General features: G+C 44.9%; 1 protein-coding gene and 1 long non-coding RNA gene across 7 annotated transcripts; one reads left to right on the top strand and one right to left on the bottom strand.

Moving 5' to 3' along the window:
- The first annotated feature begins 39062 nt into the window (after positions 1 to 39062).
- Positions 39063 to 69976, top strand: ZNF274 (zinc finger protein 274). Of its 6 annotated transcripts, none has more exons than XM_047834272.1 (8): positions 39064 to 39262; positions 39749 to 39822; positions 40581 to 40707; positions 41473 to 41568; positions 56881 to 57363; positions 66783 to 66883; positions 68043 to 68169; positions 68641 to 69976. In XM_047834272.1, exons 1-8 carry the CDS (start codon positions 39139 to 39141, stop codon positions 69540 to 69542), a joined length of 2034 nt encoding a protein of 677 aa, XP_047690228.1. In that variant the 5' UTR covers positions 39064 to 39138; the 3' UTR covers positions 69543 to 69976. The 6 variants fall into 6 exon arrangements, with proteins under 6 accessions (XP_047690229.1, XP_047690228.1, XP_047690230.1 ...); XM_047834274.1 differs by having other exon boundaries at positions 39212 to 39478; XM_047834275.1 differs by having other exon boundaries at positions 39212 to 39543.
- LOC125152457 (uncharacterized) lies at positions 42605 to 52243 on the bottom strand. Its single transcript, XR_007147203.1, has 3 exons — positions 51370 to 52243; positions 47798 to 49499; positions 42605 to 43361 (listed from the first exon to the last, which is right to left on the bottom strand). It is a non-coding gene; the product is annotated as an uncharacterized LOC125152457 (long non-coding RNA).
- Positions 69977 to 71456: the final 1480 nt, after the last annotated feature.

The raw sequence follows: 71456 nt of genomic DNA, 5'->3' as shown, positions 1-71456 counted from the left end.
ATTCAACAGTGATGTGGAGGAGCTAGCTGCTCAAGAAGGCCATGTCCCAGATGTCACTCCTGGTCATTATGAGTTCTTCACCTACAGGAACAGGCCCCCTGAGGCTGCCTTGCCACCATACTGCATGTTTCCCATACTAGACCCTCTGAGCACACTGGGGCCTGGGTGGCCTTGGATGTCCTGTGAAGACAAGATGGAAAGCACCTTCCTAGAGGTCTGTAGGGGAAGGATGAATGTGTGTATTTAAAAGAACTAAGTCAGACATATACACCATGATACCACTTGGGGAAATTTTTTAGACATACAAAAATTCTGGAAGTAAAAATATTAAAATGCCCTGGCAAGATACTTACCAAAGCTGTGATCATGACTGTTCTGGGAATATGGAAAATAGGCCTTAAGGAGTAAAGGGAACATCCATTTAATCTATAATAGATGCTTCCTTTATTGAAATAAGAGTTATTCACCCTTAAGAAAGTGAAATGACAACCCACCAAATGGGAGAGAATACTTACAAAGCATACATCTAATAAATGATTTGTATACAGAAGATATTAAACTCTTACAACTCAAAACCAAAACAATCCAAATTTTAAAAATAGGCAAAAGATAGGGGCACCTGGGTGGCTCGGTTGGTTAAGCGTCCAACTTCAATTCTGGTCATAATCTCATGGTTCGTGAGTTCAAGACCTATGTCAGGCTTTGCTCTGACAGCTGAGAGCCTGCTTTGGAATAAATCAATCAATCTCTCTCTCTCTCTCTCTCTCTCTCTCTCTCTCTCTCTCTCTCTGCCCCTCACTCTCCCTCTCTTTCTCAAAAATAAATATTTAATTTTTAAAAACAGGCAAAGGATCTGAATAGACATTTCTCCAAAGAAGACATCCAGACGGCCAACAAGCACATGAAAAGATGATCGACATCATTGTCATTAGGGAAATTCTAATCAAAACCACAGTGAGATGCCACTTCATACTCACAAGTGTTGCCAATATAAAAAACGGACAATAACATGTGTTGTGAGGATGTGGAGAAACTGGAACCCAGTTTCCAGTTGGTGGGAATTAAAATGGTGCAGCTGCTTAGGATAACAGTCTGACAGCTCCTCCAAAAGTTAAACAGAGAGTTATGTTACCCAGAAATCTACTCCTACCTATCTACTCAAGACAAATGCAAACATATATCCAAACATAATCTTGTATGTGAATTGCAAGTTCATAGCAGCTCTATTCATAATAAACAAAAGTCGAAACTCAAATAAAATGTCCATCAACTGAAGAATGGCTAAACAAAATATGGAAACTCCCACAATGGAACATTCTTCAGCCATAAGAAGGAATGCGGTACTGATAAATGAATGCTTCAACAACATAGATAAACCTTAAAAACATTATCCTCAGTGAAAGAACTCAGACACAAAAGACTATACATTGTATGATCATATTTATATGAAATGTCCAGAACAGGTAATTCTATATAGACAGAAAGTCAATTAGTGGTTGCTAGGTGCTAGGAGAAAGAGCATGGGGTTTCTTGTTGGCCTGATGAAAACATTTGGAATTACATAGCAGTGATGGTTGCTCAGCTTTGTAAACATACTGAAAGCCACTGAATTGTGCACTTTGGATGAATTTATGTATGTGAATTATATCTCAATAAACCTGTAATAAGTCAATGTATGCTTAATAAATTTGATAATTATTAAGTTATTAATAAAGTGTCCAAATTTTGATCTTGGCACAGGTTGTGATCTCACAAGTCATGAGGTCAAGCCCTGCATCAGGCTCTGCACTGACAGTATGGAGCCTACTTGGGATTCTCTCTCTCTCCCTTTCTCTCTGCTCCTCCCTCCCTCTCTGTTTCTCTCCCAAAATAAATAAATAAACTTAAAAAAAAATAACACGGAATAGGTTAAGATATTTGCAAATCATATATATGATAGAGCACAGATATCTGGAATAAATAAATAACCCTTTCAACCCAATAATTAAAAGATGAATAACCCACTTAATAAATGGGCAAAGGATCTGAACTGATAGTTCTCCAAAGATATACAAATGGACAAATAAGCACAATGAAAAAGATGCTCAACATCATTAACTATCAGGGAAATGCATATCAATACTACAGTGAGATACCACTTCATGCCCAGTAGAATGGATATAATCAGTCCCACTCCTAATGCAGTTATCCAAGAAAATAAAAAAAATACACCCACCCCCACAGAAGTATACATGAATGTTTACAGAAGTGTTATTCCTAATATCCAAAAAGTGGAAGCAACTCAAATGTTCATCTACTAATGAACGGAAACAAATGAGGTGTATCCATACAATGGGACATTACTTATACATAAAAATGAACTAGGTACTGATAGATGCTGCTACAAGGATGAACCTTGAAAACATTATGCGAAGTCAAAGAAGCCCCCCCAAAAAGGACTATATATTGTATGGCCATTTATGAACAGTTTAGAATAGGCAAATGCATAGAGACAAAAAGATTAATGATTGCCTAGGGCTCAAAGGGATAAAAGAGATGAGGAGTGGCTGCTAATTGGCACAGGTTTTCTTTTCCTTTTTCTTTGGGGGGGGGGGGGGCAGAGGTTTTCTATTGGGGGATAATAAAAATATTTTAACTTGATAGTGGTGATGGATGCACAATATAGTGAATATACTAAGAAGCACTAAATTGTATACCTTAAAGGGTTAATTGTATATACCAATAAAGCTGTGAAATATATCTCAATTAAGCTGTCTTTAGAATTTTTAATTTCATATTTATTTTTGAGAGAGAGACAGAGCGTGAGCAGGGGATGGATAGAGAAAGGGAGACACAGAATCTGAAGCAGGCTCCAGGCTCTGAGATGTCAGCACAGTCTGACCAGAGCTCTCAATCATGACCTGAGGCGAAATCGGAAGCTTAACTGACTGAGCCACCCAGGCACTACTCAATAAAGCTGTCTTAAAAAAAAAAAAAAAAAAAAAAAAAAAAAAAAAAAAAAAAAAAAAAAAAAGGTGATGAGTCTGCTGGGGTCAGAACCACTTGTCTAGATCCCATTGGAATGCTTCTGATACCTTAAGATTTCACAAAAGAAGTAACAGTTTTATATGGATGTGCCAAGCTTGTATAGAAATCTACTCCAAGGCACCAACGTCTGAAGGGCTTTATCCCCAGTCTCTACAACCCTGCAAAGGGTTCCACCTAGGCTTGATGCCTGGATGTCTGACATCAAATTGTGGCAGACCTCAGCTGTCCAACCCCATCCACATGGTTTCCCCCAATGTCTTTGGACCACCCATGATAACGTTTACTTTACTTGTTTAAGTGATGTATTCTTTAACAAAAATAGTTTCCCACCAACTTCAACTCTATCCTAATGCCAATTGTGACAAAGTGTGACTCCATTTTGATGATGACTGCTAGCATTTTTCAAGCTTCCCCTGTCCCCCCCTACTGCCCCACATGTAGGTAAGCTAACTAGAAAGCCTGTGTACTTTCTCCTTGGTGTTAGCAGGGTGCTCACACCATGCAAGCCCCAACAAAAGCTAGGCCACCCTCATCCCAATTCCACTCTCTAATCACAGTTAAAGCCCAGCCAGTCTCCTTTTCCTGCTCTCAAGCTCTTTTTGGATTACCTGGGGAAATCTGCCCTACTCTCCCAAGAAAGTCTTATTATGTGAGTAATAAACCTTTTACTCTCTTGGGAGTGGTGTGTGTGTGTGTGTGTGTGTGTGTGTGTGTAAAATATAAAAACAGTATGTGTGTGCACATGTTTGAGGCAGGGAGAAAAGAAAAGCTAATGTGACAAAGTATTAATAACTTGAGAATCTGGATAGTTTTACGAGTCTTAATTGAACTATTCCTGCCACTTCTCTGTGTGAAACTTTTAAAAATAAAAAAATTGGGTGTGAAGAGAGAAACAAGCAATAGAATGGAGGAAAGTTCTGCTGGGGGTGGCAGGGGGAGAAAGAAAGAAAACAAAGGCTTGGTATTCAACACATATTTTTACAAGCTCAAGTCCCTAACAACCAACTTTTTTTTTTTTAATTGGCAAAGGATAACAGACCTTTCTGTGGTCATGGTAATTCTAATAAAAGTTTGGGTAGTATTTGTCAAAACTATGCAGTGGTACAATGAAGATCTATGCATTTCACCATCTCACTGTAAGTCAATTTTGCCTCAAAAACTTAAAAAAGCAGTAGTGTAGTGTTTGAGAGGGAAACATTGAGGGAGAAACACTGTACTATCTTCAACTTACTTTGAATGCGCCCCAAAAAGATTAATGAATGGCTGAAAGGATGGACAGAGGAAAATATACGGATACAGCAAATATACATCAGATGTTAACGGGTCGGTATGAGGTCGCAAAAGTATTTCAACTTCTCTGTATGTACAAAAACTTTTGGGGGGTTAGAGGGATTCAAAAAAAAAAAAGAAAAGAACTACTGGGGGTTAGAGGAGTTAAAAAAAAATGAACCACGAAACCAAGGAAGAGGAAAGTGAAACGGCCCCTAAACAGGTGGAACAACGCGGCCCTGAGAGTGGCAATATCTGACTTGCAGGTATTAGGTGGAGGGGAAAAAAAAACAACAACAGGTGCGGGGTGACACCTGCGGGACTCCGTGAGAAATGGCACAGTCTACCGGCGCAACGCGGCCACTTTGGCCTGAGACCCACCGACGCGGATCTACCTACTATCCGGCAGATGAGCGGTCGACTAGGGGTTCGCCCCAGCGGCCGGGCCAGGACACCCGGCAGGCCGGGGCAAACGTTCCCTGGGGAAGGACCAGCCGGATACGAGCGCAGATACCCTGAGCAACGCGAAGGAAAAAGTTGAGACGTCTTCACCCGCCGGGGGCGTCCACCCCCACCGGGGAACGTCCACACCAGCGGCGGATTTGCATCTTTAGTCGCTAGGGCAGCCATGCCCCGGGCCGACCCGCGCCCCTACGAGCCGGACGCACCCGCTCCACCCGTGAAAACCTCCCGCGGACGCATCGGACACACCACACCGACATCCGGCTGACCCCTCCCCGCCTCCACGTACCCCGCCCCCCACATCACTGTCCGGAGGGAAAGTGAGGAACCGAGAAGCCGAGGGGCGCGGCGGCACTCACCTCCCACAGGCGGGCGGCCGGGCCCGAGGCGGCGGCCATGTTTGGGGCGGGTGCGCGTGCGCGCGCCAAGGCCCGGATGTGTGCGTCCCAGGAGGCTCCGCGGCCCCGCCCCACCCCGGGCAGTGGCGCGGCAGTTTCGGGACTTCCTCTGGTCTGGTGGCTGTGCGGTGCTGTAGACCCTCCGCGACGTCCGTGGGAGGGCTGGGGTCAGGACTCAGCCGGCGGGTCGTGCGCCTGTGCCTCACTCAGCCCTGACCCCCACCGGCGCGGGTCGTCGGAGAAAGTTGTCCGGAAGAGCTGTCCTGTCGTCTCCAATTATTTATTCACCTATTTATTGATATCAATATGGACTCGTGGGTAATTTTTTTTCTGCTGTGGTTTTAATCCGACGCCATTATTATTGTATACAGCCTTATTTTTACTTACTGCGTATTTTATAATTTTGAATAAAATAATTATCTTACTATAATTTTTTTTTTTTTTTTCAGAAAAATCTGTTAAAATTCAGGAGCGCCTGAGTGGCTCAGTGGATTAAGTATTGGACTTCGCCTTGCATCATGATCTCATGGTTCCTGGGTTCCAGCCCTGCCGCTGGCAGCGAGGAGCCTGCTTGGGATTCTCTCTCTCTCCCTCTCTCCCTCTCTCCTCCTCCTTGACTCGTGCTTTCTCTCTCTCTCTCTCTCAAAATAAATAAATAAACTTTAAATTTTTTTTTTCTTTCAACGTTTATTTTTATTTTTGGGACAGAGAGAGACAGAGCATGAACGGGGGAGGGTCAGAGAGAGAGGGAGACACAGAATCGGAAACTGGCTCCAGGCTCTGAGCCATCAGCCCAGAGCCTGACACGGGGCTCGAACTCCTGGACCGGGAGATCGTGACCTGGCTGAAGTCGGACACTTAACCGACTGCGCCACCCAGGCGCCCCTAAATAAATAAACTTTAAATAAATAAAAATAAAATTCAGATTAAGTACACTCATTATTCATTGACAGTATTATTATTTACTTAATCAAAATAAGCTACACAATTTTTAATGTTTATTTATTTGAAGAGAGAGAGTAAGTATGGGAATGGCAGAGAGAGGGAGTGAATCCCAAGCAGGCTCCATGCTGTCAGTGCAGATCCCCATTCTGGGCTGTCTCTTGAACCATGAGATCATGACCTGAGGGTAAATCAAGACTCAGACACTTAACCGACTGAGCCATCCAGGTACCCGCACAATTTTGAATTAATAGGAAAGCTAAGGATTTTAGATAGAATATGAATACTAAAAGTCAGTGTATGCATTATAGAAAAAATATGTAAGTTATAATTAGTAATAGACAATATGCTTGAAAAAAGATACACATTCTCAGTCTTATGTATATATGTGTGTAAATTCCAATAACCATTCGGATATATACAAAAAAATAAATATTCCTACTCCCACCATCCAGCATTAACATTGGGAATGGATGGTAGGACCCCCAGAGTAGCCCATGTAGGGTTTGAGGCTCAAGGTACTAGGTTGGCATCCTCCAACACAGCCTGGGAAAGAATGAGATGATTCTCCTAGAATCTCCCACAATATGTTTATTTTTTTTAATTTTTAATTAATTAACTTTTTTTTTGAGAGAGAGAGAGCACATCAGTAGGGGGTGGGGGGGGCAGTGGGAGAGGAAATCGGAGAATCTCACGCAGGCTCTGTGTCCAGTGTGCAGACTAACCTGAGCTAAATAAAATCAAGGGTCCCACACTTAACAAATTGAACCACCCAGGCACCCCTGTTATTTAATTAATTATGAAGGGAAAAACAGTAACTTGACAGTGGAGAAACCTGGCAGGCATCACCTTAACCATGACCTTCGTGGAATTCTTGTCAAAGATGCACCATCTCAATCTAATCATGAAAACACCAGACAAACCCAAACTGAGAGACATTATAGAAAATAACTGAGCAGTATTCTGCAAAAGTATTGAGGTCATGAAAGACAAGGAGAGACTGAGGAATTGTCACAGACTGGAGAAGACTAAGGAGACACCACAAATAAATGCAATGTGGGATCCTGAAACAAAAATGGACATTAGGGGGGGGAAAATTCAAATAAAGTCTATACTTCAGTCAGTAGCATTGAACCAATGGTAATTTCCTAGGTTAAAAAAATTCTTTTTTAATTTCTAAGTAATCTCTACATCCAACGTAGGGCTCGAACCCCCAAGATCAAGAGTCGCATGCTTTTTCGATTAGAGCCAGCCAGGCACACTGGTAATTTCCTAGCTTTGATAAATATATCATGGTTACCTACAATGTTAACATTAGGGAAAGCTAGTGAAAGGTCTACAGGAAGTCTACTATTGTTACAACTTTTCCGTGTTAAAAAGAAAACCATACAAGTGTCTGGCTGACTCAGTAGGTGGAGCATGAGACTCTTGATCTCGAGTTTGTGAGTTTGAGCCCCATATTATGTGTAGAGATTACTTAAAAATAAAATCTTAACACAGCAAAGGAAACAATCAGCAAAACTAAAAGGCAACCGACAGAATGGGAAAAGATATTTGCAAATGACATAGCAGATAAAGGGTCAGTATCCAAAATCTACAAAGAACTTATCAAACTCAACACCCCAAAAAACAAATAATCCGGTGAAGAAATGGGCAAAAGACATGAATAGACACTTCTCCAAGGAAGACATCCAGATGGCCAACCGACACATGAAAAAATGCTCAACATCACTCATCATCAGGGAAATACAAATCAAAACCACAATGAGACACCACCTTACACCTGTCAGAATGGCTAACATTAACAACTCAGGCAACAACAGATGTTGGCGAGGATGCAGAAAAAGAGGGTCTCTTTTGCATTGTTGGTGACAATGCAAGCTGGTGCAGCCACTCCAGAAAAACAGTATGGAGGTTCCTCAAAAAACTAAAAATAGAACTACCCTACAACCCAGCAATTGCACTTCTAGGCATTTATCCACGGGATACAGGTGTGCTGTTTTGAAGGGACACATGTACTCCCATGTTTATAGCAGCACTATCAACAATAGCCAAAGTATGGAAAGAGCCCAAATGTCCCTTGATGGATGAATGGATAAAGAAAATGTGGTATATATATGCAATGGAGTATTACTCGGGAAACAAAAAGAATGAAATCTTGCCATTTGCAGCTACATGGATGGAACTGGAGGGTATTATGCTAAGTGAAATTAATCAGTCAAAGACAAAAATCATATGACTTCACTCATGAGGACTTTAAGATACAAAACAGATGAACATAAGGGAAGGGCAGCAAAAATAATATAAAAACAGGGAGGGGGACAAAAGAGAAGAGACTCATAAATATGGAGAACAAACTGAGTGTTGCTGGAGGGGTTGTGGGAGGGGGGATGGGCTAAATGGGTAAGGGGCATTAAGGAATCTACTCCTGAAATCATTGTTTCACTATATGCTAACTAATTTGGATGTAAATTTTAAAAAGTAAAAATTAAAAAAAAAAGCTGAGAGTAAACTGAGGGTTGATGGGGAGTGGGAGGGAGAGGGGGGTGGGTGATGGGCATTGAGGAGAGCACCCATTGGGAGGAGCGCTGGGTGTTGTATGGAAACCAATTTGACAATAAATTTCATATGAAAAATAAAATAAAATCTTAAAAATATAAAACCACAGGCCCAAAATGGTGTTACTTAAGCCTAGCAATCAAATCCGGGTTTAATACATTCTAAACTAACTGCACTCTCAATCTCCCTCAGAAGTATAGTCTTAACTTGTTGTCACAAATTTCCTAGTCTGTACCGAAAACGTAATCTGTTATATGGACCATCTTCATCCTCCAGAGTTCAAATTTACTTGGTTGAATTTTGCTTTTTAGCATTTGTAAGATTAAAATTATTTCTAAGATAAAAATTTAGGAAGGGGCACCTGGGCTTAATCAGTTGGTTAAGTGTCCAACTTCGGCTCAGGTGATGATCTCACAGTTCATGAGTTGAGGCCCGAGTCTAGCTCTGTGCTGACAGCTCAGAGCCTGGAGCCTGCTTCGGATTCTGTGTCTCCCTCTCTCTCTCTGCCCCTCCCCTACTCATGCATTGTGTAAGTCTCTCTCTCTCTCTCTCAAGAATAAATAAACTAAAATTAAAAACAAAATAGGAAGAACGCTCTAGTCCTGAAAAGGGATAGAAGCAGAAAAATGTTCACCTTTAGCCCAGAAGGCTGAACTATATAGCCTGCATAGTTCCAACAAGGTCAAATAAATACTGGTTGCTATATTCTTTTTTTTTTTTAATAGTTCGATCCTGCCATTTTTATTCAATCCAATTAATGTAACTTGAAGTGGGGTTCCAGGAGAAATGTTATACTGTGCCTGACTCAAGTATTTGTCAACGGGTTATAAGGAAATTTACACTATCTACCATTTCCTTCCGCCTTTGTTCCCCACATCATGACCCCCTGAACAATCTCGACCCTTAAATCTTTAAGGTTGCTGAGAGTGCAAAGTTTTCTCTTCTTCTTAAAGAGATTCATGACTGCCTGAACATCTCACTGATAGTTAATATCCAGCTGAATGATAAGTACCAGAGAAATCTTGCAAAAGTAGTTTTACAAGTGGAAATTCAAAGAAGATATTTATGACCTAATACTCCCTGCACATCCCCACACCTTCAGCACTAAAAGCATATAACACCAGTTTCATACAGCAAAAGTGCAGCTCTTTCTGCCCACAGGTACTATCCCTGTGTGACTTAAATAAACTTAAGTAACTCGACCTGGAAAACGTCTTAAGAATTCTTTCTTGACCTTCACACTCAAGGGTCCCACAACAATCCTATAATTATTCATATACAAATAAGTTCACCATATAGTGAGCAAAAGATTATATTAAGCAGTATTGTGATTCAGTTTTTGTAAAAAAAAAAAAAAGAGTATAGGAAGGGGCGCATGGCTGGCTCAGTGGGTAGAGCATGTGACTCTTGATCTTGGGGTCATGAATTCAAGCCCCACGTTAGGTGTAGAGCCCACTTAAAATAATTTTTTTAAGTATGGGAAAATGGGTCAGAAATGTGGTTTATGATGGGGCAAATCACAAACTATTGAAGTTTGTTCATAGTGTTGAGTCTTCTATATTTTCATAAATCTCCAACTACTTGTTCTCTTTTTTTTTTAATGTCTATTTATTTATTTTGGGAGGCAGGGAGGGGCAGAGAGAGGGTGAGAGAGAATCCCAGGCAGGCTCCACACTGCCAGCACAGAGCCAGACAAGGGGCCTGACCCCATGAACCGTGAGATCATGACCTAAGCCGAAATTAAATGAGTCAGACGCTCACCTGACTGAGCTACCCGACTTGTTCTATTAATTACAGAGAGGAGTATTAAAGTCTCCCACTATAATTATGGATCTAGTTTTTCGTTAATTCTACCAGTTTTTGCCTCATTTATTTTGGAGTTCTATTGTCAGGCGCATGCACATTTAGATGAATTATGTCTTCTTCATAAATTTGAACTTTTACCTTTATGTTATGTCCTTTCTAATCTTTGGCCATTTTCTTTGCTCTGAAATCTACTTTGTCTGGGGCGCTTGGGTGGCTTAGTTGCTTAAGTATCAGACTCTTGGTTTTGGCTCAGGTCATGATCTTTCACCTTCCTGGGTTGGAGCACCAAATCAGGCTCTGTGCTGGCAGCACGGAGCCTGCTTGGGATTCTCTCTCCCTCTCTCTCTGTCCCTCCCCCACTCACGTTGTCTCTGTCTGTCATAATAGGTAAATAAACTTAAAAAAAAAAGTCTACTTTGTCTGATAACAGCATAGTCACTCCAACTTTCTTTTGATTGGTGTTTGTCATATATTTTTTCCCCAATTTTTACCTTTAACCTACCTATATCATTGTATTAAAATGGGAATCTTGAAGATACCATACAGTTGGGTCTTGTTTTTGTTTGTGTTTTATCCATTATCAAAACTACTTAAATGCATAAAGCTGAACAAAATTCAAAATGGCTGCACTAATGCTTCAGCAAAGCTCGATTTTATTTTATTAAAAAAAAAATTTCTTGGGGCGCCTGGGTGGCGCAGTCGGTTAAGCGTCCGACTTCAGCCAGGTCACGATCTCGCGGTCCGTGAGTTCGAGCCCCGCGTCGGGCTCTGGGCTGACGGCTCGGAGCCTGGAGCCTGTTTCCGATTCTGTGTCTCCCTCTCTCTCTGCCCCTCCCCCGTTCATGCTCTGTCTCTCTCTGTCCCAAAAATAAATAAACGTTGAAAAAAAAATTTTTTTTTTAATTTCTTTATGTTTATTTATTTTTGAGAGAGAGAGAGACAGAGCATGAGTGGCAGAGGGTCAGAGAGAGACACAGAATCCAAAGCAGGCTCCGTGGTCTGATCTGTTAGTGCAGAGCTCGATGCAGGGCTCGAACTCAGGAACTGAGAGATCATGACCTGGGCCAAAATCGGATGCTTAACTGACTGAGCCACTCAGGTGCCCGCAAAGCTTGCTTTTAAAGTAACCTTTTTCTGGGCACCTGGGTGGCTCAGGTGGTTAAGCGTTGGAGCCTACTTGGGATTCTCTCTCTCTCCTGTCTCTCTGCCCCTCCCCCTGCTTTCACTCTCTCATTCAAAAATAAATAAATAAACATTTAAAAATAAATAAATAAATAAATAAATAAATAAGGGCACCTGGGTGTCTCAGTCAGACAAGGGAGGCTAGCAGCAAACACGCAATTCTTGTCAAAAACATCTAGATCCTGTATTTCCCTATGAATCCCCCAACCCCTTCCTCCAGACAGGCTTGTAGTTTTTTGAAGGTCATTGCCTGCTGTAACCTTCTATGCCCGGAAAAGCAATAAAGCTATTGTTTCTCTTTATCCCAAACTCTATCTTTGCATTATATTGTGGCTCCAAAGCATGGGGGTTGGTTTTCAACAATATGACACTGTTTTTTAATTTGTTTATGTCACTCACTTTTTAAAAAGTTTTTGTACATTTATTTATTTTTGAGAGACAAAGTGTGAATGGGGGAGGGGCAGGGAGAGAAGAAGACACAGAATCCAAACCTCTGTGAATCCAAGGCTCCAGGCTCTGAGCAAGCTGTCAGCGCAGAACCCGACTTGGGGCTTGAACCCACGAACTGTGAGATCATGACCTGAGCTGAAGTCGGATGCTCAACTGACTGAGCCACCCAGGCGCCCCTGTCATTCATTTTCTTTAAGACTAAACTCTACAGGGGCGCCTGGGTGGCTCGGTCGGTTAAGTGTCCGACTTCAGCTCAGCTCATGATCTCACACTCCGTGAGTTCGAGCCCTGCGTCGGGCTCTGTGCTGACTGCTCAGAGCCTGGAGCCCGCTTCAGATTCTGTGTCTCCCTCTCTCTCTGCCCCTCCCCTGTTCATGCTTTGTCTCTCTCTGTCTCAAAAATAAATAAACGTTAAAAAAATTAAAAAAAAAAAAAAACAACTAAACTCTACACCCAATGTCGTGCTCAAACTCCCAACCCTGATATCAAGAGTCACATAATCTATAGATGGAGCCAGTCAGGCACTCCTACATCATTTACTTTTAATGTACTTATTTATAAGGTTGGATTTAGGCCTAAAATATTGTTTGTCTTCAGTTTACCTCTTCCGTGATTCGTTCCTTTGTTTCCGTTTTCCTGACTTCTCTGGATTATTTGAACACTTTGTAGCATTCCATCTTAGTTTATCTATAGACATTTTAACTATATATCTTTGCATTTTTTAGTAGTTCCTCTAGGGATTATGGTATACATACCTAACTTTTATTTAAAAAAAATTTTTTTAATGCTTTTTATTTATTTTTGAGACAGAGAGAGACAGCATGAGCAGGGGAGGAGAAGAGAGAGAGGGAGACACAGAATCTGAAGCGGGCTCCAGGCTCTGAGCTGTCAGCACAGAGCCCGACGCAGGGCTCGAACTCACGGAGTGTGAGATCATGACCTGAGCTGAAGTCGGACGCTCAGCTGACTGAGCCACCCAGGCGCCCCACATATCTAACTTGTAGTAGTCTATCTAGGGGTAATATTTTATATTTCAAGTAAAATATAGGTGCCTTACGGTCACATAGATCCCTTTACCCATGTGTATTATATCTACATACATTGAAAAGTTCTCAGGCAATATAATTTTTGCTGTCAATATTCACGCGGTGAAATTAATACAGGGAAAACTCACTACAAAGGAGTTGGGAGGCCAGAGGTGGAGCTGTCATGCTGTACCACTCCACGTCGAGAGTTGTCAGTAACAGAACCCATCAGAAGACTCCCAACAGAAAAGAATCATCTATTACAGGTCCCAACAGAAGATGGAAACTGCATTTCCCACAAGAAATCAACCGCCCCTACAACTGGGCCAATGAGAAACTGTCATCACCCGAACTCTTGCTTTTTTTCTAATGGAATTTTGTTCAAAATTCTGTGCTGACAGCTCAGAGCCTGGAGCCTGCTTCAGATTCTGTGTCTCCTCTCTCTGCACCCCCCCCCCTTCATTCTCTCTTCTCTCTCTCTCTCTCAAAAATAAATAAAACATCTTTTAAAAAAGGAGAAAAAAGTTATTATGTTTACCCAAATAGTTATCATTTCAGCTGTTCTTCCTTCATTCTTGAAGTTCCAGTTATCCTTCTGGTGTTATTTCCTTTCAGCCTGAAGAAGTTCCATTAGCATTTTAATAGAGCAGGTTTGCTGGTGATGAAGTCTCTTACTTTTTCTTCATCTAAGAATGTCTTTCTTTTGCTTCATTTCTGATGGATATTTTTGCTAGATATGGGTTTTCCATTTGACAGAGGGTTTTTTGTTTTTGTTTTTGTTTTTCCTTTCAGCACTTTAAAGATGTTTTCCCACTCTCTCGTCACTTCTATGATTTCTGATGGGATGTCCTCCATCACTGGAATCATTGCTCTTTTACATGAAATGTTTCCTTTTTAAAATTATTTTTAGCTTGTTGCTTTCAATATTCTCTTTTGTCCTTCCTTCCTTCCTTCCTTCCTTTGGTGGGGGGCAGTACTTAGCAGCTTATGATATATGGGCATAAGTTTTCTGTTGGGGATGACTGAGACTCCTGAGTTTGTAAATGTATGCCTTTTTCCAAATTTGGGGAGTTTGTAGCCATTATTTCTTCAAGTATTTTTTCCTTCACTACTCTTTATCCTTTCCTGATGTTTTAATGACACAACTTGAGATCTTTTGATATTTTCCCATAGGTCACCGAGGTTCTGTTCATTATTTTTTTTATCATTTTGTTCTGTTTATTCTTCAGTTTGATCTATCTTCAAGTTCACTGATTCTTTCCTCTGCTATTTTATTCTGCTCCTGAGCACATCCATTTGGTGAACTCTCTATTTCAGTCCAAAATTTGCTATGGTCTAATTTCAAGTTCCAGTTTTAACTTCCGTACTGAGGGAGAATTCCACCTTTCTATTTCATTTGTGTTTACCTTTACCTCAAGGAGCGTGGTTATAATAGCTGCTTTAAAGTCTTTGATAATTGCAACATCTGGGTCATCTCAGGATTGGCATCTGAGTCTTTTTCTCTAAGTGTTGGTCATTGGTCATATTTCCCTGGTCATTTTTATATCAAATAATTTGGATTGTGCCCTGGATATTTTGAATATTATGTTGTGAGACTCCGGGATTTGTTAAAATTAGCTGGAAATGTCGAATTGTTTGTTCTATCAGCAATCAACCCAGCTAGGTTTAGAGTGTAAGTTCTGCCTCATTTTCTGTGGATGGTATTCCAATGTCATTTCAGTTTCAAAGTGTCCTATGGTGTTGGGGTCTACCTGACATATGCATCGCTCAGGGGTATCCTGGAATGTTGGTTTTGTTTTATATTTGTTTCAGTTTCCAAAACCTTTCTTATGCCTCTTTGGCTCTGTTTCATGTTTGCTCATGAGGGTGAGCCCAGGACTTATGTCAGTTCATAAATGGAGTGTGAGGATCCTCTTCTTCAGCTCTCTCCTCACCAGGATTTCCCCTCCCAATTTTGGGCAACCAGCAGCTCTTTTCCCTAGTTTCTCTGGCCAGAAACTTGGGTTTCTTTCAGAGTTCAGTTCTGTGCCACTGGGCCATCTTTGGGATTTAGGAGTGAGAAGAAAGCAACAGAAAAAGTAACTGGGAAATTCCCCCACATTCTTCAGACAGAAGTGTCCTCTTTCTGCTTTCTCTGACCACAGAGGCAGGTTTCTCTAAGCTTTGGCTTTGTTCTATTGTGCAGTTCTGTGCAATGGGGTGTGCTTTCCAGGCAAAGTGGTGGGTGGAAAGAGCAGGAAAAGATTAGAATTCCCCTGAAACTCTTCAGTCAACTAAGGTTTCTTTTACTGGTCCTCTGGCTAGAAATGGGGGAGGAGGAGTTTCCTGGAGTCTTGCTGTCTGAGCCTATTTTACAGTTCCAGGATTTGGGCTGTCCATCTGTCAAAACTGGGAGAAAATATAAGGGGAGAAAACACAAACACACCTCTATTACATACATATCATTATTCAAGTTTTTAAATTCTGTACCAAATCACCCAATCTGCCTGATATTGTTTACTTTTCAGCATTCTTAGGTAGTTGGGTTTTTTTTTTAATGTTTATTTTTGAGAAAGAGAGAGAGACAGAGTGTGGGCAGGGGAGGGGCATAAAGAGAGGGAGACACAGAATCCAAAGCAGGCTCCAGGCTCCTAGCTGTCAGCACAGAGTCTGATGCGGGGCTTGAACCCACGAACCGAATCATGAGATCATGACCTGAGCAGAAGTCGGACATTTAACTGACTGGGCCACCCAGGCACCCCAGGTAGTTGTTTTTGAATTCTATTCAGAGATTTCAGCTGTAGTCAGTTGGAGAGATAGGGTGTACTTGGCTTACACCAGCTTGAACACCAGAGATTATATCAAATGTTAGAAAGGACAAAACTGTAGAAACAGAAAGCGATCAGGGTTTCAAGAGTCTTGGGTGAGAGGAGGGAATCAACTAAAAGGGGCACAGGACACTTTTGGAGTAATGGAAATGTTCCCTGCATTGGTTATGTGGGTGGTTATAGGATTGCATACATTTGCCAAAACACACTGAACTATGCACTTAGAATGGGTGCATTTTGTTGCTCATAAATTATAGCTCAATCAGGGAAATTAAAAAAAAAATGGACAGAGCACTTCACACCTACCAGAATGGCTAAAATTAAAAGGACTCATAATATCTTTGTGTTGGCAAGAATGTAGAGCAATTGAAACTTCTACATACTACTTTAGGAGTATAAAGTAATATAACCACTTTGGAAAACTGTTTGGCAGCATCTACTAAACCTCAACAATAGGACAACCTGTCACCCAGCAATTCCACTCCTGGGCCTATTCGCAATCAGAAAGGCATACCAAGATGCAACCAGTGTACATGCAAGAATGTCCATAACAATAGTGTTCATGAAAGTCCCAAAGCGTCATCCACCCAAATATCTACCAATAGTAGAATTAAGTGAATTTGGCGTTTTCATACAGTGGAACACTGGACCAAACTGCTACAAAAACAACAACAAAAAGGATGAATCTCACAAACACAGCGTTGAGCAAAAGAAGAGAAACAAAAACGCGTACTTCAAAACCCCATTTATGTAAAGTTCAAAAACCGACATAAAGTCTCCATGGTAACAGAAATCGGGATAATGTTTGTGAACCTTTGGAGGGGAAATGATATTGACTGGAATGAAACAGAAGCGGGGGTATCTGGGGGTGATGTTAATGTTTTATTTTTTGATTTGTGTGTTTGTGATGCCCCCTTCCAGAATGGAGAAAAGGCCTCCCAGAGGCCTGGCCAGGGATCCCAGAGGACATTGAATAGGGGGTTTCTCTCAGAGGGAGGAATCAGGGTCTTAAAAAAAAAAAAAAAAAAAAAAAAAAGCCTCCTCTGTAATCAGGGCAGGATTTCGTTAAGCGCTGTACACTGGAAACTGCCTTTTCCTTTGAGAATCCAGTCCCTGCTCACCACCGTACACTGGGAGTGGGGATGGGGCTCAGAACTTGCCTCTTAGCTTCAAGGTCAGTGGGTCCGAGGACTCTTGGGACCTGAGCTGTCTCCTGTGACTGGACAGGACTTGAACTACTCCTTTGGGAGGGGGGAGGGGGCGTTGGACCCGGAGAAAGTGAGGCCCCCGCCGGGACAGCGGATCTGGGGGACGACCTCCAGTGATGGCCACCAGTAGGCACCTCCCCCCGCTGGAGCCGCCTGCGACCCCGCCCGGGTCCTCCCGGCTGCCCCGCCGCTTCCTCGTCCCTAGCGCTACCCGCGCAGCTTTACCACCGGCAGCAAGATAGACGCCAGGTTGTACACCGCCTGCCACTAGCGAAGCAGACGTCCACCCCTCCCTGCTCAAGTCACACGCTTCTGAGATTCTCCACTACGCATGCGTGTTCCCCCGCCGCCCCCCCCCCCCCCCCCCCGGTCGCCTACATCTCCCAGAAGGCCGCGGGACCGGGCGCGCCATCTCCTCGCGGAATCTAGTTAGCTGCAGCGGTGTCGCCCTCTACCAGCGACGGGGGGAGAGGGCAGCGGATCGTGGATGTCTAGGTCTTCAAGGTGTTCCGGGAGGATCCTGGCCGCTGGGCTCCAAGGTGACCTCCCAAGTGGAAGGAAAAATCGTCCGGGGAGTCTAGCTCAGGCCGTCCAGAGCCTGAAACCCACCGCAGTCCTCCCTGGATTCACCCTTGCGGGCTACATGCGTTGCTACACGGAGACGGCCTGTAGGGGGCGGTAGAGACCTAGGTATTCTTACCAGAATATGGTGAGAGAGGTAGAGCAGGAGCAAGTGGGGGAGGGGCAGAGAGCGAGAGCGAGAGAATCCAAGCAGGTGCCGTGCTATCAGTGCAGAGATCAAAGTTGGGGTTGAACCCACAAACCGTGAGATCATGACCTGAGCCGAAATCAGGTCGAAATCAAGAGTCCCACGCTTAACAGACTGAGCCACTCAGGCGCCCCCAGGATTTTTTTTTAATACAAGGAAAACCAATGGCTTGGAGACTGTGTCTAGAAAGGAATGAGGGGTAACTCCCTCAGCCAAAGATACATGAACCTTAGAAAATATTGCATTTATTGGATTTACTTTTCCTCAACGTTCTACTTAGAACATTTTCAAACAGTCAGAAAACTTAAGATTGTGTGAGCACCCATGTACCCTGCCCCTAAATTGAACAATAAACATTTGGCAATATGTGATTTATCACTATCTACATATCCAACATTGGGCTTATTTTGATAATAATCAAATGAGATTAAGAATGGCTGTGAATTCAAACAGGCACAGCCTGTGCCTCAGATTAGCATAGATGCTTTCTAGCTTCATCACTTAAGTAAAAAGACCTTAACTCTCTAAAACTAACCTTCGTCATCTGAAAATCGGAGTAGAGAGCTGTGTGAGGACTGTATTGCTAATACCTATGTGCTCTACACACACTAAACTCTCAATGAGAATTTACTATTGTTTAACTACTAAGGCCTTTTAAAGAACTCATAGAAGTGGAATTCGTAAATGCCAGGAAGAATAGTATGAACGTTTTAAACAGTTTTATACAGGAGCACCCGGGTGGCTCACTCAGTGAAGCATCTGACTCCTGACTTTTGCTTAGGTCATGATTTCACGGTCCTGAGTTCAAGCCCTGTGTAGGGCTCCGCAGTGATAGTGTAGAGCCTGCTTGGAATTCTCTCTCTCCCTCTCAGAATAAATAAATAAACTTTGGGGCGCCTGAGTGGCTCAGTCGGTTAAGCGTCCGACTTCATCTCAGGTCATGATCTCACGGTTGGTGGGTTCGAGCCCGTGTCAGGCTCTGTGCTGACAGCTCAGAGCCTGGAGCCTGTTTCAGATTCTGTGTCTCTCTCTCCCTGCCCCTCCCCCATTCGTGCTCTGTTTCTATCTCAAAAATAAACATAAAAATTATTTTAAAAAGAATAAATAAACTTAAAAAAAAAGTTTCATGTATTAATGAAATCTCCCTTCATACATCTCTCACCTACACTCACCAGCAGGTGTCTCCAGAGTCAAGTTCTCGGGACCAGCAACTATACAAATAAAGTGGGAGTAGAAATCAAAGGCACAAGCAAGGCTTTATTGCGGTCACAGCTCAAGCTGAAAGGAGACAGCACTGACAGCAGTGAAACTCACCTCTCATAGTAGGGGAAAGGCCCTGCTTACTTAGGAGTGTTCTCTCAAGTTCCCACTCTGGCCCAACACTCTGATGGGGTGGGGGGGGGGGGATGCGTCATTCTGATTGGCCCTGATTGGCCGATATTGGCAGGTTACTCAGCCAGCTCTTTTAGTACTTTTTGGAGCCAGGATCCTGTTTGAAGTCTAGCTTGTATATAAGTCGGGGCCCCAGCCTGGCTGCATCATGGTTCTACTCTGTAGGAGAAGCAGTGCAACAACAGAAAGCGCCCCAGGTACACAATGTTTTTTTCCCCCACCTGGGGCTTGTTCCCAGGTCCGTTTCATATCTCTATTGCTTTTCTTGCTGTGTAACAAGCTACCATAAATTTAGCAGCTGAAAACAACATGCATTTATTATCTCATAGTTACTGTGAGTCAGAAGTTTGGCATAGCTTAACTGGGTCTCTGTCTAAGGGTCTACAGAGGCTGCAGTCAGGGTGTCATGTATACACTTGACTGGGTAAGACTCTGCTTCAAGCTCATTTGGGTTGTGACTGAGTACATCTCCTTGCACTTGTAGAGCTCACAACAGCTTGCTTCTTCCAAACCAGCAGGAGAGAGTCTCCAAACACTCTTTTAAAAACTTCAGACTAAGGCCGACCCAGAATAATCTCCCTTTTGATTAGTCTATGTCAACTAATTTGGAACCTATCTTCAAAATCCCCTCGTCTTTGCCATACAACCCAAACTAATCATGGTATAACATTCTCACAATTCTGTCTACCACAATATCCAATCCAGAAATTGCAGTGTATCGTTGATTTAACTTGCATGTCCTTAATAATTAGCAAATTTGCACATTTCCTGTATGTTGCTTCATTAATACCCAGTTTTGGGGGGGGGGGACTAATCACTTAATATTGTTTATTCATTTTATGCTGGAATCTATTGATTTCATAAATGTGTATGAACTTTCACATGGAAGCTCCTTTTCCTCTGAATTTGTCTGGCTTCCCTAGGTGGTGCAGTTCAGGGTCAGCATACACTGAGATGGGAGTTAAAAGTGCAAAAGTGATACCAGAAACTAGGGGAGTTCTCCACACCTGAGACTTTGACCATTAGCCAGTGCCAGATTCTTGACTTCAGGGTAGAAAGATTTCAAGGATGAATCAGAGTAAAGCATAGCAGAATCAGCTTTATTGCAAAGCAAAAAAAGCCCACTTGAAGAGGGGGAGGGCTGCAGGGGCATTTAGCTAGAGCATCTTAGTCGCAGGGTACGTGTACGGTTCTGATCTTTGTGAACAGTTATAATAAAGAGGTGAAATATTCATGTAGAAATCTGGGAATAGGCGGGGACTTCCAAGCCTTCTGTGTGTCATTACACATGCGCAGTGCTGGACTACACGCAGGCGCAGTATGATTTTTCTCGTGGGGCTACTCTAGCCAAGATCTACCAGGAGTCCGCTAGCGCCCCCAGTGGATGCGGTCATTCTCACTCATTTGCAAGCTAAATGTGTCTTGGTGTGCACGCGTGCTTTGGGCTTGGGCAAAAACAAGATGCTTGTGGCAGTGAGAAACCACAGGGATATAAAGAGGTTGTTTAATCGGCAAAAAGTCTGTGAGGTGGCCGACTCTGTTTCCCCGTTTTTTGTCCCTCCAGCAATTTCTCAAGGCTTCCCTATTCTTACTCCCTCAGATGGTTTGTTGGGGAATAACACTGGTAAAAGAAAGAAAAAAAAAATAAAAGGAGGAGGAAGCCGGATTGCGCAGGAGGCACTGTCAGACCACAGTGCTACCCAGCAATGAGCTCCAGAACAGAGACGGCCAGTTAACGGAGTGTCATGTTAAGTGCAAACATTCAGGCCTTTGGACCACGGCCTTATTTGCTGAGTGGCCGGGGCTGCTGGGCAAGGAGCATTACCTTGGCTCCTGAAAGAGCTCACAGCTAACAGCAGGACCCTCCGTGAAGGGGAATTTGGGCAGCAGCCAAACCAAGTGTCTATCCTTGGTGCCTTCTCCGTTCGTATACTTATTCCTCTTAAAAATAAAATCCTTGGGGCGCCTGGGTGGCTCAGTCGGTTGAGCGGCCGACTTCGGCTCAGGTCATGATCTCGCGGTCCGTGAGTTCAAGCCCCGAGTCAGGCTCTGTGCTGACAGCTCAGAGCCTGGAGCCCGTTTCAGATTCTGTGTCTCCCTCTCTCTGACCCTCCCCCATTCATGCTCTGTCTCTCTTTGTCTCAAAAATAAATAAACATTAAAAAAAATTTTTTTAATAAAAAATAAAATCCTTCACTCTGAGCCCTGAGCGCCCCCCGCCCCCCCCCCCCCAGCTTCATCAGCCTCTAGCCCCTCGGTGTGTGTGGCCTCTGATCTTCTTTCAATTCCCAGACTTCTCCATCAGTTACAGAAAACACAGTATCCGGGGCCCAAGATACCTTTGAGCGTCCACAAAAATGGTATAATTTCTTTTAAAATTAGAAGTGAAAAATCCTATCTGGACTACATTAATCTTTACACCAATGCAGTCATCAAATATAATTTTCTAAATTTTTTTTTATGAAAGAAGAAGCCCACGAAGGCCAAAGTGCTTCAGGTTTGGGAAAGAAAGTCCCAATCTGTCACACTACGTTCTCTGCCATTTATCGGGCTCCTCTGCTAATTAGCACTCCCCCCTCTGCTCCTTCTTCTAGTCAGCCCGTCTCATTTCTTTGGATCTTCTATTGCTTTCTATGACCCCAGGTGTATAATCTCAGCCCAGACTCTTCCCTGAACTCCAGACTAAAACAGTCACCTGCCTCCTTGACACTGCACTTGAAAGTCTAATGAACATCTTACATGCCCCAAACCAAATGCTGGTGCTTCCCCCATTCCCAGCCCCTCTCACAGCCTTGTCTGTATTGTCACCAGCATTTGTGTTCTTTCCCTGGTGCAGGCTGAAGCCTCATTGGTGTCTGCACCCTCCTAATTCATATCCTGAGTGTGACTGGGCAGCAGGTCCTGACAGTATCATGCTCAAATCCACCCAGAATGCAGCCTGCTTTCACTTTCTGCCCAGCTGCCAGAATCTCTTAGAGTGATCATGTCACCAACCTTCCTGCTTCTATCCTTGTTCTCAGGTCTATTTCTCCACAGCAGCCAGAGTTCCTGTGGCATCTCCCTCCTTTGCTCAAAACTATTATGGGTTTCCACCTCCTTCAGGGTAAAAGCCCATGCCACAGCCTGAAAGGCCTGACCAGGTTAGTTCCTATTGCCTTTCTGAGCTCATTGTCCACTCCTTTTCCTCTGCCTCACTCAGGTCCAGCCACATGGGTCCTCTTCCTGGTGCTCTTACATGCACGATATGCTCGCACCTCAGGGCCTTTACACATGCTGTACCTCTTGACAGGAACACCCTTCCAACAGATACCTGCCCAGATTATTCCTTTACCTCTTTAGGTCATTACCCATACCTGGCACATACTAGATGCTTAATGATTTCAATGACTGAAAAACCATCAGTTGAATTGTTGATCCCAATATTTTGCTACCCTTCCCTAAAGGACACTTACATGTCCTCACATTTGCTAGTGACTTGCAAGACCTCCTTGTGGGATTAGGAAGGAGGCATATATATGGGTGATATACATGTATGTCTATGTGTGTGTGTGTGTGTGTGTGTGTGTATTCATATACATTTAAAGAACAAAGGAAGAATAAACCAAAACTAATGAAAAAGGATTTATTTACAGGTGGTAGAAGAATCGAAGTTGAAAGGACAGGGATGGGGGCACCTGGCTGGCCCAGCTGGAGAAGCATGCAATTCTTGATCTAGGGGTCATGAGTTTGAGCCTCATGTTGGGTGTAGAGATTACTTACATAGATTAAAAAGCTTTAAAAAAAGAAAAGAAAGGACAGCGATGGAAGGTAGACTTCTCTGAGTATACTTTGGCATCATATAAATGGATTACAGGATTAAAAAAATTTAAAGACCTTATCAGTTAGAAATAGTTTAATATTAAATTAACATTAAAAATAATGTTCAGGGGTGCCTGGGTGGCTCAGTCGGTTAAGTATCTGACTTCGGCTCAGATCATGATCCCGTGGTTCGTGGGTTCGAGCCCCTCATTGGGCTCTGTGCTGACAACTCAAAGCCTGGAACCTGCTTCAGATGATCTGTCTCCCCCTCTCTCTCTGCCCCTTTCCCACTTCCGCTGTCTCCCTTTCTCAAGAATAAATAAACATTTAAAAAACTTTTCAAAAATAATTTTCAAATGTTTAGTAAAAAGAGAAAAATAGGAAGGGAATTGCCCAAGGGACTCCCTGGGGAGGACTGCGGGGACTCTAATTGTCTTCACATCTACCTCTTCAGGCAATGCCGCCCACCTACAGCACATCACAGGCGGTTGCTGTCTGGCAGGTGCCTTATGCTCTGCCTCTGGTGTATTGGTGCGGATGTGGGTACCTGACCGCGGTTAGGCCCTTTTCAGTCCTCCTCCAGGATGATGTGGTCAGGAACACGGAAGCCAGCAGATAGACAAGCTGGGACTCATGGATGGTGATGCTATCCTCACAAAGACTATAAGCTCTGGCAGAAGAAGGCAGGAGCTACGTTTTTTGTAGCAAAGTTCTTCGATGCTTTCTTGGATTCCAGAACAAATTTTCTTGTTTTCCACAACTGCTTACAGTAAGTTATTACTAGCAACAATGGAACAAGTCTTATTTGAAACATGATCTCTGTGAAGATTTTAGCATACTTACTTTCATTAGTTGTTTTCTTCTCCTTGTGCTTTTTTCTTTTGTCCTAGTTAAGATCATACCATATAGAATTTTTTTAACCTTATATCAATATTAAAAACAATGACCATTTCTGTTTTGACCAAAAGCCACTGATAACTGAGAATATGTATCGGTCAGTTATTACCATAAGAAAACTGTGCAACAAGTCGCCCTTAAAATTCAGTGGCTTAAAACAACATTTCATTTCATTTTTGTTTTTAATGTTTGTTTATTTATTTATTTATTTATTTATTTATTTATTTTTGAGAGAGAGAGACAGCGTGCAGGCAGGGGAGGGGCAGAGAGAAAGGGAAACACAGAATCCGAAGCAGGCTCCAGGCTCTGCGCTGTCAGCACAGAGCCCGACGCAGGGCTTCAACTCACAAGCCATGAGATCATGACCTGAGCTGAAGTTGGGTGCTGAACCGACTGAGCCACCCAGGTACCCCAACAAAGTCATTTCTTCTGGCACAATGTGCCCACAGGTCAACTGGGGGTTTGCTGAGCTAGGCTGGGTTTAGCTAGCCTTCAGAATGATCATCTTGTTCTTGTCATGACAATGGCAGAGGCACAAAAGGGTAAGTCCAGCCACATTAGCACATTCTATACCTCTACTCACATCATACCTGCTAACCTCCTATTTGCCAAGGCAAGTCTCGTGCCTTAGTCCAAAGTCAGGGGCAAGGAGATATAGTGTATATTAGTTATACACTTTATAACTAATATATAGTTATATATTATTTTATATATTATATACATGTATATAATATATAAATTTTACACTTGGGGTAAAAATTACCCCAAAATATAATGGCTTAGAATAAGAGTAGCAAGCTTTTTCTATAAAGAGCCAGATAGTAAATATTTTAATTTTTTAATGTTTATTTGTGAGACAGAGAGAGACAGAGCATGAGTGGGGGAGGACGAGAGAGAAAGGGGGACACAGAATCCAAAGCAGGCTCCAGGCTCTGAGCTGTCAGCCCAGAGCCCGATGCGGGGCTCGAACCCAGGAACTGTGAGATCATGACATGAGCAGAAGTCAGACACTTAACCGACCAAGCCACCCAGGCACCCGATAGTAAATATTTTAGATTTGGTGGGCCACATGGTCTCTGTTGCAGCTACTCAATGCTGCTTTTATTGTAGACAATAAGTAATGAATGGACATGACTGTGTTCCCATGAAGCTCTAGGGATAGTGACATTTGAATTTGACATTTTCACATGGCATACAATATAATTCTTCTTTTGATTTTTTTAGCCATTTAAAAATGGAAAAACTGTCCTGTCTGTGAGCCATCCAAAACCAAACCAAAACAAAAAAGACAGCTAACTAGATTAGGCCTGGAGGCTGTAGTTTGCTGACTCCTTGCTTAAAACAACAAACATTTGATATCCTCACAGTCTCTGTAGGTCAAGAATTTAGGAGCAGCTTAACTGAATGTTCTTTCTCAGGGTCTCTCATGAGGCTGTAATCGAGATATTATTCGGGGCGATGGTCATTGGTCATATGAAGCCTAACAGCAATAGAGAGTACATTTACACGTTTATCTATGTAGTTGTTGGCAAGAGGCCTCAGTTTCTCCTTGAGCCTCTCTCCACATGGTTACTTCACTGTCCTCTTAACATGACATCTGGCTTCCTCCAGAATGAGAAGAGATAAAGAAACAATAAAGACTAAAGCCACAGTGTCTTTTATAATCTGCTCTTAGAAGGGATGTACCATCACTTCTGTCACATTCTGTGAGTCACACATACCAATCCCAGCACAGTGTGGAAGGAGGGAACCAGAGGAAAGTGTGAATTCCAGGAGTGGGGAATCACCAGAGGCCATCTTGGAAGCTGCCTACCACACCAACGTCTATTTATTTTCCTTCTACTTGATCTGTTGTGAAACATGGTCTGTGGGACTGTAAAGTTTTCCATGGTCTGGATTTTGTTGATCAGATCCTTATGGTACAATTTAGGATGTTTTCCATTATCTATGTTCCCTGAAGTTTTCAGGCCAGGCTTCTTTCTTGCCTAGAGTCATTCCTGCTTTGGTGTTTTTGGTTTACACTGCACTCATGACTTGGAGTCTCCATGTTTCTCCTCCTCCCAACCAGATTGCTTGCGGCCTGCAGTGTCCCTGGGATGAGTCTTCCCTAAGGACTGTAGGCTATAGGCAGCTCTTGTGTCTCTCAGTTGAACACCCAAATAATTTAGTAAGGAGAAAAGTGGAAGCCCAAGGCTTCCCAGTGAGCCCAGGTCACCATGCTGGAGAGATTAGAGTTCAAGACCAGTGGAACCATAGAGTGTCAAAAATGATGTTCCTGGGGCATAGGAAAATTACTCTGGTATCAGGGTGAATCACAGAGCAAAGACTAAAGATAGAAGATTAAGATTGCTTCAGTAATCCAAGTATGAGGTACTAGGGTCCAGACTCTTCCTTTATAGTTCCTTTTAAGTCCATCACCTCTGTTTATTTATCAACTCTATTCAGTTCCTACTCCATACCAGGCAGCTGTTGGGCCAGGGGCTGAATATTCTCTGAAGAATCTTCCCTGTATACAAGTCATCATCATATATCATGATAAGCATGGCAAGTGAAAAGAGCAAGAAATTATGAGGGAACAAAGGAGAAGGTGCCTTAGATCATATGGACTATCTTAGTTTCCTGTTGCTGCTGTAACAAATTACCACAAACCTAGTGGTTTAAAATAATACAAATTTATTATCTTAGAGTTCTGGAAGTCAGAAGTCTAAAATGGTATTCCTTCTGGAGACTCTAGGGGAGAATCCATTTCCTTGCCTTGTCCAGCTTCTAGAAGACACATTGTGTGCTTCATGACCTTAAATCACTCCAATCTCTGATTCTGTCATCAAAAATCTTCTGATTTTGACTCTCCTGCATTCCTCTTACACTTTTGAGGACCTTGTGATTACACTGGGCCCACCCACATGACCCAAGATAAACTATCCATCTCAAAATCCTTAACTTAATCATAGCTGCAAAGTCCCTTAGGCTACATGAGGTAACAGGTTCTCAGGTTCTGCAGATTAGTACATAGACGTCTTTGGGGGACTATTACTGAATTCACCACACAGCTCAAGAAAGCCTCTCTGATGAAGTCAACTTTAATCTGAACTCTCAGGTGTGAGAAGGAGCCAGTATATAATGAATTGGGGAAGAGCATTTTAGCAAAAGGAGAAGGGCTAGCAAAGGCTCTGAAGTGGGAAGAATCTGATGCAATCAAGAAACTGATGGCAGGCAGTGAGGCCAGAATGGATGGGTGAGGGAAAAGAGCAGAAGGACAAGAGTCAGATGCAATGAGGCTCAGATGTTCCAGGTCTTGTGGACACTAATTAGGAGTTTGAGCTTCCTTCTGAATGCAATGGGAAGTCACCTGGGTTGAGGTTACCCTGGAGAGAGATAAAATTAGATTTATATCATTAGAAATTTATACTATGCTGTGTAGGAAAGATCTTCAGACATTCTGTCACTAACTTTGGAAATTTAGAAGCTGGGGTTTAATGATCTTGACTTGGAAGTCATCCACATACTGGTCAAGAGTGAAGTGGTGAGGAGTCTGAATGACCTCAAACAACTGGCCAATAAATTGTCTTGGCTTTCCCGTGCAGATGCTGGGACTAAAAGAATAAACAAACAGATATGGTATTTGCCTGTATGTATCTGTCATCATAGTGGAGGTGGATATTCTAGAAAAATATATAAATAGGTAAGAGCAACCATTGATTAAGTTCAAGTAGAACAATGACAAAATCAGATTTATATTTTTGAAAGATTTTGCCGGATGAGTGTTGGGACAGAAGTAAAAACAAGATGGGATGACAGAGCTCTACTGCAGTAGTTAAACTAACAAGTGCAGTGACTCGGAGTAGGAGGGGGCTATGGAAATGAAAAGGAGAGCAATTCAATGTATACTTAAGGTGGACTCAAAAGTTGGTGACTGATTCAAAACAGAGGGTGGAGGGGTCCATGGCTGCTCACACAAGCAACTGGAATGGTGATGTTGTCCATTAGTAGAGAAAGGCTAGGATAAGAGCAAGTGGTGGGTGTGGGATTAGTATTCAATTTTGACAGGCTATGGTTGTAGAATAGAGATGCCCAACAGGCCGTTGAATGTGTTCAATGCTCAGAAAAGAATCTGGGATGAAGCTATAGAAGTATGATTTATCAACATTAAAAATAGTGTTTGAGGGGCGCCTGGGTGGCTCAGTCGGTTAAGCGTCCGACTTCAGCCAGGTCACGATCTCGCGGTCCATGAGTTCGAGCCCCGCGTCGGGCTCTGGGCTGATGGCTCAGAGCCTGGAGCCTGCTTCCGATTCTGTGTCTCCCTCTCTCTCTGCTCCTCCCCCGTTCATGCTCTGTCTCTCTCTGTCCCAAAAATAAATAAATGTTGAAAAAAAATTAAAAAAAAAATAGTGTTTGAGGGGCGCCTGGGTGGCTCAGTCAGTTAAATGTCCAACTCTCTGATTTTGGCTCAGGTCATGATATCACGGTTTGTGAGGTGGAGCTCTACATCAGTACAGAGCCTGCTTGGGATTCTTTCTCTCCCTCTCTCTCAAAATAAATAAATAAACATTTTTATACAATGGTGTTCGAATACGGGAGAATGAAAGAGCTCACACTGGCAGGAGACAAAAAAAGGGCTCAGGACAGGTCCTCAAAGAATTGGGGTCCAAAAGAGCTTCTGGAAAAGGAGAGGGAGGAGTGATCAATAGCCACGATTGACCTATCTTCCCATCAGCCACCTCAAGTGGTTGGGCTCATTCTCTCTCACAGGTCAGTCACTCTTTGAAAGGCAGATTTGAAAAAAAATCCACATGCTTCCAATGTGCTTCTTCACTTAATCTCACTATTTTATCTCCAGAAGTTTTTCTCTAAGCACTTAAAACTATCTTTTTCAGATTGGGAAAGTAGACTCAAAAGTGAAGAGTGAACCAGAAAGCAGAATATTTCTCGTAGAAGCATATGCTGTCCTGAAAATAGAAAGATTCACAAGAGATGAACTGTATCCTTCCATATTTGTCAAAGACCAGGAATATAAGCCCACTTAAGGAAGCAGCAGGAAAACCAAGGAAGATGGGTGGAACATATCAGGAAACAATGATTCAGGACAGAGGCTGTAAGAATAGTGAATTTGGGGGAAAAGTTAATTAGAATGCAATCGTTCTTCCACTATGCAATGACATCAGAGAGGTCATACTTAAGAAAAATCATATAAATGTAATGAATGTAGAGAAGTTTGAACAGAGCTCAACCCTTTTAACTTTGAGAAAATCCACTCAGGGGACAAAATTTACAAATGTGTTGAGTGTGGGAGAGTCTTCACTGATAAGTATTGCCTTTCATTGGTTTCAGAACTCATAGAAGATAAAAACCATATAAATGTATAAAACACAAATTATTCCTTACTCAGTATGAAAGAATTTATACTTAAGAGAAACATTATATTTGCAGTGAATTCAGGAAATAATTTTTCTTTAGTTTTTTTTTTTTAAATTTTTTAATGTTTATTTATTTTTGAGAGAGAGACAGAGTGTGAGTTGAGAAGGAGCAGAGAGAGAGGGAGACACAGAATCTGAAGCAGGCTCCAGGATCTGAGCTGTCAGCACAGAGCCCGATGCAGGACTCGAACCCACGAAGCATGAGATCGTGACCTGAGCTGAAGTCGGATGCTTACCAACTGAGCCACCCAGGTGCCCCAGGAAATAATTTTTCAAAGAGGGACTGTTTCACAGTACACCTAAGAATTTATAAAGAAGGGAAACACTACAATGCAATTATTCAAGGAAAGTTTCATGCTTTTCTCCTTCCTTACTTGACATCACAGAATGTACACTGAAGAGAAACCTATGGATGTACTCATTGTGCGAAAGGCTTTAAGCATAACTCAGCAATGGGGCACCTTGGTGACTCAGTCAGTTGAGCTTCTGACTTCGGCTCAGGTCATGATCTCATGGTTCATGGGTTCGAGCCCCGCATGGGGCTCTCTGGGGTCAGCACGGAGCCCATTTTAGATCTTCTGCCCCCTCTCTCTCTGCACCTCCCCTACTTGTTTGTGCTCTCTGTCTCTCAAAAATAAATAAATGTTTTTAAAAATTAAAAAATTAATTAACAAACATGGCTCAGTACTCATGTTGCTACATCAGAGAACTCATACTGGGAAAAACCCCTATATATGTAATCAGCATGCAAGAGCCTTCAGGAGGTGTTCCTACTATATTCAACACAAGAGGACTCATACTACAGAACACTGTGAATGGAGTCAATGTTGGCAGGCTTTCAACTATGGTTATTTATCATCTTATTACCTTATTTGACACTGGGAAATTCATATAGATTTGAGAAACTTATTGAATGTAATCAATATGGAAAAGCTATTAGTTAAAATTCCATTTTATTTGACATCAGAAACACAAAGGAGGCAGAATACACAAGGTATATTTGACCCATAAACAGGTAACTGCATGTAATAAGACTTTGCACTTGTGGTTCACTACAATCATGGAGAAGCAGTTATAAGCAGTTGTGTTCTACATTTCTCCTTGATTTGCCATAGAAACACCATTTAATGGGACTCAGGGTCTAGGCATGATGGAAAATGTCTCATAGGGATGACTGCCACAAACAATAAAATGTAAAGGTTATAACAATACCATATCTATCTTCTTACATCCTATATGAATTAGAGAACCATCAAATTTGAGGGGTCATGCAAAGATCACTTATCTTTTAGTATCATGGGGATCAATATATGCATAATTTTATAGTATTCATAGGGAGAACTGAAGAATAGGTCATCAAATTTTTCCCCTGCATAATCCAAATGTCATCACTTCAAACAAATCAGAGAGCTTTATACTAACTCACCAATATTTCACAAACGGCATTCTACTATTAACTTTAAGAAAGGTATCATAAAGAGTAGTGTGCATCTTCACACTTCTAGGGGCATAGTCAGGATACAGGAAGGATTAAAAAAGACATACCCTAACCTGGTGGAATGTCCACACTCCATGGATCATCTACATCTCACAAACTTCAACTAAAATACCTTTAAAAGTTGGGATCGGGAGGAAACCTCACCCATAGCTGCCCAAAAGGGTATCTGGTGTGTTCTTGGGGAAAAGATGAAGAGGAAGTTCCCACACGTTAATTCTGAAGACCTTCCCCTCCCTCCCCCTTTATAAGAATCTTTTGAAATGCTGGCTTCCCTCCTAGACCCAAGGAAGAGATCCTGCTCCTCTAATGCTCCATGGAATACCACCTTTCCTTTCCACCACAACCATCAAATCCTCTTCCAGGATCCCCATCTCCTTGCTGTCCCCTGGATGTTGAAACTTCATTCAGTTCTAGATCTCTGCTTCTAGTAGCAAGCCCAGAAAATTCCAGTATCAGCTGCTCTCAGATTTGGCATGTGGCCTTCCTTATAACTCAACTTGAGAGGCCTATGTGGCAGAGGGGCCTCACCTAAGAAGACTTTTTTGACAACCTCCATTGCTGTGTCACCCTCCTCATTGTCGAGTGCCCATCTCCCTCTACAGATGCCAACCGTCAGCCACTCTCTTTAACAGCTTTTCTCACAGACAGGATACAGACACAAGTGTCAATCCTGGCCAATGGGGTTTGAGGAAGTCTATGAGAAAAAGGGTTTCTGGGGAAAGATTTTATCCCTTCTCTGTGCTACAAAGAGTAATGGCTCCCCCAAATGCGCATATCCTAATGCCTGGAAACTGTGAATGTGTTATTTTACAGGGCAAAAGGGACTTCACAAATGTAATTAAGTTAAGGATCTTGAGATGGGGAGATCATCCTGGCTTACTTGTAGTGGGCCCAATGTCATCACAATCATCCTTGCTTAAGAGGAGGCAGGAGAAGCAGAGTCCAAGAAAGCAATGTGATTATTGAAGCAGAGGTCAGAGTCAGAGGGAGACTTGAAAATGGCATGCTGCTGACTTTAGTGTTGGAGGAAGAGACCATGGGCCAAGGAACGCAGGCAGTCTCTAGAAGCTGGAAAGGACAAGGAAATGGATTCTCCCCTAGAGAATCTCCTCTAGAAGGAATGCAGCTCTGCCAACATCTTGATTTTAGCCCATTAACCCATTTGACCTTCTGACCTCCAGAGCTGTGAGATGAGAAATTTGTGTTGTTTTAGGTCACAAAGCATGTGGTAATTTGTTACAGTGGTACAGGAAACAAATACACTCCCTGATGCCAATATCTTCAGCCGAATGTTGCATGGCTTCATGTAATGTGTGGAACTGCGACAACCACTTTAAGACCATGAGGACACAAGCTTTAGGAATAACCAAGGCAATACACTAAGGGAGGCAATACACTAAGAAAAGATGGACAGTACCTGGCTAAGGGTGATAGTCGAGCCCAGGAACCATCCCTGGAAGCCCTCTGCCTCTGGATTTCATGCAATATCAGATAATGAATGGTGACATATTCTGTCACTTGGGGGAAATCAAACCAAACCAAACTAAACCAAACCAAACCAAACTTCTTACACTATAACCCTTTCTTGCTCCCAAAACTAGCTTCTGCTTTCAAGTCTCTTGCTTAGTCACGCTGAGCTACTATTTAGGGACTCCTAGAAGTAGCCATCACAGGTAACCAAATTCTGCAGGCTCAGGCTGACCCTTGCTCACCTGATTTAGAGCCAATCCTCTGGAGGTGGACAACCCACAAAGAGCAGAGATCCACCTCAATCAGCAGGAAGGGCCAAGTCACCTCAGCAGCAATCTCCAAGGCACAGGCAAGGGGCTGCAGAGAAGGCAGCGAGACATTTCAGATATCCAAGGGTATGATGTAAAAATGCAGAGTGGGACCCAGGGGAGGTGGTAGCTTCATCAAATTACACATGCAGATATGGGTAGTCTTCCCCTCATGTCCCTAGGTGACATAAGTGTTTGAAATGAAGCACACACCTCTACCTAAAAAACTTGTGCCAACTTGCTGAACCACAAAATGAGTCTTCTACCACCACCATAAAAAAGTTCTGTGGCTATAACTGTATGTTATGGATGGCTTTGAAGTCTAAATTTTTTTTTTAATTTAAAAATATTTATTTATTTTTGAGAGACAGAGCGTGAGCAGGGGAGGGGAAGAGAGAGAGGGAGACACAGAATCTGAAGCAGCTCCAGGCTCTGAACGGTCAGCGCAGAGCCCGAGGTGGGGCTCAAACCCACAAATGGTGAGATCATGCCCTGAACTGAAGTTGGACGCTTAACTGACTGAGCCACCCAGGCACCCCCGAAGTCTAAATTTATTGACAAAAAAACAAAGAATGTTTTTGAAGTAATAGTTTCTGGGAATATTTCTCCTTGAGAGGAATTTGATTCCATATTGATTGTTCTTATGAAAAACTACAGTCAGTTCCTTCTCCTACATTTTGAGAAAGAAGGAAATACAAAGTGTGAGGGCCAGTATTCCAAAAGGCCCTGCTGTAATCCTGTTTACTATTGCATTGAGCCTAGTGATGATTTGGGATTTAACAACTGGCCTTCCCATCCTGCAACATGATAAGCATTTTTTATTTATGCAAATTTAATTGTAACTCTTTCCAGAAACTTATCTTCATGTAGGTGGCCTGCATTTCCCAACAAATTAATCCCAGACATTTTATGTTTTTATGATTCTACTGTGACAGAAACCTTTCAATATACTTGTTAGGGTTATAGAGATTTTGTGTGTACGTGTGTGTTCATTTATGTGTCTTTATTTATTACTCTGCCTGGTTTATTGCAATCTCATTGATTTTTAAAATTTTCCAGTTGATTTTTTTTTTAGGTGTGCTAACACTATCTGTTAATAAGTGCATCTATTTCCTTTTCCAATAGTTACAGCAGTTAGATCTGTTTCATATCTTATTTGTGGTAACATAAATATCCAGGGATTTTTAATAAGTTTTTAATGTTTATTTATTTTTGAGAGAGAGAGAGAGAGAGAGCAGAGGAGGCAGGGGCAGCGGATCCAAAGTGGGCTCGGTGCTGACAGGAGACAGCCTGATGTGGGGCTGAAACTCACGAACTGTGAGATCATGACCTGAGCCAAAGTCAGATGTTCAACTGATTGAGCCACTCAGGTGCCCCATTTTTAATTTAAGCTTCTTAAGAGCTGATATTCTTCTTTCATCTTGGATATATATATCCATTCATGGTTGTTGAACAGAGGAAGAATGGAGAGAGACTCAAGAAGAAAGATTGGAGTTTGTAACGGCCCCTCAGATCAGTTTGATGCTTCAAACATAATACTGGAGGAAAACATTAACTAGAACTATACAATAAACAATATAGCTCTAAGAGAAACATCTAGTGAAATGTCTTTCTGGGGAGGCAGTTGATGTTGCTGAAGCCAAGCAGCTGGGAACGTTATCTTTGATGTTGGGGAGAACAGGCAAAGAATAAATGTTTAGCAGTAATAAATAGATTCAAAGGTGTATTTTCTGGGAAACAGTTATTACTAATAATTTAATAAATTATTACTAATAATTTATAGGTAAAATGCTAATTTATTTCTGCTTCTCCAACTTGAAGTTCTCAAGGTCTGAGGAGTTCTGAGAAGTCTCCTAGAGACCCATGGGTTTTTTTGTTTTGGTTTGGGTGGGGTTTTTTTGTTTGTTTTTTTGTTTTTAAGTAGGCTCCATGGCCAACAAGGGGCTTGAACTCTCAACCCTGAGATCAAGAATCACATACTCTGGGGCGCCTGGGTGGCTCCGTCGGTTAAGCATCCGACTTCGGCTCAGGTCATGATCTCACAGTCTGTGAGTTCAAGCCCCGCGTCAGGCTCTGAGCTGAGCGCTCAGAGCCTGGAGCCTGCTTCCAATTCTGTGTCTCCCTCTTTCTCTGTCCCTCCCCCACTCATGCTCTGTCTCTCTCCTTCTCTCAAAAATAAATAAACGTAAACAAAATAAAATTAAATTAAAAAAAGAATCACATACTCTATCACTGAGCCAGCTGAACACACCTATCTGTTTTAAAGACAAAAAGGTTGACCTTTCTTTTCTAAAAATTTTTTTTAAGGTTTATTTATTTATTTATTTATTTTTAAGAGAGAAAGAGAGAGTGGGGGAGGGGAAGAGAGAGATTGACAATCTGAAGCGGGCTCTAGGCTCTAAGCTGTCAGCACAGAGCCCAAGGCAGGCCTGAACTTGTGAACGGCTAGATCATGATTTGAGTCGAAGTCAGCTGCTTAACCAACAGAGCCACCCAGGTGCCCCGCTTTTCTTCCTTTCTGAAATGACTTTTAAATGTGTGTTCCCCCTCACATGAAACAACCTGAGATGCTCTGTACGGTGAAAGAAGAATAGACAATGGTGAGTGGAGATCAAATTAGGTCCATGATTCAGTCTTATGGCACGTTTAAGACTCCATTGAGTGCCACCAGCTGCCATAGTGATTTTGCCAATATACAGTTTTATATCTCTTATTTTTAGTCTCATGTTAAATCAGCATGGAATATTAAGGAAAGTATATGGAAGAATGTTAATACATTGCAACAATTTAGTATCTCAATAAACATGTCTTTGACTATATGGAGTATATTGAGAGGAAAAGTACAAATTAAGCTTTGCAATTGAATGGGGGCACCTGAGTGGCTCAGGTCACGATCTCGCAGTCCATGGGTTCGAGCCCCATGTTGGGCTTTGTGCTGACAGCTTGGAGCCTGGATCATTCTTCGGATTCTGTGTCTCCCTCTCTGTCCCTCCCCCACTCGTTCTCTCTCTCTCTCAAAAATAAACTTTAAAAAAAATTCAACTTTGCAATTGAATGAAACAAGTATTGCTAATCTAGCCATTTTTACGTATGATCCAAAATGCCTTTTCTGCAACTCTAAATTCCAAAAGCTTTTGTAATGAAGTTTCTTCCTCTATTATGTATCTGCCAAATTTACCAGAAATAACAAGGCTATTTACACATTTTCTCCAACCTAATGTGACTTTTCATGTATTCTGCTCCTGCTCAAGATGTTACATAGTATGTGATATACCTACCTTACTATCCTGTTAAGATCCAAACACTTGTGAATTCCAAAACAGTTCTGGCCCTGAAGGTTTTGAATAAGGGATTGGGGCCCTGTATGAAAACAGGATACATGACATTTTTTATATTTTACTTGCGTAATAGTTATTATTTGTTCATAAATGCTTTAACATGATCAATCACAGTAAACTAGCATGCTTAATTTGCTAAGTGGGAAAAGGAACACAGAATTTATTGTTAAAAGTTATATTTATTTATTTTTCTTAAATGTTTTTTTTTTAATTTATTTTTGAGATAGAGCATGAGCAGGGAAGGGGCAGAGAGAGAGGGAGACACAGAATCTGAAGCAGGCTCCAGGCTCTGAGCTGTCAGCACAGAGCCCGACGCGGGGCTCGAACTCACACACTGAGAGATCATGACCTGAGCCAAAGTCGGATGCTCAACCGACTGAGCCACCCAGGCGCCCCAAGTTATATATATATATATATATTTTTTAAACGTTTATTTATTTTTGAGACAGAGAGAGACAGAGCATGAACGGGGGAGGGGCAGAGAGAGAGGGAGACACAGAATCAGAAGCAGGCTCCAGGCTCTGAGCGCTCAGCCCAGAGCCTGACGTGGGGCTCGAACTCACGGACTGCGAGATCGTGACCCGGGCTGAAGTCGGACGCTTAACCGACTGAGCCACCCAGGCGCCCCTATATTTATTTTTTAATGTTTATTTATTGTTGAGAGAGAGAGAGGACAAGCAGGGGAGGGGCCAAGAGAGGGGGACAGAGGATCTGAAGTGGGTTCTGCACTGAGGCCAGCGAGGCCCATGTGGGGCTTGATGTAGGGGTTACCACCTAAGCTGAAGTCAGATGCTCAACTGACTGAACCACCCAGGTGCCCCATTAAAAGTTGTATTTAAAGTGGCTTTCATGAATAAGTCTCCAATAATATATTTATTGAAAATCACCTTTTAACTGAAAATCATGTTTTTATCCCATACCATATAAACAGAAATTGACAGAACTTCCAAGGGGACTTGCTTCCTTAAGATGTTAAGGTCCTTCATCAAACTGGATGATGAACCATGACAAGCATCCTCAGTCACACCCAACACAAAGCAAAAATAACATGACTAATTAATGTGGCTCTGTCACACTACCTAGGGCTATAACATAGATTTTTTTTTTTAAGTCAAAATATGGAAAAGGAAGAAGCCAAATTACTTACAGAATGGAGATTGTATTTTCTCTACAATAGCCACAAGAAAATCCAAGGAAATACTCTTAGTATAAAAGACTTCTTCTCAGTTTCTGAGTAAATACTAATCAAAATCAAGACCGTCTTATTGCAACAAATATGATGAACAATGTGCAGCTGGCAGGTAGATGCTCTCCACAGTAACAATAAAAATTAACAACTCCTGGGCGCACCTGAGTGGCTCAGTCCATTAAGCACCCAACTCGATTTCAGCTCAGGTCATGATCCCAGGATTGTGTAATCGAGCTCTGTGATGGGCTCTGCACACATTGTGGAGCCTGCTTAAGATATTTCTCTCTCTTTCTTTCTCTCTCTCCCAACAAATAAATAAATAACAACGCCTGGAACAAGTTTGGCAGGCTGTGGACAGGATGACCCAAAGGGAGGCATAGGGTTGCTAAAACCTGCTGGGAAATTCCAAGAGGAGAATCCACCAAGTCTGGGGCCCAAGAATATTAGAAGAGCCCCGAGAACATCAAAGCCTGGACCCTGAAGAAGTCAAGACCACAGTAGGCCCTGGGACCTGACCAAGATGAGAAAAAACCAGATACTGGACTCTGAGGAAGATAAGAGACTACTTAGTCCTTGGCCCCCAGGGAAGACAAGCACACACCAGATCATGGGCAGAAACAAGTCTTCTTTCATTTCCTAGACAGGGGCACCATGGCTCCCAGAAGAGGACACTGCGCAGAGGATCCTACCCATCCCACTCCTCCTCCCTGACCAAGATTCTTTGCTTACCCAAACTTTAGTCAGATTCCCCTGAACCGTCTCCCCAACAACCTTCCATGTACTTCCTTGTAGAATCCAGTTTTAGCAAGAATCCTGTCAGTTTAATAAGAATTCTCTACCCTTGAAAACTGACCAAACTTCATCCCCACGACTGCCCCCAGGTGGTATCAGACCACCTAGGCCTGCCTTCAGCAATAATCTTATTAGGTTGGTACAGCCAAAAGCCGCCGGACTGTGTATTTATCAGCTAACACCCCCAACTCCAACTTGTTTAGTTATAAATCCCCACTTGATCTGCTGGTATTCAGAATTGACCCCAAGTCTATACTGGAGTGTGTCTTCCCCTGTAGCTACATTATGGTGAATAAAATTTATTTCCACCGTTTTAGCTTATGTCTAGCTCTGGTTTTCTTTGACAACCTACCCCCACACCCGTTCCTAGGGTACAGTTAATCCTGCCTTTCTACACACAACTTGAGTGGACATTTAAGCCTGACCCTTCTCCCCTGCCTACAACTGGAGGACACAGAGCCGCACCACCAGCACCTTCGGGGCAGGCCCGCCCTCCTTTCCTCTCAGGACCCAGGCGGTCTCCAGCACATTTCCGACCCTCCCTCCCCCTCTTGCCCTTCTTCCTCCCCTTATACGAGGAACGGCATTTAGCACCGCCCCCAGTCACTTCCGTCCTTCCTACGACAGCCTCCTCCCGGTATTTGGGTGGACTTTAGCTCCTACCCGCTCTCCGCCCGCTCCTCCTCCTCTCCCCGAGCTTGGCTGGACGTTAGCTCCGCCCTCTGTACGCTTCCCTCCCACGCTGTTCCTGCCCTTCCTTCCTTCACGTTGGGGAGGAATAGCAGCCCCAACCCTCTACGCTTCAGGCCCTGCCCGCTCTTCCTCCTCCGCCAAGGAATGTAGTAATCCTTCCCGCCATTCCTCCACCCAACTTTAATCTACTTCCGGCCCACCCCCTCTGCTCTCCGTCCCTTCCCCAACTTCCGGTCCTTCCCACGAGTGGTCGCCCTCGTGGCGGAGCACGACTCTGTTCTGGCCTGCGCCGCTGCTTGGGAAAGTGTTGAGGCCCCGCGGCCTGGCGTACCCGACTCAACCCCCCGCCCCCCCCCCCGACCCAGCTGTACCACCAAGGGTCGCTGGCTAGTGCCCTCTTCCGGCCCGCCCAGGCTTCGCTTGCCATCCGAGATGGCCGGCCAACATGGCCGCCGCCTGGGAGAGGTCGGGCGGGCACGCCGCAGGGGTGGCTGGGAGTTGTAGTCCGGCCCTGCGCGCTGACGCATTTCGCCGCGGGCCGACGGTCGCCATTGTGCGCCGCGCACTGGGTGAGTGTGGCGCGAAATCCGCTCCCGTCGGGCGCTGTGCGGAGACATCCCGGGCCCACTCTTCGGGGTGTGCGGCCTCAGCCCCTTCCCCGCCGACCTCTGGAGTCCAAGGCCTGTCTTGCCTGCCGTCTTCCTGCTGCGGGGCCGGAAGGGGCGGTGTGGTCGGGAACCCGGGGCCCAGAGGGAAGACAACTCCCTCCAGGCGTGGGGCTTAAGGTGGGCCGACCCGTTCTGGGCGCGTGCGGACTAGGGAAGGGTGTAACTTCCTCTGGGTGAGAAAGGTATGAGGACGATCTCCTCTTGACCAGGGGGAAACCGGCCCTTCAGGCGTCGGGGAGAAGGTGGAGACGACCCCTTCAGCGCGTTTTTCTAGGTGGCGGGTGTACCTGTTATTTCACATTGATGATGCCGGTTCTGGGCTAAGTAGGGGGCTCCCTTCCGCATAGACCTAACACCCCTTCCACCTCCCAAATTCGACCTTCTCAGGACTGCCCACTCCCACGAGGTACGTCGAGGAGAAGGAAGGTATGGCCTCCGGGCTTCCGACGGCCTGGTTTCGTGTGAGTAGAGGCTTCTTTGAGTTTCTGAGTCTACCCCGGGATCGGGGGGTGGGGGGGGGGGCAGGGTGGTAGTGAGATGCCACCTTCCCTTGAGATGCCTTCAGGCTCCAGAGCATCTTCGGGAGGATTGAGAGACTAGCTGGGCATGAGAGACTTTGCTGAATGGAGGAACCGCTGGTTGCTTAGCTTTCCAAGGGAATGGTTAGAGTACAGGTCAGGTTCTGGGGGACTCTAGTTTATCCTCTGTGTCGAGGATAGGTATTGACAGGTTTAAGTAGGGATTAGGTTCATATTTACATTTCAGTAGCCATTTTGGCATCAAAGCTGGAGGGGATGAGAGCTCTATCACTAGGAAAAAAACGATAGAGGAGGATGGATCCTTGACCAGTGAAGGAAGTAGAAACAGCCTAGGCGATGGACGGGAGCTGAAGGCTTGGGTGTGATGATTCAGCTCGCAGAATTCCCTAATAAGACGCATAGACGCTAATACTAGTACTGGAATGTCCAAGTTAATAAAAAATGGGAGATCTTCAGCGAATAAAGAACTCTCTCTGGCTTCACATGTCCTCCCTGCTGTGACCTGAATAGGGTCAAGCTTGGGTTTGCTCAATTTCAGACAAACGCAGAAACACACGAGACGTCGGGAATGCTTTCAGGTCATCTTGTAGACTGTGCCCTCATGTGCTGGGTCAGCCTTTCCCTTCCTGTCAGCGTGGGTGATGACAGACCCTGGCTGAACAGAAACCTGTGGGTTTTAGGAACCAGTGACCTTTGAAGATGTGACCTTGGGTTTTACTTCAGACGAATGGGGACTGCTGGACCTCGAAAAGAAGTCCCTGTACAGGGAGGTGATGTTGGAGAACTACAGGAACCTGGTCTCAGTGGGTAAGGATGGCCTCCATGTCAATAAAGATCTGCGCTTTGCAGCACGAATGTGGTGCCTCTGAAGTGTGTGTCTGCTTTGGCTCAGGCTGCAGGGATCAGAGTGCAATTGTCAAGGTCCTGGAGTCTGAGGGAGAGGGCTTTACTTTGTACCTGTAGGGAAAGGGCATCTTCACATGACTTCTAAAGCTGCCTAGTCCATCCCTCAGAGGCCTTGAGTTGCTAGGGAGGTAGGTCTATCAGGAATGTTTCCAGCTACAGTAGTAGATGTTCATTTTTGTAACAATTCCGGAGGATGTGGGGTCAGTGTCCCAACAGATCAGAAGTATCATTGAAGACTGATCCCTTCCATTTCCCTGTGCTTAGTGTGAACTTTTCCACGCTTATGTTAGTGTCTGCATGGCTGAGGCACCCAACATCATATCCATGTTCAGGGCAGAAAGAAGGCGAAGGGGCAGTCCTGGCTAGTTCTCTTCTCACACCTGCCATTTAGCAAGAAAAAAAAAAAAAAAGGCCCTAACGTCTCCAGCTGACAGATTTCCCTTTGTGTCTTGCTGGCCAGAACTGGGGTCCCACTGCCACTTTTACTGGCAAGGGAGTCCAGGAAGGCAAGTAACTGACAAAGGGGATGGATTGCATTATCATCACTGCTGTAGACCAGAAGTCATGCCCTTGCAGGGAAGAATTCAGGGACAGCATGTGCCACAGGAGGAATGCATTTTCTCCTGAACACAGACCCCCAAGCCCTGTCTCTTTTCCCTTGGGCAGAACATCAGCTTTCCAAGCCAGATGTGGTATCTCAGTTAGAGGAGGAGGAAGCGCTCTGGTCGGTGGAGAGAGGAATTCCTCAAGACACCTTTTCAGGTGAGACCCAGGCCCATGGGAGTCCTGGCAGGGAATGGGCTGGTTAGTCAGGGACTGGTGTCTTAGAAAACAAGGTGACAGGGGAAACCCCCAGATGGGGTGCTGTGATGACTAGCTCAGACATGCTGAATCAGACTTTCTTCCTCTGGTCTGAGTCAGGGGCATACTACTTGGTTTAATGAGAATTTGTTACCAGTGGCCAGTTGACTGTTAGGGGCTCCTCTGCTCTACTACTCTTCCTTCATGTGATCACCAGTAACTGGTGCATCTGGCCAGACTTTTTTTTATAGATGTTTTCATGTGTGTATATGAATATGTTTATGACTTGGGGGTGTTCTACTGGATACAAACAGGCCTGTTGTATCCATTTTAACAGATGCTATGTAGTCCACATTTGATGTTTCCTCTTGATAGTCTTTCAGGTTGTTGCAAAAAACATTATTGCATATTTTTTGTTGTTGTTGCATATTCAAGTTGGGGTGTTTTTTGTTTTTGTTTTTGCAGGTAGGATTTCTTAAAATAGAATTTTAGAATCAACCAAGATAGAAGCTAAAAATCTGGTAGCAACAGATTGCTCTCTAAAAAATACATATAGCTGCTCAATTACATGAAAGCTTTTTCCCCCTCATTGCCAGTGATTTTTAATGATCTTTTTAAGGTTGGCAGATCTGATACTATGTTTAATTTGTTGACATTTCCCTCATGAAGCTTACACATATTTTTATGTTTATGGACCATTTGTACTTTGGTGAGTTTATATACTTTCCCTTTTTTTTTTTTTTCTTCTGGGAACTCTGTATTAATTATGGGTATTGATACTACAAATATCCCAGACCAACATTTATTTATCTTCTACCTTTAATTTTTTTTAATGTTTATTTATTTGTGAAAGAGCACAAGCGGAGGAGGGGCAGAGAGAGAGGCAGACACAGAATCCAAAGCAGGTTCCAGGCTCTGAGCTGTCAGCACGGAGATCAATGTGGGGCTTGAACTCAAGAACCGTGAGATCATGACCTGAGCTGAAGTCGGATGCCTAACCGACTGAGCCACCCAGGCGCCCCCATTTATCTTCTACCTTTAAATTTAGTTTTCATAAAGAAGTTATATAATTTAGGTATTTTTCCTTTCAGATCTGTTTTTATTCCTATCCCATTCATAGATAGGCAGATTTCATAAATACTTTCTTGTATTTCAGGGTTTTTTTTGTTTGTTTGTTTTTGTCTGATTGTTGCACTTATCTGGAGTTTCTTTGTGTATATGGTATGGAGCATGTGTTCTTTCAACGAATTTTGACTAGATTCTTCTGCTTATTGGAAACACCGTCCTTATTACAGACTAAATTTCCATGGTACTTATTGGGCATAGGCTTCGGTCTTGGTCCCTTCTGCTTCGTAGCTCTTAGTCTGAGTACACATACTGCTGTACATATGGTAGTTTTATAACTTGGATAAATGATAGTTCCTCTCAGTATTTCTAAAAAAAAAACCAAAAAAACAAACAAAAAAACCAAACTATGAACTATTTTCACCCACCTGGTTTGCAAGATGAGTGCTTGACATCAGTTTGTCAGGGGTTCATTAAGAAAATCCTGTCAGCATGATTGCATTTAGAATTCCTTGATGCAGAATTGGTCTAGTCGAGTTTTGGCGCAAGTGTACAAAGAGGGATCTCGCTTCACTGTGCTATGTCAGGCCTTCTGAGTGCTGTTGGGCTTTCACTGTAGTGGTTGCTGTTAATCTGCTCAGGTTAATCCTCTGCAGTCTTGCGTAGTTGGTCCAGATGAACCTGTCATGCTGTTAAGTTCTCTTATTAGTTATAACAGTCTTACTAGAGCCTCAATTTTCTCAGTACAGTCATTTTACCAGCAAGTATAAAGGAGGAGGCAATCGTATTAGTATTGTTTTATTCTTGCCCAGTTACATAATGACCTTTGTCACAGCTGGTACTTCCAAAACACTGAAGTTGAGAGTGTGAAGAGTGAGTGACCTAAATGGGAAAGTTTCTGGGTCTTGACAAGCATGATGCTGGACTCTGCTTTGATTCAAGTCAGTTTTATCTGGACAAAGCAATAGTCATCTAGCCCTTTCTAATAAATGAAAATCAGTAATAGCCCATTTTCCCTAATAGTCATGCCAAGGTGATCATAGTGATTTTCTCCTTTGAACAGTTAACACAGTGACATAATAAATGTAGAAGTGCCCTTGTAAGAGCTGCTGGCATCCACAGACAGATCCATATTCATAAATTAGGTTCAGGAGGTGGGTGGATTTCTTTTTTGTGTTTATTATCTTTTTAAAAAAAAATTTTTTTTTAACGTTTATTTATTTTTGAGACAGAGAGAGACAGAGCATGAACGGGGGCGAGTCAGAGAGAGGGAGACACAGAATCTGAAACAGGCTCCAGGCTCTGAGCTGTCAGCACAGAGCCCAACGTGGGTCTCAAACTCACGGACCGTGAGATCATGACCTGAGCCGAAGTCGGCTGCTTAACCGACTGAGCCACCCAAGCGCCCCGATTATCTTTATCAGCTTTGTAAAGAAAACTTTGGATGCTCTCTTCTTCCCTTTGTTTTCTGTGTTCTAATGCAAATGACATTGGAACTACCTGCTTCTGGTAGTATTCAGCTACGAAATCTGCACCTGATCCCCATCTTTGGTGATGTCCTTCTGTTTGCCACAACATAGACTGCCATCTCTACGAATCTCTGAGCCCTTTTTCTGAACTCAGTTTGATGGCTCAGTATTAGTGGTTTTTCTTTTCCATAGAGTCATTCTTTTCATCCTCTTCATTGAAAACCTAACATCCATTAGCACAGGTCACTAAACTATATGTCACCTGGAAGGTCCCCAGCAACACAAGCACTGTGTATCCACCCATCATGGTGTCTTTTCCCCCTGGCTGTTCCCTGTGATCTAGCCTCCCAAAGTCCCTTCCTGTCTTGTGGCTCTGATTGTGGCAGGTCTGTGTCTCATCCTCCCTGAAGCTCAAATCCCGTGTCCTGTGTTGGCAGACCTTCCAGCCTTGTACTTCTGGATGATCCAGTAGTTCCCTGAATCTAGTTGCCATGAGGGATTTGGGGCACCTGTGGTTCTGTACGTCTCAGGGAGAGTTGGCTTGACAGGTGCCAGGAGATTCTGAGGTGATAACCCAGAGTGAGAGACCACGTCCAGAGAGGCTTATAAGGATATTTTATTACAGACTAGGCCTCAGGTGCCTGACTCCTCTCTGCTCTGTCACAATGAGTCCTTTACGTGTTGTTTTCCCTCCACTGCCTCCCCTTTTACACCTCACAAATACTTGTGGAACTCGTCTTGTGTTCCATATAGTATACTAAACACTTTGGTAGTAAACCAAAGACCTAAAGTAATCCCTGATACTGTGGACTTTGTAGTCTAATAGATTATGACCTCTACAAACACGTTCCCCAGATATAACTCTGTAAAGATGAGTAGTGGTTAAATACTGAGAAGGGAAAGAGTGTAAAGTGGGGGCAATGAATAATTACACTAGAGGAGGTATTTTGAGGGGCACTGCAGGGGTGAGCTTTAAGCCAATCCCCAAAGTGAAAGAATTCTACACACCTATAAGAGTGGTGGTGAAGAGAGCTTCCAAGCACAGAAACAGCATTTGGGGTGACCATGAAAATGGAACAAGCTTGGCACATTCAGGGAACATGGAGTCACCCAGTGGGCTGGTAGGAGGTAACTGAGGTATACTGACAGGCAGGTTAGGTTTGGCAGAACACACAGGGCCTTCACTGTGAAGGTAGTTTGGTTTTTATCAGGCAGATGTGTGGTACAGCTTTTCAAGCTCACTGCAGGTGCTTAGGAAAAAAGAACTTAATAAGATGCAGATGGAAGTAAGGCAGGTTACCGTGGTAGTACTACCTAAGGAAGAAGTGAGGTCACCTGGCCTGAGAGTAGCAGAGGGTTTGGGGAGAAGCTGGCATCGGCTTCTCCCTATTCATAGTGGATTCATTGGGGCCACGTGAGTAATGGCCAAAGGAAAGGAAGCTGCCAAGAATCTCCCGTAGGTGAAGGCTTCAGGGATTTCCTGTGAGTATTCTTTGTAATGTATGCATTTACCATATATGTTCTTTTTCTATATATCAACATCCAACTTTAAAAGAAGAAAAAAGAAAAATTACTACTCCTGAATTTTTGGTTTTAATCAATAATACGAGGAAATCTGGCAAAGGCAAAAACTTTTGAAGGGTAGAAATAGAGGTTTTGGTTTTACTTTTGTAATGTTTATTTCTGAGAGAGAGCGAGCGAGCACATGCACACAAACAGGGGAGGGGCAGAGAGAGGGAGGAACAGAGGATCCAAAGCAGGCTTTGCTGACAGCAGAGAGCCCCATAAGAGGCTTGAACTCACGAATTGCAAGATCATGACCTGAACTGAAGTCAGACCTTAACCAACTGAGCCACCCAGACACCCCTGGTTTTACTTTTTATGTTGAAATAATTTTTTAGACAGTTTACATAGAACTCCCTAATAGCTTTCACCTAGATTCAAGAGTTTGTGGAATTGTCACATGTCTTGACTGGTTCTGTTAAATAAGTATGAATGAGAAGGGACTGAGAGACATCCAAGTACAGGTTTGTGAAGCCAGCTGAGTGCACCTCTCTGGACTCGAGAAGGAGGTCCCAGCAGTGCATAAAGACTTGGGAATCCTAGATGTTTGGAATAGCGTGTTCTATTTACCATCGGATGAGACAACCATCTCTAGCAGTGGTCTGTCTCCCATCACTAGTGTAGCTGTGCCTTTCCCTAACTCAAGGGACTGAGTTTAAGTCGAAAGCTCAGCCTTTCTGAGGCAACTCATTTTGTATGGCTATCCAGCTGTCCCTGATAGCAAAAATGGCAGCACAGACATTGGTGGAAGCAGAAGGGAAACTTAGTAATAAGTGCTTAAGACAGAGGGCATTTGTTTTTAATGTTTTTTTTTGTTTTAAATTAAAAATTTTATTTATTTATTTTTTTTTTGAGACAGAGAGAGATGGAGCATGAGCAGGGGAGGGGCAGAGAGAGAGTGAGACACAGAATCTGAAGCAGGCTCCAGACTCTGAGCTGTCAGCACAGAGCCCAACGCGGGGCTCGAACTCATGAACCACCAGATCATGACCTGAGCTGAAGTCGGATGCTCAACCCATTGAGCCACCCAGGCGCCCCAGGGCATTTGTTTTTAAGAAGGCACTGATTTGGGAAGATGCTGTGAAGATCAGGAATATGGACGATATTTGATGGCACTCAAACCTTTAGCCACTGCTCAGTGTCCTTTCAAGGAAGTATTGCCATTCTGTGTAGTTTGGTTAGGAAACTTGAGATCTGGGCACCTGGGTGGCTCAGTAGGTTAAACATCTGACTTTGGTTCAGGTCATGATCTCGCAGTTTGTGAGTTTGAGCCCCAGGTTGGGCTCTGTGCTAACAGCTCAGAGCCTATGGCCAGCTTCGGATTCTGTGTCTCCCCCTCTCTGCCCCTCCCATGCTCATGCTCTGTGTCTCTCTGACCTCAACAATAAATAAACATTAAAAAAAAATTGGAAAAAAAAAAAAAACTTGAGATATAATCTAGATTTAATCATTGATAAGCAATAGGGTGAAGACACTATATTGAAGATCGTGATTATAGGAAAGCCTGCAAGACATTTAACTTTTTTGACTTGACAAGTAATGAAGCAGGAGAGATGAGCCATACAAATATGAATGTAGCAATACTCCAATCAGTGCAAACTTTAGTAGAAAAAAATAACATCTACAAGAAGATTGTTTTTTGGAAGGAAGAGAAGAAAATCCTCTTCTAGATTTCATTCATCCCTTGTGTAGTCTGAGAGGATTCATATGGGCTATAAAGCAGACACGAGGGATGTAGAAAATCAGTTGTTTTATACAAAGGATAATCCATTCAAGAACAAGACTGAAAAAATGTGTTTAATGTGAGAAGGCCTGTTTTCATTCAGCCTTTAACTAAGGCTCACATGGGAGGAGACTAACATGCAAAGACCTTGAATGGAGGAACTCATGTGCATGAATTTTTTGACATGAGAACTCAAACAGGGTAGAAACCCCAGGAATATAATCCTAGCAGGAAAGGCTTCTGGCCTGATTCACTGTGACTTGAGAAAACTCATATTGGAACCACCACCACCACCACCACCCCACCCCCCCGCCAAAAAAAAAAACCCAGTTGTAATGAATTTGGGAAAGTTCTTAGATCAAATAATTACCTATGAGAACTCCAAAGCCAAGGGACTATGACCGTGTGAAAAGGTTTCTTTCAAGCACAGCTCTCTTACTCAGGATCATGAGAATGTAATCGGGTCTTAGGAAGGCTTCAGGAGTCACAGAACCCACTGGCAAGAAGCCCTTCAGTAGGAGTCCTCATTGTATTCAACATCAGAGGACTCCTATGAGAGCAGATCCTCAATGTAATCCGTGCAGGCAAATCATTAGCCTTAGCTCCCACCTTATTTGACAGAACAACAAAACAGAAAACTTACACTGGAGAGAACCACACTGAATAACAAAAATGAAATGTCTCATCCTATTTTTATACCAGATAAGTCATACAGAAGGCAAGTTCTAAATAAAATTTTGATCACATATGTATACAAATACAGAAAAAGAGGTCTTTTCCAACTTGTTCTGTTATCTGACTGAACACCTAGAACAAATATTAAACAAGAGAGCAGGTGTCTTTATTTCAGTTTCCCATATATATCCCCAGTTGCTAAGACAATGACTCCATCTCTAGCTCAGGAAACTGTTGAGTGAATAAATGATTGAAGAAATTGTAAAAAAAACAAGAGGATGTCTTCAAAGAGGAGACTATGAAGACAAGGCCAGGCTTTGAGACAAGAGGGTAGGTAAGGGATGATAAGGGGCAATCTTGAGATATATAGTGCTATTAAGAACTCTGAAAGGCTCACATCCTAGGGAGTGAGTCAAGAGTTTAGAATCTTGAGTGACTATCAAAACATTTTGGCAGAAATCCAGCCTAGCAGAGTGTGGTAACACTGTGTAAACCTTTATTCAAGAATACATTCTGTGACCCTCCACGTATTTGCTCATTAGGACCCATGTAATCTTGATCCTTCTATCTGGAAACCGTTCTGCCTGGTGTCCAAATATAATACCTAGGGTAATTTCAAGACCTGAAAATGCCCTCACTATTAATTAAATAAGGAAAACAAATGAACTACACATTTGACTCAAAGTCCTAAGGAAACAGAAAAGATAAGTACAACACAAATAAATGAATCAAATGGAGAAGAAAAAAAGAACCCAAGAACTAATTTTCTGGAAAGACAAAAATTCAAAACCAACTTTGATTAAACAGAATAAATCAAAGGCAAGCTAAAAACTTATACAGGGAAATAACACTACACACATATTCAGCAACACATGTAATTTTCATTATAGAACTTTGTACAACAGTAACAATGCATGAGCCAGCTCCATGTATTGATATGAAAGTCTCCAAGATACGTGTATTTCTTAAATATGTAACTTTAACACGTATAAAGATAAGCAGATGCACATAATATCATTTAAAAAAATATATACATACAAGTTCAAATATGTGTGTCAGGTGGTAATCACTGAATGTAGATACTGACAGGCTGTGACAGCCTCCTGAGAAGGAAACTGCTACCTCCTTCCTGCTGTGTTACCAGTTCCTGACACAGCCTAGATGCCCAGAAATTAACAAACAACAAAATGGAAAGATTTCGGGAAAAGTGGAAGGTTGTCAAAATTGGTCCTAGGAAAAATGTTAAAATAATTTATAAAAATTTTTCAGAACAAAGTGGCCAGCTACTTATTATTACTGACCTGGGCAGTGAGTATCTTCCAACTTCCTGTTAAAAGGCCATTTCGATGGAACACGAGCAGTTCAATTACAGGACAAGGCTGGAATGTTGACAGATTCTGCAAGGTATACATAGCATTTTTGTCACTAAAGCACAAAATGAGAAAAATATTAAAAAGGAAATATTGATAGCTCATGACAATTAACCACCTTAAACTAATCCTTTGAAATAGTTAAAATAAGAGTTCATCAATGTGCCAAATAACAATAGAGATGAATAGCCTTGGCTTACACAAGGAATACCCAATTTAACACAAAGATATTAATAGGTTTTTGAAATGGGATCTAAGAATGAATTAAATGATTAGGAATTGTGTGTTTTTTTTGTTTGTTTTGTTTTGGGTTTATTTTGAGGAGGGGAGTGGCAGAGAGAGGCAGAGAAAGAATCCCAAGCAGGCTCCGCCCTTGAACTCATGAACCGTGAAATGAAATCAAGAGTCAAATGTTTACCTGACTGAGCTACCCAGGCACCCCGAAATGATTAGGAATTGTTAAGGAATAAATTATTAAGGCATTTCTATTTGAAAAAAAATTTAAGTTAGTGGGATATAAAATAAGTAGAAGCAATAACTTCTTTTGAGGGCTTATAAAAATTTTAAGTTTATGCATTCCCTTTCTTGACTTAAGTCCTTCCATCATTCCAGTCTCTAGAGAAGTGTTGGAGCCATTATACATTGGAAGCAGAAATGCAAGTCTCTGACCTAGCTGGTTGGGAAAGAAGCAGGAGTATAAACCAGGTGTCCTCTTACCCGGTGGCCTGCACTCCCAGCTACTGCTCAGGCTCCCAAGTGGAAGGGAACTTTGTAACAATAGCAATCCTCCCATGATAGTTTAAAGGTGGGACACAAGGGGCGCCTGGGTGGCGCAGTCGGTTAAGCGTCCGACTTCAGCCAGGTCACGATCTCGCGGTCCGGGAGTTCGAGCCCCGCGTCGGGCTCTGGGCTGATGGCTCAGAGCCTGGAGCCTGTTTCCGATTCTGTGTCTCCCTCTCTCTCTGCCCCTCCCCCGTTCATGCTCTGTCTCTCTCTGTCCCAAAAATAAATAAACGTTGAAAAAAAAAAAAAAAAATTAAAAAAAAAAAATTTAAAAAAAAAAAAAGAAAAAAAAATTAAGGTGGGACACAATTAAAATGCCAGTGAAATTTCCTGTAAATGACAGAAATATAGGAAAATCCAGAGAGCTAAAAAACTCAAGAGGCACTTTTTAAGGCTATGTCGAGCCATTATTTCTTGAGCGCCTGCAAAAATGCCACGAACTGTTACAGGGATGGGTCACAGTATTGAACATGGTGGTAAGGCCCCTGTCTTATGAATGGGCCTACATTCATTTCAGAGCAGCCACTAACACGTGACTGATTAAGCTTAAACAGACTAAAATGAACTTAACCAGTTTAGTTCCTTAGTCACGGCCATCTTTCAGATGGTCATTGATCAGCTGCAGCTAATGGCTACTATGTTGGACAGTGTAGATCTACATTTCCTTAAAGAGAGCTCCATTGGGCAGTGCTGCTGTAGAAAAGGTAGAAAGGTGATAATTAATGAAACAGATATTTTGAGATAGCAGTCAGTGCTGTGAAGAAAAATGAAACAATGGAATATGCTAGCGGGAGGAGGCGTGGGTGGGCAATACTAGTTGAGAACTGCTCAGGAAGACAGTTCTGAGGAGAGGACACAGAAGCTAAGAGCTGGATGAGGAAGGGGTATCAGGTGAAGATGTTGGGAAAGACTAACAGGCAGGGGTATGGCACACTCTGGCACGTATGAGGAAAATTAAGATAGTGGCTATGGGAAGCATAGCCTTTGGTGTAAAGGGCATAAAAGAACAGGGCTTGGATCCCAGCTGCTATGTTCCCCAGTGTGGCTTTGGACAGGGCTCTTAGAGTCTCCCAGTATGGACTTCCTTTGTATAAGAATAGATGCTATTGCTTACTGGGACTATGGTGTGTAAAGCCCAGGTCTTGAGGGGTCTTCACGTAACTAACCACTGCTATTCGAAGACTTTGATGTTAAGATGACCATCAGCACCTTTGGGAGATCTTCTGCTGGGCCAGGCTTTAGGGTTTCTGATGCACAAGAACCAGCTGACATCCTCAGCAATCCATGGGGGTAAACAAACTTCAAAGGCAATGCCATGGAGGGCCCAGCAGAGATGAAGAGTGATGGGGGGAGGAGGAGAAAAGGTGTAAAGCTGGGGGCATTCTGGACAAGGAGAAAAAGGAACAAGGGAGTGTGCACAGGGATGAGAGGAGCTGAGGTGAGCGTTCCTCCTGACCCTGCCCCCAACAAGATCTTGAAAGGTCATTGTTATTAGTTATTATTCTATTTGTGGACTGGTAGCCCTAGTGTACCTGGTTAGTCAGCGTTCACTGTGGAACTCTAAGCACTGAGGGAGATGGCTTACCCTGGAAGGGAAGAAGCAGACAGGGAAGTAAACTGTAAGAGGAGGAAGAAAAACATCCTCCATCATCCTTTCCTACATGCTATTCCTGGCTTTATGTAACCTAATCACTTAGAAAGAGAAAACTAAGGCCCAGAAGGATTAAGCCCCTTTCCCAGAGGCTGGGTGAGTTTGTATAACAACCCACTAAATAGATAGTTGCAAGTGAGGGGACTAAATTGCTAAAATTCTACACATACACACACCACCGGTCATTCAGGTGGTGGATTGAAAACCAGTACTTGGCGAGTGCCTGGGTGGTTCAGTTGGTTAAGAGTCCCACTCTTAATTTCAGCTGGGGTCATGATCTGACGGTTCTGTGAGTTCCAGCCCTGCATTGGGGGATCGGAGCTTGCCTGGGATTCTTTGTCTCCCTCTCTCTACCCTTCCCCTGCTCAAGCTCGCTCTTTCTCTCTCAAAATAAATAAATATTTTATTTTATTTATTTATTTTTTTACATTTATTTATTTTTGAGACAGAGAGAGACAGAACGTGAACGGGGGAGGGTCAGAGAGAGGGAGACACAGAATCCGAAACAGGCTCCAGGCTCCGAGCTGTCAGCACAGAGCCCGACGCGGGGCCCGAACTCACAGACTGCGAGATCATGACCTGAGCCAAAGTCGGCCGCTTAACCGACTGAGCCACCCAGGCGCCCCAATAAATAAATATTTTAAAAAAGAAAAGAAAACCAGTACTTGGAGCTGCAGTTGATAGAGATTTTGTGCAGCCCCACACAAATGAGCGGGTCAGTCAGCCCGAGCTATGCGCCAGTGAGTTGAAGATCCAGTTTCAACTCTGCCAGCTGTAAACTTAAGAGTACATTTTCTCTGTGAAGTGAGGTGAATACTTTTCCTGACAGCACAGGAAAGGTTACCTTAGCGGCCTTGGGGGATGATCCAGAGGACTGCAGTGACTAGAATGACACTTACCCATCAGCTTGCAGGTTGTGGCCCATCTCATTGACCACATAGCACCCAGGAGGAGCTTTACAATAACCCTGCGGAATATATGTTGTCCTGAATGTCTGCTACTGCAGGGAGAGGCAGGCTGCAGATCCACTGAGCTCCCAGCACCACAAGGATGGGCAGAGTTCTCCATATCCACACCTAGACAGGCTGTGAAACTTAAAATGGTTAAGAGTTAACATTTTAATAAGCATTCAATTCAAGATTTTGAGAAATTGCCCTAGTGTCCCCCAAAGATAGGAGGAACAAAACACATGATCCAAGACTAAAGGAGAAATAAAATTAGAAATGGAGAGTGGATGGGAGTAGAATGAAAAGAACCTACAGTTAATTTTCTTGAGGGATAAAGTACTAAATAATCCGCGTGATTAACCAAGGAGTAAAAAACGAAAGTTTTAGAAATTAGAAAGTTGTGGAGAATGAAGATTTCAAGTGTCATGCATGATTATTACTCAAAATGGTGCCTGTGGCCCAGCAAGGAGCGGCCAGGGAGCGCTACCCCCCCCCCCCCCCCCCCCCCCCCCCCCGCTTCCTAATATCCCTTAACTGGGGCACTTTTCAAGCCCAGCCCTGCTGGGAATCCGGGAAATTGTCATCCTTGGCTTCCTGAGTTGTTCTCAGGGCAGTTTGAAGCTCTGAGAACGCTAACTGGAAGTGGGGAAATGAATTTTGCTTTTAAATCAACAATCTGGAGGGGAAAATGAACCCCCAGAAATCCTAGGGAACAGGAAGGTAATTAAATCCTGAAGACAAGGATAAATATAAATGAGTTGGGAAGGGCAAGCCCCCAAATAAAATTAATAGAAAAGTTTGTTTAGGGGAGGAGGTCAGAAATAGGAGATCAACGTAGTTATTTTTATCAAGGAAAAAAAATCCCTTGGACTAGGATTTTGATTCTAGGACTCTTGATCTTGTGGTGAATTCGAGCCCCACATTGGGTGGGGATTACTTAAAAAGTCTTTTAATAAAAATCTGTTTAAAAAAAAAAAAAAAAACCTAGGAAAGGAGTGACTGGCGATGGCCGAGATTAAAAGCTCGGCCCAGGACGTGTTTTGCAACCCCAAGCGCCCAAGGCCCGTCCGGGGCAGCGGGCCCGGCCCCACCCATCGCTGGTGACTCCTGACCTCGAGCTGACTCACTTCTCGAAGAGCGTGCCAGCAATTTCCAACACCGGTTAGATCTGTGAAACCAGTAAACCGAGGAAACCATAGACGAGCCAAGGTCTGTAATCCGGAAATTTGGAGGGGGAGGGAAAAAAAAAAACCCAAAAAACATCCTACGCAAACGGGGAGGAATGTAGAATCGGGGATCCGAAAATGGATAAGGAATCCGGGCGCTCGCTCCCTTAGGGGGAAGCGACTGCGATCCTCCGCCCTGCGCCTGCCCGAAGGGTGAAAACTGGCAGACCGGGAAGGTGTATATGGAAGTTCCAGCTGCGCCGGCGCCGCCCCAGGGTGCGTCAGCCGTCGCGAAGGGGGGCGGGGGAGGGAACGAGAGTGCAGGAGGCCGAGAGCCCAGCATCTCGCCAAGGGGCGGCCGTCCGATCTGGGCCCGGGTCGCACCCACAGCTTCAACATGGCCGCTCCGGAAGTGTGCACCGCGAAGGGCCCTGGGAGTTGTAGTGGCCCGGCACCAGGCTCGTGATGCACGTCCGGACCAGGGGATCGGGGCGTGGCTATGGGGACGTGGGCGGTGTCGTCCCGTTTACCCGGTGGGAGGGGGACGGAAGCTTCAGCTTCCCGAACGCGGGCCGCAGTGTACCTGTGGCTACGGCCTCCGCCAGCGCCACCCTCCCGGACGCCGCGGTGCTGGAAGGCCGGCCGGGCCGCTGCTTAACAGTGCGGGTGGCGCGCAGGCAGCCGCTGCTCTTCGGGTCTTTCCGAGTTTGTGTGTTTAAACAACACGGGTGCGGTCACTTCACACTTCCTGCTGCGCTCTTTTACTTCACGTGACGGGAGCTTTCCTCCGTTGTAATGATCACACTAAAACCAGCGTAATTTTTAATGCTTACCTGGGAATCTTTTCAGTTTTCTTGAGCGGTGCTTTAGCACTACCTGTGTTTTCCAGTTTTGCTCCGTCCTGCACCCCTGCTCAGGAAACGTGTGTTGTGGGAAAAAGACCACCCAAATGAGGACATGCGGAGGCCATCTACTCAGGCCACTGTAGCAGGGCGTTTGCCACCACACCTAGTGTTTAGTTGAGACTGGCAGGGAGGCAGGCGTGGGAAAATTTATAGCGAAAAAAGGAAGGTTCTGACTGGAGGTTATTGACTTGGGGGTGAAAAAAAAAAACAACAAACTGGCGGTCAAACAGGTCAAACAAGTCCTGAGGTTGCGGGGTCAGGGTTCTATTGTCGTATGCTGTCTGGCCTTTGTCTCCAAATACTCTTCTCTTGGTGTCTCTACAGTGGTCTTCCTCTCCAAATAGTTCCCTGAACAGGATTAACCAGCTGAAAGTCCCCAGGCATTGATTGCCCTGGCATTAGTTGCTAAGGCTTTGAGTTCATGCTGGAAGTTCCTTTGCAGGTAGAGTTGTGCTAATCAGGTATATTCAAAACAGCAAGTGTGAGCGGCACATTTGCTCTTGACATCAGCCGGACCATTTCTGTTTTTATAAACAAACAAGCCTAATTGGAAGTAAACCATAATCCGTGATTTACATTTTTTTCTATTTACTTTTTAAAAAATGTTTATTAATTTACTTTTGAGAGAGAGAGGGAGTGCAGGAGCACAAGCCAGGGAGGGGCAGAGAGAGGGGGAGATACAGAATTGCGTCTCACAGATTTGTGAGATTGTGACCTGAGGTGGTTAGATGTTTAACCGACTTAGCCACCCTGGTGCCCCTCTATTGACAGTTTTAAAGCTTTCAAGTCATTTAGAGTTAGCATTTCTCGTTAGGGTTGTAGAGTGCTTTCTTATTTCCTTTGGTTTGTGTGCCCTCCTTAGCATTTCAGGGCCGTGCTGGAGTTGTGTTCTTGTGAGTTCTGTGCCAAGACACAGGGCTTCAGACTTTCCTGTCTTCTTGGCTCCCATGGAGGCAGGATCAGGTTCTACTCCCTGTACATAGCTGTGGGCCTATAGAGCATCACAGGTCTCTTCTTAAGCCTCCTTGCCTCTTGCTTTCCCACCCCCCTCCCATATTGAGGTATAATTTACATACCTTAAAGTTCACCCTTTGAGAGTGTACAGTTCAGTGGTTTTTACTATAATTCACAAGGTTGTGTAGCTATCACTACAGTCTAATTTCAGAACGTCTTTATCATCTCCCTGAAAAAGCTTCATTTTTATTAGCCAACACCCCCTAATTGTCTGAATTCCTTATCTCCTGGAAACCACGAATCTACTTTGTCTCAGTATATTCGTCTATTTTGGACATTTCGTATAAATGGAATCTTAAAATTAGCCTTTGGTGTCTGGCTGCTTCCATTCAGCATAATGTTGTCAAGGCTTAGCTCGTATCACTACTTCATTCCTTTCTATGGCCAAATAATATTCCAATTTGTGGATAGACCATATTTTGTTTATTCTTCCTTTGATGGACATTTGTTTTTCTTTTTGGCTATTAAGAATAATGCTGCTGTGAAAGTTCCTGTACAAGTTTTTGTATTGACATATATTTTCATTTCTCTTGGATGTATACCTAGGAGAATTCCTGGGTTATAATTCTGTGTTTGGCTTTTTGAGTACCTGCCAGACTGTTTTGCAAAATGATGCAGCGTTCTGTGTTCCCACCAACAGCAGTTTTTCCACATCCTCGCTGATAGTTGTTACCACCCATCTTTGATAATAGCTATCCTAGTAAATATGAAGTAGTATCTCACGATGTATTTTTTTAAGTTTTTGTTTATTTAGGTGATCTCTACACCCAACAAGGGGCTCAAACTCATGACCCCAAGATCAAGAGTCACACGCTCTTCTGACTGAGTCAGCCAGGTGCTCCTCACAGTGGTTTTGATTTACATTTCCTTGGCGGCAAATAATGTTGACTATCTTTTCATGTGCTTGTTGGCCATCTCTCTGGCTGTGCTTTTGACTTACAGAGTGTCCTGTGGCTCAGTTGGACCCTCAAGTGGATCCTCTTCCTGCTGGGAATCCCCTGATGAAGATCGAAGTCGTTGAAGTCCTCACACTGAACCAAGAGGTAGCTCGTCCCCGAAATGCCCAGATTCGGGCCCTCTATGCTGAAGACGAGGGCCTAAGCCCAGAAGTACTTGGGGAGCCCACTCAACAGCTAGGCAAGCATCCAGCTGACCCTGAGGCTGCACGCCAGAGGTTCCGGGGGTTCTGCTTCGAGGAGGTGGCAGGGCCCCGAGAGGCCCTGGCCCGGTTGCGTGAGCTGTGCCGCCAGTGGCTGCAGCCCGAGGCGCACTCCAAGGAGCAGATGCTGGAGCTGCTGGTGCTGGAACAGTTCCTGGGTGCGCTGCCCAGGAAGCTCCAGAGGTGGGTGCAGTCACAGCACCCAGAGGACTGTCAGGAGGCAGTGGCCCTGGTGGAGGATGTAACCTGGATATCTGAGGAGGAAGGTAAGTGCAGTGGAGGGGCGGAGAGGGACACTCCTGTGGACGCATCTTGGAGAATGGGGGAGGAAGAACTCAGGCTTCCTCGGAAGGGTCAGGGAAGGGTCATGCCTCTTCATCTAGTCCAAGAGCATCTACCTCCCCAACGTGTTCCTGAGTCAGAGCTTCAATGGTTCCTTGCTGAAATACCTGCCATTGCCCCTAGGTCAAGGGATCTGAGTATCCCTGGACCCATCTACCGAAATGGAAAGTCTCAGACCACACCTCACAGCTACTGAAACCCTTGGGCAGGGCCTGGGACTGCACTCTTTAACTAGCCCTCCACAGGCTTGTGATAGAAGCTAAGGGATAAAATCGTTCATTCTCATCCTTTTGGAATCCCTGCTGTGCTACAAGCCAATAGAAAACGTGATTTTAGTCACATAGGCATATTCCCAGAATGCTTTTTAAAATTTTTTTTTAACGTTTATTTATTTATGAGAAAGAGAGTGTGTGAGCTGGGGAGGCACAGAGAGAGAGAGAGAGAGACAGAGAGAGAGAGAGAGACAGAGACAGAGAGAGAGAGAGAGAGAGAGAGAGAGAGAGAGAGAGAGAGAGAGAGAATCTGAAGCAGGCTCCAGGCTCCAAGCTGTCAGCACAGAGCCTGATGCGGGGCTTGAACCCATGAACTGTGAGATCATGACCTGAGCCGAAGTTGGACAGTTAACTGACTGAGCCACCCAGGCACCCCAAAACTTAATTTTTTTAAGTAATCTCCACACACAACTTGAGGCTCAAATTTACAGCCCCAAGATCAAGAGTTGCATGCTCTACCAGCTGAGCCAGCCAGGCACCCCTCCCAGAGTGGGAATTGTGGATAAAGTGGTGACCAAGACAGGATTCACAGATGCATGAGCTCAACAAGCCTTAGACCCAGTAAGAATGATGGGAATTTGAGAAATGAATACGCGTTTGACAATGATGGGGTTGAGAAGAACCCAAGGGTGCTAGTGGGACTCCTGGAGGCAAGTTGCTTGTAGCCGACACCTGGTGTGGAGTGGAACTCAGAAGGGTACAGGAAGGATGTGCTGAGCAGGAGAGCATTGCCTGTGAAGGCCCAAAGTGGGAGCAATGACAGTATATTCAAAAATCTGAGAGAAATTGGGTGGGTCTATGGTAGAAGGGAGCAGGGGACAGGGCTGGCAGGGCCCTTGCAGGGGTTTTCGTGTTGTCCTAAAGGAATGGGAAGAGTTACTGTCAAGCAGTGGGAACCAGTCCATGAGCTCTAGGGACATGTGGTATTGTCTGACAGAGTAAACATTTTCCAGGTTGGGGGTGTTACATCCACACGACTCCTGAAACAGAAGGCTATGGGCACCAGTGACAGTCACAACAAAGTTTACTGCAATGAGAGGCAAGGCCGACCGATCGGGACCAACACTCTTGATAATTTTATGGCCGATCACATCGTTTTATCATCACCTGGGAACAGAACAGAGAAACAGTTCCCAGACGAGTTAGAAACAGTTGCCAGATGAGGTGATTATTTTAGACTTTCTGCCGCCAAGTTGCAACCAGTGGATCTCCTTGACCTTGCCTCTGATGCTCTTTTCTTTGAGCTTTTGTTTCCTTCATTGGTGAAGACTGATTTACAAGAGTATGAAGCATAATTTACAAGAGTAAAGCAAGGCTGTTATCTCTTGACCTTCAGTGTCAGAACAAAGCTGTTATTTTTCAAGCTAGGTGTTAGCCCTACACTACACTTTAATCCTTACATTTCTCCCTTTTCTTGTCAGTGAATCAATCCCTTGATTCATCATTAGGAACTAAGGGGATGTAGTTGGGCCTAATCATCATAATTTTTATTTCACCAACTTGCCTCTTGACATACTGTACTAACCAATTGATAATGCATGGGCCGATAGTTAATCCGAGAAGTAACAATAGCAGTGGCCCAGCTATGGTGGTGAGCAGTGATGTGAACCAGGGGGACCAAGAGAATAAATTCTGATACCAATTATTGCTGGCCTTTTCCTTCACATTCGACCTTTCTATTTGCAGGGCAACTGTATAACCCTGGTATGTTAGCCATTTTTTGTTCTTGATCCCTGTGTCCACATCCATAGGTAACCATATAGGGGTTTTCGGGGACCGGAGGAGCGAAGCCCGTTGGCTGTTTATAATTAGTAATTAAAAGTCCCCCATGAGTCCCTCACCAAGTCGCATAAATCAAACAAAAAACAAGGCACAGTGGAAGAGGTATTAGATGCTATCACCTTCCCCGTGACAGTGTCCCTGAGTTCCCATTGGTATGGCCAAAAAGATAGGGGATGCCATTCCGTACAGTCTCCCACGCTTATCATTATACAAACCCAGACAATTATTATGCCCGCATCAGTCTTACCTTTAAAGGATCCTCTGAGTGCCTTCGGACCTTCCATTGCTGTTCATTATCTGGTTCCGTTATCAGTCTGGGGTGTTCCTGCCTTTACACAGTTTTTTTTTTTTTTAACCTGAGAGTGATGAATCCAGGTTCGGACACCATCTACCTTCACGGCCGTGAGTGTAGTCAGGATCACGGCGTGTGGTCCTTTCCAGAGCGGCTCCAGGGTTTTAAGCTCGTGCCTCTTGACCCAGACTAAATCTCCTGGTTGAAAGGGGTGGGGAAGAACAGGAGGATGAGTGAAGGATTCTTTTAAGGCCCTGGTTATTTCCTTTTGTACATGTTGCAGGGCCACGAGTGAAGCCAGCAAGCGGTCCTGTTCCAACTGTTCCATTACATCGCCTCCTAGCCTCGGCAGGATAGGTGGAGGTCTGCCAAATAAAATTTCATAAGGGGGAAATCCCTTGACAAATGGAGTACAACACGCTCGCAAAAGGGCAACAGGCAGGACGTCAACCCAATTTTTGCCCGTCTCAAGGGACAATTTGGTTAAGGTCTCTTTTAGGATCCGATTCATCCTTTCTACCTGACCTGAGCTCTGAGGTCTATATGTACAATGTAATTTCCAATCTATTCCCAATGCCCGGGCTAGACCCTGGGACACCTGCACCGTGAAGGCCAGGCCATTGTCCGATCCTATGCTCAGAGGCAGCCCGAATCTAGGAATTTTTTCATTTAATAATTTCTTAACTGTCGCCTGAGCCGTTTCTGATTTAGTGGGGAACGCCTCGACCCACCCAGAGAAGGTGTCTACAAAAACAAGCAGGTATTTGTATCCGTATTTCCCTGGTTTAATTTCAGTAAAATCTACTTCCCAAAACCGGCCTGGCTCAGTTCCTCTATCTCTTTTAGCTTCTGAAACCTTCCTACTTGCACCCTGATTTACTTGGGCGCAACTTGCACACCTTTCAACCACCTCTTCGATCTCTTTTCCCAGCCCTTGCGCCCTGAACTTCTTCTGCACTAATTCCGCCATCTTCGTTTTTCCCAGATGAGTCCCCTGGCGGAGCTGACACACCATGCGCCGCCCGAGTGCCATGGGTAAGAGGATCTTACCTTCAGGATCCTGAGACCACTTTTGTCCCGGCATCATACTTCTCCCTTTTCTTGAAACCCACTCCAAATCTTTAGGAGTGTAACTGGGCTCCCTCGGTCAAGATCGGTAGCCCCAAGGCACTTTTACTTTTAGTTGGGGCAGCTTCTCGGGCTGCTGCATCAGCCAGGCGGTTTCCGACTGCTTCTAGGGAGTCGCCTTTCTGACGTCCCGGGCAGTGAATGATTGCCAGCCTCGCAGGTTCCCAGATGGTTGCTAGAAGATCTAAAATTTCAGCTTTAGTTTTGATGGCCTTGCCTTCCGCCGTGAGGAGACCGCGCTCTTGATAAATGGATCCGTATACATGCGCGGTTGCAAAAGCATAGCGGCTGTCTGTATAAATATGAACTGCTTGTTTCTTCCGAGTTGGAGGGCTTTTGTTAGAGTGATGAGCTCTGCGTGCTGGGCTGAAGTTCCCGGGGGAAGGGTCTGTTGCCATAAAACCTCGCGGTCCGTCGTCACTGCAGCGCCGGCGTGCCTTTGCCCTTGAAACACAAAACTACTGCCGCCTGAAAAAATGCTGATATCAGGGTCCTGTAAGGGAACGTCCGTAAGAGCGGAGCAGAGGGTCGAGATCGTCGCTAAGGTTTCTGGGCAGGAGTGCAGAGGGGGACCTTGTCCTTCGGGCAGCAGAGTGGCTGGGTTTCAGGCTGCGGGGGCACAAAAACGTATTCGGGTCTGGTCGAGTAGCAACGCTTGATATTGGGTAATCCAAGCATTTGACAGCCGTCGCTCTGGGGGAGCCCGCAGTAAAGCCTCCACTTCGTGGGGCCCGGTGACAGACAGTGCCTGCCTCAAGGTTAGTTTGTCTGCGTCTTCAACTAAGAGCGCGGTGGTGGCAATTTGTCGAACGCGTGGGGGCCACCCAGAAGCAACTGGGTCCAGCCGCTTGGATAAATAGGCCACCGGTCGGCGCCAAGGTCCCAGGCGCCGAGTCAGAACTCCCTCGGCTACCCCCAGGCGCCGAGTCAGAACTCCCTCGGCTACCCCCCCCCCCCCCCCCTTTTCGGCTACAAACAAATGGAATGGCTTGGTGGGATCTGGCAGGGCCGAGGCCGGTGGGGTCACGAGAGCCTCTCGTAAGGCTTGGAAGGCTTTAGTTTGAGTCTCCCCCCACGTGAAGGACTCCGGAGACCCCTTGAGAGTGGTGTACAACGGGGCTGCCAGTTCAGCAAAGCCAGTTATCCATACTCTGCAGTAGCCTTCTGCCCCCAGAACTCGCGAACTTGTTTGCGAGTTTTAGGCCGAGGAATATCGAGTATAGCCCGAATTCTTTGTTCACCGAGATAGCACTTCCCTTTTGAAGGTTGTAACTTAAATAGGTCACCGCTGTACGACAGATCTGCGCTTTTCTGGCTGACACTCGGTACCCCAGTTTTTGCAGAAGACTCAAGGTGGCACTCAGGCATTCTAAATGAGAGGGGGCCGCCAACAAGATATCCTCAACATATTGCAATAGGGTTACCTGCGGGTTGGAGATTCGAAATGGCTCTAAATCCTGGTGCAGGGCATCATTAAAAAGAGGAGAATTTAAATCTTTGGGGGAGTTGCCTCCAGGTGAGCTGTCCCTTTTCAGGATCAGTCCATTCAAATGCAAATAGTGGCTGGCTTTGTGGGGCCAGCGGGATGGCAAAGAAGGCATCTTTTAAGTCCAGAACTGTATAATTCGCCTTAGAAGGGGGAAGCAAACTAAGGAGAATATAAGGATTGGGTACAGTGGGATGAATGTCCATCTATAAGTCTGGGGCTGCCTGTAAGACGAAGGCCAGGTTTAATGCCCTTCTATTTTTAGGTGCCTCAGGGTCTACAGGGGTAAAGGTGCGGTACACCTCCGTGAGCCTTTCTAAGAAGGCTGAGGGACTTTCCTTGGTCCCCTGAATTACTTCTGTTACCTTAGACATGTTTGTGGGCCGGCGGGCGGCCGCTCGGAGACCTCCCAGTAGAGTCTGGTGAAATAGGGTCAATGATCGCCTACCGTGAGGAGCGTTTGGGTCCCAATTTTCAGGATGTGAGGAAGGAAAAACTTCCTTGAATCCAGCGGGATCCTCGGTGGGTTGCCCGTTTGGCCCCATCACTAATTTCCGGGCCTCGCGCCGGATCTTATCCCGCTCCTCAGTGGTGAAGAGAACCTGCGAGAGCTGCTGGCAGTCATCCCAGGTTGGCTGATGGGTCACAAATATAGTTTCAAGAAGAGAAATTAATGCTTGGGGTTTCTCTGAGAACGAGGGGTTTTGAAGCTTCCAGGTATAAAGGTCACTAGTGGAGAAGGGTACATAAGTCATAAAGGGTCGGACATCACCCTGCAGGGGTGCAGGGGTGGCCCTGGAAGAAGGGATAGGGCAGCGGGAGGGGGATGGAAGGGAGTCCCTGACCGGGTGTGAGACGGGCTCAGGGGAGTGTCCCGACTCGGGCTTGTCTCCAGATCTGAAGCATCTTGACCTGTATTCTTTGGGCGAGAACTATAGGGCGGTGGGTGGTAAGTTCCTTTTTTTTTACCCCCCTCCTGTGCAGGTGATAGAGGGGGCAGCTACTTAGTCTCATCAAGATTCTTTTTTTTTTTTTTTTTTCAACGTTTATTCATTTTTGGGACAGAGAGAGACAGAGCATGAACGGGAAGGGGCAGAGAGAGAGGGAGACACAGAATCGGAAACAGGCTCCAGGCTCCGAGCCATCAGCCCAGAGCCCGACGCGGGGCTCGAACTCACGGACCGCGAGATCGTGACCTGGCTGAAGTCGGACGCTTAACCGACTGCGCCACCCAGGCGCCCCAGTCTCATCAAGATTCTTATTCTGAGCCCCAGACGGGCGATCTTTGAGTGGCAAAGCCTGTACTTTAGGGAGGCGAGGGGGAAGGGGAAGAAGTTTTAACCAATCTGGAGGTTTTTCGATGAGGGTTCTCCGTGCCCCAATGTATGGGATTTGGTCTTCGTGCCAAAAAAAGATAATATCACGAACCTTATATATCAAAGTAAGGTTAAAGGTCCCCTGTGGAGGCCATTCGACCTGAAAGCTGGTCCATTCCACCTCGCAGAGTTCGAAGGACTGTCTTCTTAATGTGGAGGCTGAAAACTGAGGCAGCTCTCCTATAGTCCTGGAAATGGGTTAGTATGAGACTCAGCGGGGTGGGGGTAGTCTGATTCTGACCGATGACAAAGGTAGGCAAAACTGACAAGGACGCACAGCCAGTCAACAGGAAGAAGACAATTAAGACATGAAGAAAACACAAGTTCGAGATCTCAAGGCCAGTAGGCCGTCGCAGCCCCCTGAAAATAGGATCCTTCTTGACAAAAACCAAACCTAATGGGGTCCACCGGCGTCCCGGTAGGATCCCTGACTCTGGTTCTATAGCCGCGTCAGGCAGACCCTCCTGAGTCATTCAAATGGCGCGCCCCAAGAATTCCTTACCTCTCCCAATCCCGAGCTTCCTCCCAGGGGTCGGCAGAGCAATCCGGGGAAAGGGCCCTGTTTCAGAACTTTAACTTTCCCGGCCAATGCACCAAATGTTGCATCCACACGACTCCTGAAACTGAATGCTACGGGCACCAGTGACAGTCACAACAAAGTTCATTGCAATGAGAGGCAAGGCCGACCGATCGGGACCAACACTCTTGATAATTTTATGGCCGATCACATCGTTTTATCATCACCTGGGAACAGAACAGAGAAACAGTTCCCAGACGAGTTAGAAACAGTTGCCAGATGAGGTGATTATTTTAGACTTTCTGCCGCCAAGTTGCAACCAGTGGATCTCCTTGACCTTGCCTCTGATGCTCTTTTCTTTGAGCTTTTGTTTCCTTCATTGGTGAAGACTGATTTACAAGAGTATGAAGCATAATTTACAAGAGTAAAGCAAGGCTGTTATCTCTTGACCTTCAGTGTCAGAACAAAGCTGTTATTTTTCAAGCTAGGTGTTAGCCCTACACTACAAATTAACCCTTACAGGGGGCACCCAGGCGGCTCAATCGGTTAAGCATCTGACTTGATCTCAGCTCAGGTCATCATCTCATGGTTCTTGAGTTCAAGCTCTGCATCAGGCTCTGTGCTGATGGCACGGAGCGTCCTTGGGATTTTCTCTCTTCCTCTCTGCCCCTTACCTGCTTGTGCTCTTGTGCTGTCTTTCTCTTTCAAAATAAATAAATAAACCTTAAAAAAAAAAAAAAAAAAAAAGATTTACCAGGTTGCAGTTTGCGATGGTTGGTGGGCAAAAAACAAGGGGAAAATGAGAATCAGATTGGCCACCCAGAGCCGTTACCATGCCCACCGAGAGGTGTGGTGGCTTGGGCAGGACTGACAGCGGTGGGGGGCTGGGATGGGAGTACGTTTGGGGGTGAGATTCCATGAAATTTGATTTGTCAGGCTGAGTGTCATGGAGTACTTGCTCACCCGAATATGTAACCTCATACAGCAAAATTGACTTTGCAGATGCAGTTTATTAAATTGAAGATTTTGAGGTGGGGAGATTATACTGTGTTATTTGGATGGGGCAGGCACGAGAGTTCAGGGCAGAGAAGACACGAAGAAGGGCTGGGCGCTAGGTATTTTAGTTGGCCTCCAGAAACCGGCAAAGGTGACAAACATATTTTCCCCTAGAGCCTCAGAAGGAAGGTAGCCCTGCCACCAGCTTGACTGTAGTGCAGTGAGGCTGGCGTCAGACCTGATGTCCATAATCATAGGAAAGCAACTTTGCTTTTAGGCACCATTGTGGCAATTTGTTAGAGCAGTAATAGGAAACTGATAGAGGTGCCAAGGAGACAGTTGGGAAGCCCCTAAGACAAAAGCCAGTCTGTCTTACATTTCACACCTTGGGGGTGAATGAAATCAATTCATATTATAGTGGATGGCAGGAAGAGAGGCCTTCCAGAGAACCCTGAGAATCCTACATTCATTATCAGCGAGTTAGTTGCAACTCTCAGTTGTGAATGCCAGGGGAGGAGAATTTACTGAAAAAGTCCCAGGGTGATCTAGCTTCAGGCACGGGTGGACCCAGGGGCTCCTGTAGTATTCTCAGGACTCATTCTCTCTCTGCTATCATACTTCTGGTGGCCTCCGTTAGCTTCACTCACAGGCAGGATGTCTCCGTAGGAAGCCTCCCTGCAGGGAAATGTTCTAACAAAAGCCTCTTTGGCTCTGCTTGTCTAGCTCTGTGCCCTGTATTCATCTCAGATTTAATTATTGTGGCCAGGAGGAGGTGGCAGACTGGTGGGCCAGAATGGGTCACATCGTGTTTCCCCCTTGAGAGCAGGGGTGGAATCATCCTTATGGAAGACCATGTACCAGGCAGCAATAGATGAGAGTCAGGCATGAAGGAGCTGTGGTTAAGAGGGGCTGGAAGGCCAGGCAGAATGGTTTTCGAAGGTGGAGGAAACTTGATAAAATTCTCATCTAGATGGGTGTGTGTTATGAGAGTGGGTCCAGTCCCGGGGGTCAGAGGAAGTCCATGGAAGAAGGCAAAGAGGAAGAGGACAAGGAAGGTAAAGAGGCAACATACTCGGAGGCTAGAAAAGGGGTCTTTGCTTCTGAGGAACAGTGTGAGGCCAGCTGTTGAGGCAAATGGAGAGATGAGGCAGCTGTCTCAGAGGAGGGACAGGATCCGGGACAGTCCTTGGAGAGGGAGGGAGTGGGGCTAGGGGTCTCAGCAATGGGGACATTGGTGCCCTACAGTCACCCTTAGGGTGATGCATCTTGAGCTAACCAGGTGTGGGGATTTGGGCACAGGCTGTGAAGAGGAGCCAGAGTGGGGACTTGAGCTGGTGGCAAGAAAGGGTGGGCACAGATGCCCTCACAGCAGTAACAGCAGATACGATGCGTGCACTGGCTGCAGGGGTCCCAGAGAGAGACGTGGGTATCATTGACCCATCCTGGAAGTGGCACCACATCCGGCTGATCCCCTGTGCTGGTGTCTCCCCACAGCATTACCTGCCCAGGACCCCACCTGCTCTCTTGAGACCACAGCTCCTCAGGAAGAGAAGGAGGAGAACATGACCACCTGGCCGGCAAAGGCGCCACCTGAGGTGAGTGGGGGGTGTCACCCTTTTGTTCTCTGGTCACAATGTCCCCTATGAGGTGACCTTCCCCCTACCTCCCAGCCTCCCACAGGGCAGACCTTTCAGAGTTTCTGAGCCTGAAGGGCTGGGCTGCCTTGTTGCTGCTGTGGAGACCAAGAAAGGGCACAGGGACTGGGAGACAAGAAATCTGGAGGAGAAGGGAGGGGCCAAGTGTTTATAGATGCTTGGGAGCCCCAGGTAGGGACATGCAGACCATATCTGAATTTGTGTTAGAACAAGAGAGCCCTTGTCCTTCAGAAATGCATACTTAGGTGTTGATGATGGAAAAAATATCTGGAATTTGCCTCAAAATATCCCAGAGCTGGGGCATAGATGAAAGCACTGGCCGTGTCTTGCCGACTGTTGAGGCTCAGAGAATATGACAGAGTGATGTGTGGTATTGGTCAGGACTCTTTCTGCTGCAGATGGCTCACAAGTGGTTCAACCATAGGGTGAATTTATTGGCTCTCATGTAATGAGTGGTCTGTGATAGGCTTCAGGCAAGACTGTATTCAGGGGCTTCCAGGTGATGAGAGAGGAATGTGTCTCCAGTCCTGGTCTCATGGCTCTGCTTTCTCCCATTACTTCTCAAGCAGGCTCTGCCCCTGGTGGGTAAAAGCCCCCACAGATCCAGGCAGAGTGCTATGGGGAGACCTCTTCCTGCCAGAGTTTTGGCCAGCTCCCCAGAAAGGACTGATCTTGGCACCGCCTCTGGACACACCACCCTCTGGCAGCCACCATCCACAAAGGCAGGGATGGTTCCTTCACAGGCAGAGGGGCTGTTCCCAGAAGAAGGGAGTGTGCCTAGCAGGCAGGGCTGGTCTGAGGGGCAGTCTTCTGTGGGAAGTTGCACAGAAAGGATGAGCTGCACATAGGCCGGGGTACAAGGGAGGCAGTTTGCTTATGGCGTTTGTAGCTCTTAGTGAAGTAGATTCTGCCTCCAGCCTGGGCCCCAGACTCTGGGTTTGTGATAGGGGACCCACTGGGCCTCTTATGGGCCCAAGTCAGTGTTGCTGAGCAAACTCCAAAGCAGGGGTGTCCTCAGCACAGCAGACTCTGTTGGGAGGCCCTGGTCATCTGTTCCTGTCGATGACCCTCCTGCTGATCAGACAGAGTGATATTGCAGGAACCAGTGACCTTCCTCGATGTGGCTGTGGACTTCAGCAAGGAAGAGTGGGGGCTGCTGGACCCAATGCAGAGGACCGAGTACCACGACGTGATGTTAGAAACCTTTGGACACCTCGTGTCTGTGGGTAAGGCTGTGCCCGTGCTGGCCACTCCACCCTTCTGGGACTGGGAACCTCAGGGACCCTGAGTTGGGCCTGCACCTTCTCTGGGCCCAGTGTGAGCACTGGACATGCTGACAAGAGTTCTTTGCACCATCCATGCTTTCAACTGGTCCTATGGGCCTCAAGGGATGGGCATTGTGTGGACAGTGGAGGCTCAGGCCCAGGGAAAGACTGACTTACCGCCCACCTTGAAGGCATATGAGGAGTCAGAGAGCTGGGAGAGTGCTCCCTGTTCTTGCCCCATCCCTGACTGCCAAGCTCGGTGTTCCCCTCTTTGCTACTTCACTTCTTTCCGTAGTCTCCCCAGGTCGCGTGACGGTACCTGGAAAACAAAAACAAAAAAACACCCAGCTTCTGAATACTTGATGATGTCATACTGATAGCCCCTTTTACCACTTTCTCTCTATAGTATCTGTATCTTTTGGGTTCTTTCAGGGTGGGAGACTACACTGGAAAGTAAAGAGTTAACTCCAAAGTCTGACATCCCTGAGGAAGAACCAGCCCCTGACCTAAAAATGGAAGAATTCTCAAGGGATGACACCTGGTCCTCTACCTCAAGAGACATCTTGCAGGGTGGGACCCAGGAAGTCTTGGACACAGCACTGAAGCAAGTGGAGCTCACTCAGGAAGAAACCCTCCCTCAGAAAAGCCCCCAGTCCCAGGCAAACGCTGGCCTTGTCACCAGCCCTATTTCACTCCAGAAAACTCTGCCCAGGAAACGCTTGCGCAAGCGTGGCTCGCGGGTTAAGAAGGTGACGCGTGGTCCATGTGTAAAAATTCATCAGAAGGGCCACAAAGGGGAAAAAGCCAGAGAAAACAGTGGTTGTGGGAGAGCCTTCAGCCGGAGCACTCAGCAGATTACGTTCACAAGAATTCACAAAGGGAGCCAAGTTTGCCGATGCAGTGAATGTGGCAAAACGTTCCGGAATCCAAGATATTTCTCTGTACATAAAAAAATCCACACAGGAGAGAAGCCCTACGTGTGTCAGGACTGCGGGAAGGCGTTTGTTCAGAGCTCCTCCCTCACACAACATCAGAGAGTCCACACCGGAGAGAGGCCTTTTGAGTGTCATGAGTGTGGGCGGACCTTCAATGACCGCTCGGCCATCTCCCAGCACTTGCGGACTCACACCGGAGCCAAGCCCTACCAGTGTCAGGACTGTGGGAAAGCCTTCCGCCAGAGCTCCCATCTCATCCGGCACCTGAGAACGCACACGGGGGAGCGCCCCTACATGTGCAGCAAATGTGGAAAGGCCTTCACCCAGAGCTCGCACCTCATTGGGCATCAGAAGACGCACAGTGGGGTGAAATGCAAGAAGAAACAGCCTACCTCATAGCCCTCGAGCTGAGCCGGTTGAAGAGACATGGCCTTTTCAGCCTGATCCTGCAATGTAACACGAACGGGCGTGGCTGGCATTTGGAACTGAATATGAAAAGCAGCACTGAGTGATGACCTTATCAAGACCAAAGGACAACCAGGGAGACCATCCTGCTCACAAGTAAATGAGAAAACTGGTGGGGAGTTGTTGCTAGTGAATATAAGTTGGAAAAACATTTAATTTTTCACTCACTTGATTTGCTGTTATAATTTGTTTGCTCATTTGGTCATTAAAAGTGATACTAGTGAAACCTGACCATGTTTATAATGTAAGTTTAAAAAGCCAGGTACCAAAAAGTCTGTGCACTGATATTATATTTGTGGTATTTATGCATATGGACAAGGACTAAAAGAGAACAAAGATAAATAAACTATATATTTCTGTGATAGAAATCTCTGGGTTTTTTTCCACCTATTAAATTTCTTTCATTAATAATTTGATACTTAAAATAAGCAGTGTTAAAACAAAGTGAAGGAGATTGTCAGGCCAGTTCTAGCAGACTCTGCAAAAGGCCACAGTTCCTCTGGCCCAAGATTCCAAATGAGTTAGGATGAGTGGGTCATCCTAACCCTGATCCTCAGAGCATCATCAGGATGCAGGGAATGTTCGATTCAGGGAATGGTCATCTTAAGCAACCAACCATTGGAGGCCTAGAGGGAGGGAAACCCCCGGAAAGGGGGGGTGGGGAGCTTCCCAGAAATGTTCATGTTGGTGCCCATGTTTCACATTTTACATGAGATGATAGATGAAAATCCTTTCTCCGGGTCACACAGCCTGTAACCTGCAACCCATCCAGTCCTTGCTCCATGACTCTACCTCTGCTCTCTCAAGTTGTACATAACATTTCAAACTATGTCCTAAGACTCTGGGTCAGATGTTGAACTTCTGCTCATCAGGTATTAGTTGACTGCTACAGGGCACACCCCTTCAGAGCCCTTGGGGTCATAACACTGACAAGGGTGAGGCAAAGTCATGCCATCTGGAGTGAGCGTGTTTCACTCCTTTCTCTACAGGAGTGAACAGCCCCTGGAGACAGAGTAGAGAAGCCCAGAGGCCAGGTGCCTGGGGAATGGTGATGGCACACTAGCTGTCGTATTGCTTTTCATGCATCAGGCACAGGGCTCATGACTGCTATATCACATCTCCATGGTAGCTTCTTTGAGAGATGAAACATTTGGGGCTGAAGAACTTGCCAGGACCCCACTGCCCTCCCACTACACAGTTGGAGATCTTTAACAGGAGAACATCAGCAGCTCCTTCTCCAAGTACTGATGATGTAGGGATGTCTATTTACTTGGGGGAGTGGCCTCACCATGATGCCCAGTGTCCACTGGGGAATGCCACAGCCATGTGCTCAAATGAGGTCACTTAATCCTGAAATGCCATACAGTTTTGTTGCCAGAAGATGGTCACTGAAGGAGGTGTGCTGACTGCTTTCACATCTATGGCAGTTTCAAATATGGCCACAGACTCTTTGCCTTTCCTCCATTCCTAGAATGTGGCTGGGCTTGTGACTGCTTCCACCAATAGGGTCAGCAGAAGTTACACCATGTAACTTCCATGAAATGAGGTCATAAAGGACGCTGAGCACTTGTTTCCTCAGCGAAATGAGAAATGGTGGTGTCAGCTGAAACTGTGACCAGGCTGCAAGATGTTGGGTAGTGAATGAGGAGAGGAGAAATCATCCCTTCAGAGGAGGTGAACAGATGAGGGTAGGCTTGCCCAGTAACTCATCTGGGGCCCTGAGGTTTGGGATCACTAACTGCAAGGCTATGGACACTTTAACATCCAAATTTGAAATCCAGTTGGCTGCTTTAGAAGCTGAGAAATTTATCTCTGAAGTGAATGGAAGAGTTCCCACTTTCCTTAAAG

The sequence above is a fragment of the Prionailurus viverrinus genome, chromosome E2, assembly GCF_022837055.1.
Source record: "Prionailurus viverrinus isolate Anna chromosome E2, UM_Priviv_1.0, whole genome shotgun sequence".
Taxonomy (NCBI): Eukaryota; Metazoa; Chordata; class Mammalia; order Carnivora; family Felidae; genus Prionailurus; species Prionailurus viverrinus.
This window is presented reverse-complemented; position numbering and strand designations above follow the sequence as displayed.

Bases quoted from the DNA above. Each gene is read 5' to 3' on its own strand.
- ZNF274 (XM_047834272.1), top strand. From the start codon at position 39,139: ATGGCCGCCGCCTGGGAGAGGTCGGGCGGGCACGCCGCAGGGGTGGCT. The intron at 39,263-39,748 runs GTGAGTGTGGCG...CGACCTTCTCAG, and splicing joins CATTGTGCGCCGCGCACTGG to GACTGCCCACTCCCACGAGG. The intron at 39,823-40,580 runs GTGAGTAGAGGC...TGTGGGTTTTAG, and splicing joins TTCCGACGGCCTGGTTTCGT to GAACCAGTGACCTTTGAAGA.